General features: G+C 45.4%; 2 protein-coding genes across 2 annotated transcripts; one reads left to right on the top strand and one right to left on the bottom strand.

Moving 5' to 3' along the window:
* Positions 1-38,490: 38,490 nt before the first annotated feature.
* Positions 38,491-39,316, top strand: LOC147991703 (ethylene-responsive transcription factor RAP2-9-like). Its single transcript, XM_087525487.1, has one exon. It carries the CDS (start codon positions 38,626-38,628, stop codon positions 39,175-39,177), a length of 552 nt encoding a protein of 183 aa, XP_087381613.1. The 5' UTR covers positions 38,491-38,625; the 3' UTR covers positions 39,178-39,316.
* A 3,095-nt stretch (positions 39,317-42,411) lies between these two features.
* Positions 42,412-45,156, bottom strand: LOC147991702 (uncharacterized). The gene is made up of 3 exons (XM_087525478.1): positions 44,811-45,156; positions 43,990-44,135; positions 42,412-43,307 (listed from the first exon to the last, which is right to left on the bottom strand). Exons 1-3 carry the CDS (start codon positions 45,052-45,054, stop codon positions 42,621-42,623), a joined length of 1,077 nt encoding a protein of 358 aa, XP_087381604.1. The 5' UTR covers positions 45,055-45,156; the 3' UTR covers positions 42,412-42,620.
* Positions 45,157-72,089: the final 26,933 nt, after the last annotated feature.

The following is a 72,089-nucleotide window of genomic DNA, read 5'->3' as shown; positions in this document are numbered from 1 at the left end:
AATGGATGTACGGTGACAGACACACCTGCGAGTACATTAAGGGCGTGCATGAGTTTCTCGATGCGGCTGAGGCAAACAAGCAGAATTGTTTTATGTATTGTCCATGCACTGAATGTGGGAATACGAGGTCTTACTCTAACCGGAAAATCCTTCACTCCCACCTGCTTTACAAGGGTTTCATGCCACACTATAATGTTTGGACGAGGCACAGAGAAATAGGGGTTATGATGGAAGACGGCGAAGAAGAAGAGTACGATGACAACTATGTGCCCCCTGAATACGGTGATGCTGCAACGGGGGGAGCTTGTGAAGATCAAGAGGAACCAGACAATGTGCCCAATGATGCTGCAACGGGTGAAGCTGCTGAAGATCAAGAGGAACCAGACGATGTGCCCGATGATGATGATCTCCGCCGGGTCATTGTCGATGCAAGGACGCAATGCGAAAGTCAAAAGGAGAAGCTGAAGTTCGATCGCATGTTAGAGGATCACAAAAAAGGGTTATACCCCAATTGCGAAGATGGCAACACAAAGCTCGGTACCGTACTGGAATTGCTGCAGTGGAAGGCAGAGAATGCTGTGGCTGACAAAGGATTTGAGAAGCTACTGAAAATATTGAAGAAGAAGCTTCCAAAGGATAACGAATTGCCTGACAGTACATACGCAGCAAGAAAGGTCGTATGCCCTCTAGGATTGGAGGTGGAGAAGATACATGCATGCCCTAATGACTGCATCCTCTACCGCGGTGCATACAAGGATCTGAACGCATGCCCGGTATGCGGTGCATTGCGGTATAAGATCAGACGAGATGACCCTGGTGATGTTGACGGCGAGCCCCCCAGGAAGAGGGTTCCTGCGAAGGTGATGTGGTATGCTCCTATAATACCACGGTTGAAACGTCTGTTCAGAAACGAAGAGCATGCCAAGTTGATGCGATGGCACAGTGAGAACCGAAAGAAAGATGGGAAGTTGAGAGCACCCGCTGATGGGTCGCAGTGGAGAAAAATCGAGAGAAAGTACTGGGATGAGTTTGCAAAGGACACAAGGAATGTATGGTTTGCTTTAAGTGCGGATGGCATTAATCCTTTCGGGGAGCAGGGCAGCAATCACAACACCTGGCCCGTGACTCTATGTATGTATAACCTTCCTCCTTGGATGTGCATGAAGCGGAAGTTCATTATGATGCCAGTTCTCATCCAAGGCCCTAAGCAACCCGGCAACGAAATTGATGTGTACCTAAGGCCATTAGTTGAAGAACTTTTACAGCTGTGGAATGGAAATGGTGTACGTACGTGGGATGAGCACAGACAGGAGGAATTTAACCTTAAGGCATTGCTATTTGTGACCATCAACGATTGGCCCGCTCTCAGTAACCTTTCAGGACAGACAAACAAAGGATACCACGCATGCACGCACTGTTTAGATGACACTGAAAGTATATACCTGGACAAATGCAGGAAGAATGTGTACCTGGGCCATCGTCGATTTCTTCCGACCAACCATCAATGTCGAAAGAAAGGCAAGCATTTCAAAGGCGAGGCAGATCACCGGAAGAAGCCCGCCATGCGTACCGGTGATCAGGTAATTGCTATGGTCAATGATTTACACTACGTAATCTTTGGAAAGGGTCCCGGTGGACTAGCTGTTCCGAATGATGCTGAGGGACACGCACCCATGTGGAAGAAGAAATCTATATTTTGGGACCTACCCTACTGGAAAGACCTAGAGGTCCGCTCCTCAATCGACGTGATGCACGTGACGAAGAACCTTTGCGTGAACCTGCTAGGCTTCTTGGGCGTGTATGGGAAGACAAAAGATACACCTGAGGCACGGGAGGACCTGCAACGTTTGCACGAAAAAGACGGCATGCCTCCGAAGTAGTATAAAGGTCCTGCCAGCTACGCTCTTACGAAAGAAGAGAAAGAAATCTTCTTTGAATGCCTGCTCAGTATGAAGGTCACGACTGGCCTCTCGTCGAATATAAAGGGTATAATAAAAATGCCAGAGAAAAAGTTTCAGAACCTAAAGTCTCATGACTGCCACGTGATTATGACGCAACTGCTTCCGGTTGTACTGAGGGGGCTTCTACCAGAAAACGTCCGATTATCCATTGTGAAGCTATGTGCATTCCTCAATGCAATCTCTCATAAGGTGATTGATCCAGAAATCGTACCAAGGCTAAGGAGTGATGTGGCGCAATGTCTTGTCAGTTTCGAGTTGGTGTTCCCACCATCCTTCTTCAATATCATGACGCATGTCCTAGTTCATCTAGTCGACGAGATTGTCATCCTGGGGCCCGTATTTCTACACAATATGTTCCCCTTTGAGAGGTTCATGGGAGTCCTAAAGAAATATGTCCGTAACCGCGCTAGGCCAGAAGGAAGCATATCCATGGGCCATCAAACAGAGGATGTTATCGGGTTTTGTGTTGACTTCATTCCTGGCCTTAAGAAGATAGGTCTCCCTAAATCGCGGTATGAGGGGAGACTGACTGGAAAAGGCACTCTTGGAAGAGACTCAATAATATGCAGGGACGGATATTCTTGGTCTCAAGCACACTACATAGTTCTACAGAACTCTACCTTGGTGACCCTGTATGTCGATGAACACAAGAACAGTCTGCGCTCCAAACACCCGGAGCAGTGCGACGACTGGATTACATGTGAACACATCAGGACTTTCAGCAGTTGGTTGGAAACACGTCTTAGAGGTGACAACACTGTTTGTGATGAGTTGTACTTGTTGTCCAGGGGGCCATCTTTGACTGTATTGACTTACAAATGATACGAGATAAATGGGAATACATTTTACACGATCGCCCAAGATCAAAAGAGCACCAACCAAAATAGCGGTGTCCGCTTTGATGCAGCAACCGAGAGCGGAAAGGACACATATTATGGTTACATAGTGGACATATGGAAACTTGACTACGGACCTGATTTTAAGGTCCCTTTGTTTAAGTGCAAATGGGTCAATCTGTTAGGCAGCGGGGTACAGGTAGACCCACAGTACAGAATGACAACAGTGGATCTGAAAAATCTTGGGTACATCGACGAACCGTTCGTCCTAGCCAATGATGTGGCACAGGTTATCTATGTGAAGGACATGTCTACCAAACCGAGAAAAAGAAAAGATAAGGAAGCGAATACATCATACGATGAGCCAAAGCGCCACATAGTTCTTTCAGGAAAAAGGGACATCCTGGGAGAGGACGGCAAGACAGACATGTCTGAAGATTATGAAAAGTTTCATGAAATTCCTCCCTTCAATGTCAAGGCTGACCCAAGCATCCTGATAAACAATGAAGATTATCCATGGTTAGGGCACAATAAGCAAATGACACAAGCGAAGAAAAAGTGAAGACTTTCTCCTGCAACTATTATGATGATACCATGCCAACTTTGTAACACACGAACATGCTACCATTGTCCGTTTTGTACATGCACATGCTATGTGGGTGAAATTATGACACCATGCCAACTTTCAACTTTTTCAGAGTTCATTTGAAATGCTTTCATGACTTATGGTTCGGCCCTCATAATACCATGACCATTAGTCCCTGGCCCATGCCAACTTTCAACTTTCAACTTTCTAAAACTAATGACACTAACAGAAAGTTTATAATTTTTCTCCTCGCCCCTGGCCCATGACCATTAGTCCCGGTTTGTGCCACAAACCGGGACTAAAGGGTTGGTCCTCGTTGCGGGCAGAGTTTAGTCCCACCTCGCCAACCGAAGGGGGCTCACACCGGTTTATAAGCCCTTCCCTCTCTGCCTTGTTGAGCTCCTCTCAAAGTGAAAATAGATGCCCTAATAGAGAAAATTTTAACCTAAATTCATAGTGAATTTCTCTGAAATTCATAGAAATTTACTAGGAATTTAGGTTGAATTTTCTCTATAAGCGCATCTATTCTCATTTTTTTAGTAAGTTAATCACAAACTTGTGATTCAAACAATTTTCAAAGAATTCAAATTTTAACTATTCAAATTTGAAAACTAATGGCACTAACAGAAAGTTTATAATTTTTCTAAAACTAATGGCACTAACAGAAAGTTTATAATTTTGCTAACCTAAAAGCAAACAGAATTAAAAATTAAAGCAAAAAACAAAAGAAAATAAATAATGCAAAAAAATCAAAAAAAGGAAAAAAAAACTATTTTTATAGTAAAGTTAATCACAAAATAAAATAAATAAAGCAACAAAGAAAACAAAAGAACTAAAAAAGTGTTTTCAAATTTGAAAACTAATGGCACTAACAGAAAGTTTATAATTTTTCTAAAACTGAAAGCAAAAAGAATAAAAAAATAAAGCAAAAAACAAAAGAAAATAAATAATGCAGAAAACAAAACAAAAAAACTGGAAAAAAATAGCAACAATAAGTATTTTGTTGTAAGTAGAAACAAAATAAAATAAATAAAGCAACAAAGAAAACAAAAAAACAAAAAAAGTGTTTTCAAATTTGAAAACTAATGGCATTAACAAAAAGTTTATAATTTTTCTAAAACTAGAATCATAAAGAATTAAAAAATAAAGCAAAAAACAAAAGAAAATAAATAAAGCAACAAAAAAACAAAAAAATGCCACCTACTGGGCCCCCATGGCCTGAATACGACTAGAAACCCATCCAAGGGCCAGGATTCAGGCCCACAGGCATAGCAGTGACAATTAGGCCCGTAAGCCTGCAATGGAGAGGAGCTCGAGAGGGGTGCGACAGTGGGGCTTATAAACCACTGCACACCCCTCTCAACTAGCGAGGTGGGACTAAACTTTCGACGCAACAGCCGCACAAGGCCTTTGGTCCCGGTTGGACCAAAGGCCGCCGCTTCCCGCCCTTTGGGCTGCTGAAAAGAGCGGCCTTTGGTCCCGGTTGGTGGCACCAACTGCGACTAAAGGTGGCATTAGTCCCGGTTGGTTTCACGAACCGGGACCAATGCTCTTGCTATATATACATCACTTAGTAGTTTTCGACCAAATCACCCACTTCTCCCCCGACGCCCCCTGCTCCTCCTCGTCGCCGTCGCCGCCCGACGCCCCTGCTACTCCTCGTCGCCATCGCCACCGACGCCGTCAGGCTGCTCGCCTTCGCCGTCGCTGCCGCCACCGACGCCGTCAGGCTGATCGCCTTCACCGTCGCCGCCCCCCCTGTGAGCACAACCCCTCCCGTCCCGCACCCCTGCGCCCCTGTCCTGCGCGGCCGCCGTGCCGCCGGCCCTGCCCTGCGCGGCTGCCGTGCGCCGCCCCTGCCCTGCGCTGGCGCCGCGCGCCGCCCAGCCGCCACTGCCCTGTCAGGCCGGCGCCGCCCCCCGATCTGTTTTTTCATGTATATATGGTGTTTTTTTTCTTCAGATTATATGTATATGTGTGAGTATATGATTGTATGTATATATGTTCTCTGTGTATATATATGTTCATGTATATATGCAAAAGATAGATGCTTGTTTTATATATATATGCTTGTTTTTTATATATATGTAATGCTTTTTTATAGAATATGATGTTTTTTTCATAGATGATCACATATATGATGTATGCACGAATGTGGATGAAATATAATGTTTTTTTGTTCATAGAACATGATGTTTTTTTAATTCACAGATTTTTTTGTTCCTGATCAGGCGGGACGTTGAGGGATAATAGATGTATTTTTTCAGAATTTTCTATCGTGCATAGACGGATTTTAGACCACGGGAGCACCCCCTCCCTATCGTTGCAAAATTTGCTAAGTGATATTAAGAAAGGAAGGAAAAGAAGGATAGGAAAGAAGAAAATAAGAAGAGGAAAGAAAGAACAACAGGAGAGGAAGAAAAGGAGAAATAAATAAGAAGAAGAAAAAAGAAGAAAAAGAAGAGGAGAAGAAGAAAGGAATAGTGGAGAAGAAGAGAAAATAGAATCGGGAACTAGGGTAGAGGGTCGAGGGTTCGAGGGTTCTATAGGGTCGAGGGATTGAGGGTCGAGGGTTCCAGGGTCGTCTAGGGGTCGAGGGTTCCAGGGTCGTCGAGGGTTCGAGGGGTCTAGGGTCGCCGAGGGGTCGAGGGTCGTCGAACATGAGAGGAAGAAGATGATAAAAAAAGAAGAGGAATAAGAAAAAAAAAGAGGAGAAGAAAGAATAGAGGAGAAGATCTCCTCTATTCTTTCTTCTCCTCTTTTTTTCTTCTTCTTCCTCTTTTTTTTATCGGGAACAAGGGTCGTCGAGGTTCGCCGAGATGTAGAGGAGAAACCCTAAATAGAAAGTATCGTCGGTGTGAGATACATGTACCGTCGGTGTGGGACACTACATCCACGTCCCACAAGTGGCGCGGGCTTCGACGCCCACGTCACTTGTGGGACGTGGATGTAGTGTCCGACACCGACGGCCACATGTATCTCACACCCACGATACTTTCTATTTAGGGTTTCCTCTACCGCTCGGCGACCCTGACCCTCGACGACCCTCGTTTCCGATAAAATAAAGAGGAAGAAGAAGAAAAAAAAGAGAAGAAGAGGAAAAAGAAGAAAAAAAAGAGAAGAAGAAACCCTAATCTTCTCTTTTTTTCTTATTTTTCCTCTTCTTCTCTTTTTTTCTTCTTCTTCCTCTTTATTTTATCGGAAACGAGGGTCGTCGTGGGTCAGGGTCGCCGAACGGTAGAGGAAACCCTAAATAGAAAGTATCGTCGGTGTGAGATACATGTGGCCGTCAGTGTCGGACACTACATCCACGTCCCACAAGTGGCGCGGGCTTCGACGCCCACGTCACTTGTGGGACGTGGATGTAGTGTCCGACACCGACGGCCACATGGATCTCACACCCATGATACTTGCTATTTAGGGTTTCCTCTACCGCTCGGTGACCCTCGACGACCCTCGTTCCCAATAAAAAAAGAGGAAGAAGAAGAAAAAAAGAGGAGAAGAAAGAATAGAGGAGTTCTTACTCCTCTATTCTTTCTTCTCCTCTATTTTTTCTTCTTCCTCTTCTTTTTTTATGCTTGAAGCGTTGTCGAGGCCACCCCAAACCCTAGAGAAGCAGCGTCGAGGCCACCCCAAACCCTAGAGAAGTAGCGTCGAGGCCACTAATTAATATTAGTTCTATGTTTGCCACTAATATATCCATCTGTCATGTTTGAATAATAATGGCCATGTTGTCAATATTTGTAGAAACTATGGACACCGCCCGAGATGAAGTACAAGAAGAGTTGTTGGGGGACATAATCGCACGAGGAAGTGATGCCGTCTGCTCGTTGTTTCTCAACGACACCGATGGTCTGGAAGCAGCTGGCTATGATTATGATGGCTCCCGTGACCTAATGCCGGTGCAAGAAGGAGACCGTGAGGACGGCTCCGGTGACCCAATGCCGGTGCAAGAAGGAGACCGTGATGACGTCTCCGGTGACCGAACCGAGTCCGGCCAGGTATATATATTAGTTAAGCTTCTGCTGACTAGCTAATTGATGCATTCATTGTTTTGGTATGTACACATATTAATTAAGTCTTTGTTCTTTTTTCTAGCCCTCCGGATTGAGCACAACTTCGGTAAAGAGACGAGGCCCGAAGAAAAAGTTGAGCTCGGATGAAAAGTTTGAGATCATAGCAATCGCGCCCGACGGCCAACCGATTGAACCCCTCCGGACAAAGAGCGCATTTGTTGCTCAGTGTGGGGTTTTGGTTAGGGACAAGATCCCGATCAGCATCCAGCAATGGTTTAAGCCGGCTACAGAAGACCCTGAGGTGTCTTATTTTAATGATATGCAGAAAAATGATCTTTGGACTGAGCTGAAGTCAAATTTCACCCTACCGCCAGAGGATAATCCAGAGAAGCCAGTTAAAGAGCAATTAATCAAGTCTTTTGCTCTTAAGAGGATGGCAGAACTATTCAGGAGGTGGAAGAAAGATCTGAATAAGTTTGTCGAAAATAATGAGACACCAGAATTCAAGGGCAGATATGAGAAGATCAGAGATCACTGGCCCGCATTTGTGGCCCACAAGACATCGGAAAAGAGTAAGAAGATGTCGGCGACAAACAAGCAAAATGATGCGAAGAAGAAGCATCACCATCGCACGGGGTCAGGTGGCTACCTCGTAGACCGGCCTAAGTGGGCCAAGACTGAGAATGATCTGGTTGATAAAGGGATCGAACCAGAGACAATTAACTGGCCAGACCGTTGCCGGACTTGGTTCTTCGGGGCGGGCGGAACCTTGGACCCTGTAACAGGGAAGTGCATTTGGACGAACGATCAAATGGACATACCAGTCAGGAAGCTTCAGCAGTATATCGAAGCAGCGCAGCAAGAGACGTTCTTTCCAGACAGAGAGAACGACGAGCTCACAATGGCCCTCGGGAATCCTGAGCACCCTGGACGGACACGAGGCACGCCAGGCTCCATTCCGTGGAAGGTTGGGTTTCCGGACGCAGGCGGTTACAAATCCCATGAGAGGAGGAAAAAAGTGCAGCAGACCCAATTGCAGGCGCTGCAAGCAAGGGTACAAGCGACAGAGGAACGAGAAGCAAATCGCAGCAAACGTACTGCCGAAGCTTCCCCCGAAGCTACCCCGCCATCTCAGCGGAGAAGCAACGTGGCTTCCACCGAGCTGCTTCAGCCGGAGCATCCTCGACGGCTCCTGCCAGCTATCCCGTGGATGCTATCATGGAGTCTCAAAATTGCCACCTTATGACGCAATGGATGAATTTGAAGGTCAAGGCGGCTGTTGGCTCTGTTTATCCTACTGAACCCGGCGCAACTTTTCACTACCGACCGATTCCAGAAGGATATGCTAGGGTGATGGTGGATGAAATAACGGAGGGATTTGAGGACCTCCAGCTTGACCACCCTACCGGTGAAGGGGAGACTAGGCTGGGGTCTGCTCTGAAGACTCCATGCCTATGGCGGAAGGAGCTCATCAACCTTCTGAACTGGACGCCTCCGCCTCCTCCTCCTTCTCCGGCAAGTCAGGGCACTCCGCCTCCTCCACCGCCTCCTCCTCCGGCGAGTCAGGGCACTCCGCCTCCTCCACCGCCTCCTCCACCACCTCCTCCTCCGGCGAGTGACGATCAGGGCACTCGACCGGCTCCTTCTCCAGCGCGTGGCGGCACTCCGCCTCCTTCTCTGCCTGCGCCGACGCGCCCGAGCAGCCAGCCTCCTCCTTCTCCACCTCGTCAGCAAGGGCGGAAGAGACCTGCCGCCGCTCCGGCTGCTCCGGCGCGTCGTAATCCTTCTCCTCCGCCTCGTAAGCAAGTAAAGAATATAACCGCTCCGTCTGCTCTGCCGGCGTCTACCAGTACAGCCAGAGGCGGGAGGAAATACAGATTTGGTCCTTCTCTGAAGACTCCAGAGAAGTTACCATACGAGAGGACCTTGGAGGAGAACGCCGAGATCGCACGAGAAGAAGTGAGGAACTACTTTGAAGGGGTGAAAGCAAAGAAACATCCTCCTCCGGAGGAGAAGGTAGATCCGGTGAAAGCGAAGCGCACTCTGGCTGCCCTGACAAAACCACCCAAGTCTCCGCCGAAAGGAAACTATGATCGCATTATTGGAAAGGAATTTGCTGAAGCGGAGCGGTCGGGAAGTACTGTCAGTGATCAAAGGCTGAAAGAACGACGAGTTGGGAAACAAATTGCCCAGCTCAGCGAACAAGCGAAGCAATCGTGCCCCCCCGCTCAAGGTGCCTAGCGACAACGTCGCTAATGATCCGAGGATGGTGCCCGGTTATAGCAATCTTGGCGATTACCTGCCCGACGATGTACATTATGATTTCATGGAGGTGCAGATACAAAGATACGAGTACGGGAAGCCTCTCGTCAAAGATGAAAGATCTCTATCAACGATGAGGCGAAGATTGCATGATTGGTACTTGAAAATCTGCAGAGACTCTGGGGGGAGGAGTACTTTGTATGTGAAAGTTAAAAAGGAGCATGACCTCGTTGGAATTGAACTATTGCCTATTCCATTCGAGGAGTTCTTTCAGTTTTTCAATCAATTGGCCCTCGATAAAACAACGGTCGCCTACTACTGTCTGTAAGTAGTACTACTTCTGTCATTAAGTCTCTCTATATAGCTCAGCTCTTTCATTGCATGTATTTATAATCATCCTCAATATATTATGCAGATTGAAGATCGCCGAATTGAAGAAAAGACAAGTCGGTGATATTGGGTTCATTAACACATATCTCATAGATACAACTCAGGTTAAATTTCATGCCCCAGATACCGAGGCCAACTTGCTACGATCGTTGGTAATAAATGAAAACAAAGATATAATACTCTTTCCTTACAACTTCAAGTGAGTGTTACTGTCTTGTGCGTATTCGGTTTCCCTTATATATTAGTCAATGTTATAGTAATGTAATTGATGAGTTATGCATGCGTGTGCAGTTACCACTATATTCTCCTAGAGATTAAGCTTGAGCAGGGACTACTAACCGTCTTAGACTCAAGATGAAAAGATCCTCAGGACTATGCAGACATGACTCAAATGCTCGAGAAGTAAGTTAAATCAATCATTATCCACCATATCAGCAACTTTGTTCATTTCCTGATATATCAAGTAATTGTTTTCTTTATCTGGCAGGGTTTGGAAAAGATTCTCCAAAAAAGCTCCAGGACTCCCGAAGAAGCTGCAATTTAGACACCCGAAAGTAAGTACTATAGTAGCATGTTCCGTGCATCTCCTATTGATTCAAGCGCTAGTTTCATCAATACCATTTGGCATTCTTGCTTATCAATTTGATTGACCTCTATTTCTTGTAAAGTGGTTGTGGCAGGAACAAGGGAATGATTTCTGTGGATACTACGTTTGCGAGTCCATCCGCCACACGACCTGTGAGCGGGGCTACACTGACGAACAATATGAAGTACGTAAATAACAACATTCACAATTTTATTTTATTACCATCATTTGTGTTGAGTTTCATTCATTCATATATATATGTATTGACCCCCTTCTTCAAATTAGATGTTTTGGAAGCGGGATGAACTCCTAGCACCAGCTCGCATGCGAGCAATTCAAGAGGAATTGGCGGCATTCTTTCTTGACAACGTGATCGCTGAAGACGGAGAATACTATGTGGACCATGAGTCCGTATGATTATATTTGTAAGAGATAATTATTGTATATATGTAGCCAGTAGTGTCGGATAGATATACGAGAACTTGTTGTTCGACCAATCTCTCGGAGAAGGAGAGGTGGTCGATATCACTTCTCTCTGTATGCATATATGTTCATGACGATCTTCTGTTTCCTTCGTTTGCTTACTAGCTAGCTAGCGTGTCTAGTCCTCTCTATACGTATGTATAGTACGTAGCGTCGACCAAGCACGGACATAAGAGAGGACACTTCTCTCTATTAATTATAGCTAGCTAACACAATATATGAAACACCTAAATTAACCCCCCAAAACCCCCAACCCCCCCCCCTTTCAAAAAAAAACAAAAACCCCAGCCACAGAAATGCTGACGCGTGGATGCCTATTGGTCCCGGTTGGTGCCACCAACCGGGACCAAAGGGTCTCCTGCCTGGGCTCCGCGCACAGGCCACGTGGAGGCCCATCAGTCCCGGTTCTGGATTGAACCGGGACTAAAGGGACAGGGCATTAGTACCGAACCTTTAGTCCCGGTTCAGGAACCGGGACAAAAGGCCCTTACGAACATGGACAACAGGCCCTTTTTCTACCAGTGTGAGGCATGGTTCACAAGCATCAATTGATTCATAATCAAGTGATTCCAAAAGCCCATCAGCATGGATTTTCTTCATGCGTTTTACACCAATATGACCTAAACGGCAATGTCACAAATAAGTTGCACTATCATTATTAACTTTGCATCTTTTGGTTTCAATATTATGAATATGTGTATCACTACGATCGAGATCCAATGAACCATTTTCATTGGGTGTGTAACCATATAAGGTTTTATTCATGTAAACAGAACAACAATTTATTCTCTTACTTAAATGAATAACCGTATTGCAATAAACATGATCAAATCATATTCATGCTCAACGCAAACACCAAATGACACTTATTTAGGTTCAACACTTATCCCGAAAGTATAGGGAGTGTGCGATGATGATCATATCAATGTTGGAACCACTTCCAACACACATCGTCACTTCACCCTTAACTAGTCTCTGTTCATTCTGCAACTCCCGTTTCGAGTTACTACTCTTAGCAACTGAACCAGTATCAAATACCGAGGGGTTGCTACGAACACTAGTAAAATACACATCAATAATATGTATATCAAATATACCTTTGTTCACTTTGCCATCCTTCTTATCCGCTAAATACTTGGGGTAGTTCCGCTTCCAATGACCAGTCCCTTTGCAGTAGAAGCACTCAGTTTCAGGCTTCGGTCCAGACTTGGGTTTTTCACTTGAGCAGCTTCTTGCTTGCCGTTCTTCTTGAAGTTCCCCTTTCTTCCCTTTGTCCCTTTACTTGAAACTAGTGGTTTTGTTTACCATCAACACTTGATGCTTCTCTTGATTTCTACCTTCATCGATTTAAGCATCGCGAAGAGCTTGGGAATCGTTTCCGTTATCCCTTGCATATTATAGTTCATCATGAAGTTCTACTAACTTGGTGATGGTGACTAGAGAATTCTGTCAATCACTATTTTATCTGGAAGATTAACTCCCACTTGATCCGAGTGATTGTAGTACCCAGACAATCTGAGCACATGCTCACTGCTTGAGCTATTCTCCTCCATCTTTTAGCTATAGAACTTGTTGGAGACTTCATATCTCTCAACTCGGGTATTTGCTTGAAATATTAACTTCAACTCCTGGAACATCTCATATGTTCCATGACGTTAAAAACATCTTTGAAGTCCCGATTCTAAGACGTTAAGCATGGTGCACTAAACTATCAAGTAGTCATCATATTGAGCTAGCCAAACGTTCAGAACATCTGCATCTGCTCCTGCAATAGGTCTGTCACCTAGCGGTGCATCAAGGACATAATTCTTTTGTGCAGCAATGAGGATAATCCTCAGATCATGGATCCAATCCGCATCATTGCTACTAACATTTTTCAACTTAGTTTTCTCTAGGAACATATAAAAATTAAATGGGGAGCAACATCGCGAGCTATTGATCTACAACATAGATATGCTAATACTACCAGGACTAAGTTCATGATAAATGAAAGTTCAATTAATCATATTACTTAAGAACTCCCACTTAGATAGACATCCCTCTAATCATCTAAGTGATCACGTGATCCAAATCAATTAAACCATAACCGATCATCACGTGAAATGGAATAGCTTTCAATGGTGAACATCATTATGTTGATCATATCTACTATATGATTCACGCTCGACCTTTCGGTCTCAGTGTTCCGAGGCCATATCTGCATATGCTAGGCTCGTTAAGTTTAACCTGAGTATTCTGCGTGTGCAAAATTGGCTTGCACCCGTTGTAGATGGACATAGAGCTTATCACACCCGATCATCACGTGGTGTCTGGGCATGACGAACTTTGGCAATGGTGCATACTCAGGCAGAACACTTTTATCTTGAAATTTAGTGAGAGATCATCTTATAATGCTACCGTCAAACAAAGCAAGATAAGATGCATAAAAGATAAACATCACATGCAATCAATATAAGTGATATGATATGGCCATCATCATCTTGTGCTTGTGATCTCCATCTCCAAAGCACCGTCATGATCACCATCGTCACCGGCGTGACACCTTGATCACCATCGTAGCATCGTTGTCGTCTCGCCAATCTTATGCTTCCACGACTATCGCTACCGCTTAGTGATAAAGTAAAGCATTACAGCGCAATTGCATTGCATACAATAAAGCGACAACCATATGGCTCCTGCCAGTTGCCGATAACTCGGTTACAAAACATGATCATCTCATACAATAAAATTTAGCATCATGTCTTGACCATATCACATCACAACATGCCCTGCAAAAACAAGTTAGACGTCCTCTACTTTGTTGTTGCAAGTTTTACGTGGCTGCTACGGGCTGAGCAAGAACCGTTCTTACCTACGCATCAAAACCACAACGATAGTTTGTCAAGTCGGTGCTGTTTTAACCTTCGCAAGGACCGGGCGTAGCCACACTCGGTTCAACTAAAGTTGGAGAAACTGACACCCGCCAGCCACCTGTGTGCAAAGCATGTCGGTAGAACCAGTCTCGCGTAAGCGTACGCGTAATGTCGGTCCGGGCCGCTTCATCCAACAATACCGCCGAACCAAAGTGTGACATGTTGGTAAGCAGTATGACTTATATCGCCCACAACTCACTTGTGTTCTACTCGTGCACAACATCAACGCATAAAACCTAGGCTCGGATGCCACTGTTGGGGAACGTAGTAATTTCAAAAATTTCCTACGCACACGCAAGATCATGGTGATGCATAGCAACGAGAGGGGAGAGTGTTGTCCACGTACCCTCGTAGACCGAAAGCGGAAGCGTTAGCACAACGCGGTTGATGTAGTCGTAAGTCTTCACGATCCGACCGATCAAGTACCGAACGCACGGCACCTCCGAGTTCTGCACACGTTCAACTCGATGACGTCCCTCGAACTCCGATCCAGCCGAGCTTTGAGGGAGAGTTATGTCAGCACGACGGCGTGGTGACGATGATGATGTTCTACCGACGCAGGGCTTCGCCTAAGCACCGCTACGATATGACCGAGGTGGATTATGGTGGAGAGGGGCACCACACACGGCTAAGAGATCAAGAGATCAATTGTTGTGTCTATGGGGTGCCCCATGCCCCCGTATATAAAGGAGCAAGGGAGGGAGGCGGCTGGCCTAGGAGGAGGGCGCGCCAAGGGGGGAGTCCTACTCCCACCGGGAGTAGGATTCCTCCTTCCCTTGTTGGAGTAGGAGAGAAGGAAAGAGGGGGAGAGCAAAAAGGAAAAGTGGGCTGCACCCCTTGTCCAATTCGGACCAGAGGGGGGGCGCACGCCTCCTTCCTTTTGGCCTCTCTCCTCTATTCCCGTATGGCCCAATAAGGCACATATACTCCCTGGCGAATTCCCGTAACTCTCCGGTACTCCGAAAAATACCCGAATCACTCGGAACCTTTCCGATGTCCGAATATAGTCGTCCAATATATCAATCTTTACGTCTCGACCATTTCGAGACTCCTCGTCATGTCCCCGATCTCATCCGGGACTCCGAACTCCTTCGATACATCAAAAATCATAAACTCATAATATAACTGTCATCGAAACCTTAAGCGTGCGGACCCTGCGGGTTCGACAAATGTAGACATTACCGAGACATGTCTCCGGTCAATAACCAATAGCAGAACCTGGATGCTCATATTGGCTCCCACATATTCTACGAAGATCTTTATCGGTCAGACCGCATAACAACATACGTTGTTCCCTTTGTCATCAGTATGTTACTTGCCCGAGATTCGATCGTCGGTATCTCAATACCTAGTTCAATCTTGTTACCGACAAGTCTCTTTACTCGTTCTGTAATACATCATCCTGCAACTAACTCATTAGTTGCAATGCTTGCAAGGCTTAAGTGATGTGCATTACCGAGAGGTCCCAGAGATAGCTCTCCGACAATCGGAGTGACAAATCCTAATCTCGAAATACGCCAACCCAACAAGTACCTTCGGAGACACCTGTAGAGCACCTTTATAATCACCCAGTTACGTTGTGACGTTTGGTAGCACACAAAGTGTTCCTCCGGTAAACGGGAGTTGCATAATCTCATAGTCATAGGAACATGTATAAGTCATGAAGAAAGCAATAGCAACAAACTAAACGATCAAGTGCTATGCTAACAGAATGGGTCAAGTCAATCACATCATTCTCCTAATGATGTGACCCCGTTAATCAAATGACAACTCATGTCTTTGGTTAGGAAACATAACCATCTTTGATCAATGAGCTAGTCAAGTAGAGGCATACTAGTGACACTCTGTTTGTCTATGTATTCACACATGTATTATGTTTCCGGTTAATACAATTCTAGCATGAATAATAAACATTTATCATGATATAAGGAAATAAATAATAACTTTATTATTGCCTCTAGGGCATATTTCCTTCATCGTGTCCTTCCCGGACTGCTACTTATTTTTCTATTTTTATAAATATTCCAAAACGGAGAAATATTGCCTTAAAAATTGTTTTGGAGTCAGTTTACTTACCGTACCACATACCTATTCCTTTTCGGAGTCTGACACGTTCCGGAAAGTGTCCCTTATGTATTCCTCTGGGGTTACGGTTTCAATAATATTGGTTTCAACATTTATGGGATTACCTGCGATATAATGTTTGATTCTTTGACCGTTTACCACCTTCAGTTTTGTGCCCTCGAAGTTGTTGATCTTTATGACACCGGAACGATAGACCTCTTCGATAACATAGGGGCCTTCCCATTTAGAGAGAAGTCTTCGTGCAAAAAATCTTAAACGAGAGTTGTATAGCAATACATAATCACCTACATTAAACTCACACTTTTGTATCCTTTTGTCATGCCATCTTTTAACTTTTTCTTTAAACAACTTGGCATTTTCATAAGCTTGGGTTCTCCATTCATCAAGTGAGCTAATATCAAATAACCTCTTCTCACCGGCAAGTTTAAAATCATAGTTGAGCTCTTTAATAGCCCAATACGCCTTATGTTCTAGTTTGAGAGGTAAGTGACATGCTTTTCCATAAACCATTTTGTACGGAGACATACCGATAGGATTTTTGTATGCAGTCCTATAAGCCCATAATGCATCATCAAGTTTCTTGGACCAATTCTTTCTAGACCTATTAACAGTCTTTTGCAAAATTAATTTGAGCTCTCTATTGCTCAACTCTACTTGACCACTAGACCGAGGGTGATAAGGAGATGCAATTCTATGATTAACATCATATTTAGTTAGCATTTTACGGAAAGCACCATGAATAAAGTGTGAACCACCATCAGTCATTAAATATCTAGGGACTCCAAACCTTGGGGAAAAAACTTCCTTAAGCATTTTAATAGAAGTGTTATGATCAACACTACTAGTTGGAATAGCTTCTACCCACTTAGTAACGTAATCAACAACAACTAAAATATGTGTATATCCATTAGAGGCAGGAAAAGGTCCCATATAATCAAATCCCCAAACATCAAATGGTTCAATAACAAGAGAATAATTCATAGGCATTTCTTGACGTTCTACTAATATTAGCAATTCTTTGACATTCATCACAAGACAAGACAAACTTATGGGCATCCTTGAAGAGAGTAGGCCAATAAAAACCAGATTGCAATACCTTATGTGCAGTTCTATCTCCAGTGTGGTGTCCTCCATAAGCCTCGGAATGACACTTGCGTAGGATCTGTTCCTGTTCATGCTCAGGTACACAACGTATAATAACACCATCTACTCCTTCTTTATAAAGATGTGGGTCATCCCAAAAGTAATGTCTTAAATCATAGAAAAACTTTTTCTTTTGCTGGTATGTGAAGCTAGGTGGTATAAACTTAGCAACAATATAATTAGCATAATCAGCATACCATGGAGTACTACGAGAAGTACTTATAACATTTAATTGTTCATCAGGAAAGCTATCATTAATAGGTAGTGGGTCATCAAGAATATTCTCTAACCTAGACAAGTTGTCTGCAACGGGGTTCTCAACTCCCTTTCTATCAACAATATGCAAATCAAATTCTTGTAGCAAGAGAACCCATCTAATAAGTCTAGGTTTAGCATCTTTCTTTTCCATAAGGTATTTAATAGCAACATGATCAGTTTGAATAGTTACTTTAGAATCAACAATATAAGGTCTGAACTTATCACAAGCAAATACAACTGCTAAAAGCTCTTTTTTAGTAGTAGCATAATTTCTTTGAGCATTGTCTAGAGTCTTACTAGCATAATGAATCACATTTAATTTGTTATCAACTCTTTGCCCTAGAACATCACCTACAACATAATCACTAGCATCACACATAATTTCAAAGGGTAAATTCCAATCAGGTGGCTGAACAACAGGTGCAGAGACTAATGCTTTCTTAAGTATTTCAAATGCTTCTACACAATCATCATCAAAGACATGGTATATCTTTTTGCAATAAATTAGTCAGAGGCCGGAAATTTTTTGAGAAGTCCTTAATGAACCTCCTGTAAAATCCGGCGTGACCAAGGAAACTTCTTATACCTTTGATGTCCTTGGGACATGGCATCTTTTCAATAGCATCGACCTTGGCTTTATCAACTTCAATACCTCTTTCAGAAACTTTATGCCCCAAGACAATACCTTCATTAACCATAAAGTGGCACTTTTCCTAATTCAAGACAAGATTAGTTTCTTCACATCTCTGCAAAACTCGATTAAGATTGCTCAAGCAATCATCAAAAGAGGAACCATAGATGGAAAAGTCGTCCATGAAAACCTCACAAATCTTTTCACAAAAGTCAGAGAATATAGCCATCATGCATCTTTGAAAGGTAGCAGGTGCATTACATAAACCAAAAGGCATACGTCTATAAGCAAAAGTACCAAAAGGGCATGTAAAAGTAGTCTTTGATTGATCTCTAGCCGACACAGGTATTTGAGAGAAACCAGAATAACCATCTAGAAAGCAATAGTGTGTATGTTTGCATAATCTTCTAGCATTTGATCAATAAAAGGTAAGGGGTAATGATCTTTCTTAGTAGCTTTATTTAATTTGCGGAAATCAATTACCATCCTATAACCTGTGATAATTGTTTGTGGAATCAATTCATCTTTATCATTAGGGACAACAGTAATACCTCCCTTCTTAGGGACACAATGGACATGACTTACCCACTCACTATCAGCAACGGGATAGATTATACCTGCCTCCAGAACATTGAGTATTTCTTTTCTTACCACTTCTTTCATTTTAGGATTCAGACGTCGTTGAGGATCACGAACTGGTTTGGCATCTGCCTCCAAATTTATTTTATGTTGACATAGAGTGGGACTAATGCCCTTAAGATCATCAAGAGTATATCCAATAGCAGCACAGTGCTTCTTCAGAGTTTTCAATAATCTTTCTTCTTCATGCTCTGAAAGGTTAGCACTAATAATAACAGGATATATCTTCTTTTCATCAAGATAAGCATATTTAAGATTATCAGACAACGGTTTAAACTCAAAAACGGGATCACCCTTGGGTGGAGGAGGATCCCCTAAAATTTCAACAGGCGAGTTGTGTTACAGAATAGGTTCCTATTTAAAGAATACTTCATCTATTTCCCTTCTTTCATTCATGAACATATCATTTTCATGGTCTAGCAAATAGTGTTCTAAAGGATCACTAGGAGGTACGACAATAGAAGCAAGACCAATAATCTCATTCTTACTAGGTAATTCTTCCTCACGATGTTGTTTACTAAATTTAGAGAAACTAAACTCATGAACCATATCATCCAAGCCAACAGTAACAACATTCTTTGTGCAATCTATGGTAGCATTGACAGTATTTAAGAAGGGTCTACCAAATATGATGGGACAAAAGCTATCTTGTGGGGAACCAAGAACAAGAAAATCAGCAGGATATTTAGTTTTCCCACACAAGATTTCAACATCTCTAATAATTCCCATTGGTGAAATAGTATCTCTATTAGCAAGTTTAATAGTAACATCAATTTCTTCTAACTCAGCAGGTGCAATGTCATGCATAATTTCTTTGTATAAGTCAATAGGTATTGCACTAGCACCCATATCACATAAGCCATGATAACAATGATCTCCTATTTTAACAGAAATAACAGGCACGCCTACCACAGGTCTATGTTTATCTTTATCACAAGGTTTAGCAATTCTAGCAGTTTCACCTTCGAACTGAATAACATGCCCATCAATATTATCAGACAAGAGATCTTTAAAAATATCAATATTAGGTTTACTTTAACTTGCTCAGGAGGTGTATAAGTTCTAATATTTCTTTTACGAACAACAGTTGAAGCTTTAGCATGATCCTTTATTTTAACAGGGAAAGGTGGTTTCTCAACATAAGAAGTAGGAACAATAGGATCATTATAAATGACATTCTTTTCTTCAACTTTAATAGGTGCAACTACTTTTACTTCTATGGGAGGATGATATTTAAACCACTTCTCCTTAGGGAGATCAACATAAGTAGCAAAAGATTCACAAAAAGAGGCTACTATCTCAGAGTCAAGTCCATATTTAGTGCTAAACTTACGGAAAATATCGGTGTCCATAAAAGATTTAACACAATCAAACTTAGGTGTCATACCTGACTCCTTACCTTCGTCGAGGTCCCAATCTTCAGAGTTGCATTTAATTCTATCCAATAAATTCCATCTGAATTCAATAGTCTTCATCATAAAAGAGCCAACACAAGAAGTATTGAGCATGGTGCGATTGTTATCAGAAAGCCGAGCATATAAATTTTGAATAATCATTTCTCTTGAGAGCTCATGATTGGGGCATGAATATAACATTGATTTAAGCATCCCCCAAGCTTGAGCGATGCTTTCTCCTTCACGAGGCCAGAAATTATATATATAATTGCGATCACGATGAACAAGATGCATAGGTAATACTTTTGATGAAATTCCAACTTCAATCTTTTATAGTCCCATGATCTCATGTCATCACATAGCCTATACCATATCAATGCGTCTCCCTTCAAAGATAAAGGGAAGACCTTCTTCTTAGCAACATCATCGGGTATACCTGCAAGCTTAAATAATACACAAACTTCATCCACATATATTAAGTGCTCATCAGGATGCTTTGTTCCATCTCCTGTAAAAGGGTTAGCTAGCAGTTTTTCCATCATACCCGAAGGAAATTCAAAAGGAGTTTCATTTTTAATAGGTTCAATAGGTTGAGGAGCAACTCTTTGCTCTACTGGACGGGGTGAAGATACCCTGAACAAGCCCCTCAGAGAATTACTTTCCATATTAGCAAGCGACAGTAAATTTCAGCACACTATATAAATTTTTCCTTACCAAACTCCACCAACCAAAGGCGCTACACTCCCCGGCAATGACGCCTATAGGATCGAAAGTATGTCTAGAGGGGGGGGGTGATTAGACTACTTGACCAAATAAAAACTTAACCTTTTCCCAATTTTAGTTCTTGGCAGTTTTTAGCTATTGTAGGACAAGTCAAGCAATCATCACACAATTCAAGCAAGCATGCAAAGAGTATATTGGCAGCGGAAATTAAAGCATGCAACTTGCAAGAATGTAAAGGGAAGGGTTTGGAGAATTCAAACGCAATTGGAGACACTGATGTTTTTCCCATGGTTCGGATAGGTGGTGCTATCCTACATCCACGTTGATGGAGACTTCAACCCACGAAGGGTAACGGTTGCGCGAGTCCACGAAGGGCTCCACCCACGAAGGGTAACGGTTGCGCGAGTCCACGAAGGGTCCACGAAGAAGCAACCACCCACAAAGGGTCCACGAAGTAGCAACCTTGTCTATCCCACCATGGCCATCGCCCACGAAGGACTTGCCTCACTAGCGGTAGATCTTCACGAAGTAGGCGATCTCCTTGCCCTTACAAACTCCTTGGTTCAACTCCACAATCTTGTCGGAGGCTCCCAAGTGACACCTAGCCAATCTAGGAGACACCACTCTCCAAGAAGTAACAAATGGTGTGTAGGTAATGAACTCCTTGCTCTTGTGCTTCAAATGATAGTATCCCCAACACTCAAATCTCTCTCATAGGATTTGGATTTTGTGGAAAGAAGATTTGAGTGGAAAGCAACTTGGGGAAGGCTAGAGATCAAGATTCATATGGTAGGAATGGAATATCTTGGTCTCAACACATGAGTAGGTGGTTCTCTCTCAGAACATATGAGTTGGAATTGTGTATGTGTTCTGATGGCTCTCTCCACGAATGAAGAGGAGGTGGAGGGGTATATATAGCCTCCACACAAAATCCAACCGTTACACACAGTTTTCCAATCTCGGTGGGACCGAATCAACAAACTCGGTCGGACCAAAAAGGTAAACCTAGTGACCGTTAGAGATTTTCGGTGGGACTGACATGCAACTCGGTAGGACCGATATGGTTAGGGTTTGGGCATAACGTAATCTCGGTGAGACCGATTACACAAACTTGGTGAGACCGATTTTGGTAATTAGCTAACCAGAGAGTTGGCCAGGCAAACTCGGTGGGACCGATTTGCTCTTTCGGTGAGACCGAAAAGTTAGAAAAAGGAAACACTGAATTTACATTGCAATCTCGGTGGGACCGATTCGCTCTTTCGGTGAGACCGAAAAGTTACGAAAGGGAAATAGAGAGTTTGCAATCCCATCTCAGTGAGACCGAGATCCCTATCGGTAGAACCGAATTGCTAGGGTTTGGCAGTGGCTTATGACAAGTGAAACTCGGTGGCGCCGGATAGAAAGAATCGGCAGGACCGAGTTTGGCTTAGGGTTTAGGTCATATGTGGATATGGGAAAGTAGCTGAGGATTTTGGAGCATATCATTAAGCACATGAAGCAAGGGGCTCGTTAAGCAACACCTCATCCCTCCTTGATAGTATTGGCCTTTTCCTAAAGACTCAATGTGATCTTGGATCACTAAAATATAAAATGAAGAGTCTTGAGCTTTTGAGCTTGAGCCAATCCTTTGTCCTTAGCATTTTGAGGGTTCCACTTTCACATCCATGCCATGCCAATCATTGAGCTTTCCTGAAATAATCATCTTGGAATAGCATTAGCTCAATGAGCTATATGTTGTTATGAATTACCAAAACCACCTAGGGATAGTTGCACTTTCAATCTCCCCCTTTTTGGTAATTGATGACAACATATAGATCAAAGCTTCGACAAATGATAATAAGCATGAAATATATTGTCGCTTTGAGAAGTATGTGACAAGTAAGAGCTCCCCCTAAATTTGTGCACATTTAAAATTTGCTTTGGACTGCAAATGCACAAAGAGTTAGAGTCATGGGTTACTCTTCCATGTCACATACATCTTGGTGGAGCGCTTAAAATGATAAGAATGAAATACATGCACTCATCACCAAGAATAGTGAATGATCACATAAGATAGATAAGATGACAATATTAAGCAAGCATTAAGTGTAGCTTATGATCAAACACATGATCATCAATGTCTCACAAGCATAGTATCTCAAGCACTCAAAAGCAAACAAAGTTCGAAAAACCACCAAATAAAGCAAGAGAGAAAAAAGGCAACACACTCTCTCTCTCTCGAAGCCTATGATCTATACATTTTCTCCCCCTTTGGCAACAAGTTACCAAAAAGTTCCTAGAAAATGCATAGTGCTAGATCGACTCTCAGGCTTGATCTTCTGGTGGTGGTGGAGTCCGGAGCACTCCAAGGACGAAGGCTTCTGTAGACGTTGAAGTAGACGCTGGAGCAGGTTGGGATGGTGCTATGGCTGGAGTTGAGGCAGTTGCTCTTGTGTCAGGAACTGGCACTGCAGATGACCTCGGACCTCGTGGCACTCTGGAAAAGGCATCAGTTGTAGTCCTGCCTCTCCTCTCCTGCATGTCATCTTGGAGCTGCTCCGCTGCAGTCTGAATCTCTGTCACCTTGACATCCAGGTCATAGAACTTTTGTTCCATGATTCTCTCTAGGCTTGCCTGGTTCTGAGTTAGGGTGGCTAGTCCTTTCTCAATCTGCAGGGTGGATGCAATCAGGTAACCAAGCTGCTCTTATTTGGTTTTCAAGAAATACTAAGATGCCTCCTCTTGAGTTGGCATCTTGGCAGCTTTCTCCTTCCTTTCCTTCTCCTTATTTGCTTGTGCTTTGGCAGATGATGGCTCATTCTCAGTCATAACAACTTGATTATCTTCAAAATCTGGACGGATGGGCAGGTGTTCCTTGTCCAATAAGTATATGCCCGTGCCCATCTTGGAGTTAATGAGCTCCTGAATTTGTGGGGCATACCCACAGCTCCTCTTCTAATCAGCTGCTGTCCTCTTAATGGTCTCTACCATGAGGCTCATCACCTTGAACTTCTGTGGCACATCAAATATATGTAGCAAGTTGATTGCATGCCTCTGATCATCTTGTGATCACCTGACTTGGGCAACAAGGTGTGCCTCAGTATCCAATTGATTGTTGGCAGCCTTGACAGAAGATAATGCACTAAGCCAAACTTGAAAGTATCAAGTGCTTCATTTGGGATCTCCTTGTACATGTTTGACATTGAGTTATGATCCATCTTCTTCTTGGCATAGATATCCAAGTCATCCTCATGCTCCTCTGGGGCATTGATCAGCTGAGCCCATTCAGCAACTGTAGATTGGTACCTCGTACCTTCAGACATCCAAGTTATCCTACCATCTGGATAGAAGTGTGCTGTGGAGTAGAACTGCATGATGAGTTCCTCGTTCCACTTTGTGAGCTTCTGCCCAACAAAGTCTGCTACTCCACAAGCATTGAAGCTGTCATACACTCCAGGGTAGTACTCTTCGTTGTCCTTGATGTATTCCCAATTGACCCATCTCATGTCACAGACTATTGGCTTCTTGTCAAGCAAAACTGTCTCATAGAAGTCCTGCTGTTCCTTGGTGTGAAATCTGTAATCCACAACAGTTCTTCTCCTTGAATCATACGGATCTGCTTCTCTCCACTTCCTGAGCCCTGAGTCTCTCCTGAGCTTCATATCCTCAGCCACAGGATGAGCATCATTGTGGTCTGGGATCTTGGGCTTGAGTTTTCTGAGTACTTGCTCTTCATCATCTTCTTCTGCAACTTCAGGCACTGGGGCCTTGTTCTTCTCAGTTGCAGGTATGCTCCTTGTATTTCTCTTTGGTGCAGACTTGGGCTTGGAGGCAGCTTTGGGTGCTTCTTTGGGCTTGGATGTAGCAGCCCCTGATCTTATAGCATCACCCATAAGCTTAGGTGCCTTAGGTGCTGGTGCAGCAACCTCTTCTTCTTCCTCTTCTTCCATGATGGAAGCCTTGCCAAGCACTCTGGCTACGGTTTTCTTGACCCTTTCCTTCCTTTTCTTGCCTTCAGCAGCAACTGGCTCTATGGGTGCAGGCTTTTCAGGAATCTGAGTTGAAACTCTGGCCTTTGGCATAGGCTGCCTACCTGCTGGCCTTTTGATCTTTAAGCCTGGCTTTGTGCCCTGTGCTGGCTCAACTCTCTTTGATGTGGCTTCCTCTTCCTCTGCCACATAATCTTCATCCTCAGAATCTGAAGTTCTCTTCTTCCTCTGTCTGGTGGCAGCTTTTGGCAAATTGCTTGGGGTACTTCTGCTGCCATCATCTGAAGAGCTGGAGGGACTAGTGCCCTCACTCATCTGCACTTGCTGCTCTGACAAGTTCTGGCTGTCACTCTGATCAGACATGTTGCAAACTCTGACTGCTGACCCTGTGAATAGGTTATAGATGAGATAGAGTGGATGAGCATCACAAAATGCAGAGATTTTTGCAAAAGAATGACTCAAAATCTTAGTTTTAGTTTCCCACTGAAATCATCTCGGATCTACCGATTTTTAAACTCGGTGATACCGAAGCAATTTTGGAACCTAAACTAGTGAACTCGGTCAGACCGAGTCACAGTTCGGTGGCACCGAGACTGCTAGGGTTTCACAGAGTTCCAAAATCGGTCACACCGATTAGTAATTCTCGGTCAGACCGAGTTTTACTTGTGCAATGGCATAAGCCAAATCGGTGGGACCGAGTTTTTCAACTCGGTGGGTCTGAGATGGTTTCGGCGGAAACCTAACCCTAAAATTTTCGAATCAAACCTAATCTACGAGCGCATTGACTGGATAGGAGTGTTTCAATCGTGGCAAGAATCATGATGATCACAATGTGCTAAGAATCGGATTGGAGAATAGCACAAAGATCGAGTCCATACCCTAGTTTGGCGGAAACTCGCTACGGCGGCAATGGCGGGGTAGAATTCTGTTGACGGCGATGGAGACCAGCGACTGGAGGCTGCTGGCGGCGAGGAGACGATCCGGAGACCAAGTTGGCAGAGCAGGCTATCGCGCGGGCGAAGGGGTTCGGAGAAATTTCCAAATTTTTGCCCGTGACTATATATAGCCCAACCCTGTCGGTGTGACCGAGTGGAACGACTCGGTGGCACCGAGATTCATAACTGCAAGCAGTTACTGAAACTCGGTGTGACCGAAAGGTTCAAATCGGTTGCACCGAGATCGAAAACCTAGATCAACTTAATGATCTCGGTAGGACCGAAAGTGGGGTATCGGTCAGACCGAGAATCATAAAGAGGTTTTGGAAGTTTAAGTCTATGACGAATCGGGGACTCCGAGCGCTCCTCACACAGAGTGGTTCGAATCTGACTTGATCAAATTTTGTGATGTAGCATGAATAGAGTTTGAGACGAGAAAAGCATAGATAGCTAGAGGAGGTTCTTAGGCATTCTTGTCCATCCACTTGGCAAAAGGAAATAAAACCAAACAATCAAAACAACAAGTGCATGTCCTCGAATGAGTAAAATATGCAGCCAGCATGCTCACACAATAAGATGGCAAATGAAATATGTGACAAGGCATGCACAACCAATTCTAGCATCTATCAAGCAATTTGCGATGACAAGGTCATCTATATATGAGTATATTGACTTAGGAGTCAAGTGAGAACACTTGATCATAGGTCATACTCATCTTTTAAGCTCAAGTGGGGTTACCACTTTTACATAAAGCATTGTTGTGTTCACATATTTAGAGTTGCTTTAGCTCAAGTCTTAGAGTAAAGCTCCCCCTAGATGTGATATCCCCCCTTAGAGGGATGAACTAACCTCAGGTTGTGTCGATGATGACTTCATGTAGATGTTGAAGATGTGGATGCTCAATGTTGATGTAGATCACTTGGAGCTATCCATTTGAGTGAATTGCACTTTCAATACCTACATGGGTTAGTCCCACAAGGAACAAATAAGGATACCCATAGACATAGAGTGATGCATGCACAAGATGATGTCCATGAAAACTTTTAGGTTACCTTGTCCCTTGTCTTACCAACAAGAGGGTTTGTGACTCCTTGAACTAGTGCAAGATGTGGAAGTTGATTGCACTTGTTCTTGCCAAAATGATAAGAGTGAAGTATGTTGGCGGAGTCACCCTCAAGAACTCTCTAGTTCTTCTTCTTTTGGATCCACACCATCTTGATGGAAATCCTTGGAGTTGTAGTCGTACTTGATGAAGTGGAACTTGAAGTAGTCTTAGAAATCCACTTGAGTAAGGTCTTAGGAGCTTCTTCAAATGCATCAATTTCCTCTTGAAGCTTGTCCTTGCCTTTTTGCTTGTAGTCTTGTGGTGGAAGATCATCTTGAGCTTGTGTCCCCTTGAAAGAAGTATCATACTTCTCTTGTTGAGGAACAAAATTTGTCTTGGGGTATTGATCTTCTTCCCACTCAACTCCATTGGCATTGAACTTTCGTTCAAAACCAACACCTTGATTCTTCCGGTGCATTCCTTGCTTGCGCACAATTTCCTCGAATTGCTTACTCCCGGCAAGGCTTTTGTACACTCCTTTCTCTATAATTCCCTTCAATAAGCTATTTTCTTGCTCAAGTGTAACTTGGCTAAGAGAATCATTAGTGGAATCAAGAGAACTACTAGAAGCAACAATATTAGATTTAGCATGATCATTGTTACTGCTAGAGGAAGAATCTTTCTTGTTCTTGTTACTAGACTTGACTTGAGGCATGTAAGTGGATAAGAGTAAACGCTTGGCAATGTAAGGAGAACTTTTCTTGCGAAGATCATCATTGATTGCTTTTAAGAACTCATGCTCTTGCTCAAGATTGAGCTTTTCAAAGCATAATTTCTCATGAGCTCTTAAAAGTTCTCGATGATCTTTGAAGATAGTTTCATGAGCTAACTTAAGAGTGTTTAGTTCTTTAGTTAGAGCCTCAATCTTCTCTTTATCATTGTCATTTGTTTTATCTTGATTAGCATGATTAATTGACGTTTCATCATAGTATTCATCACTAGAGTTGTCAACAAGAAAATCATCACCTAACAAGTCATCTTCATCACTATTGAAATCAACATATTCGGGGTGTGTTACCTTAGGAACTTTGGCCATGAAGCATCTTCCAATTCCTTCATTTGGTGAGTCAAATATGTCGTAGGAGTTGGTTGACACAAGTGCTAGACCGGCAACACCTTCATCTTGAGTATCTTCGGAGTCGGAGTGATAACTTCTCTCGGAGTGGCTGTCGGAGTCGGAGTCGGATACCCATTCACCAACATGAGCTTGATGTCTTCGTTTTGTGTAGCTCCTTGATGATTTTTCCTTCCTTTCCGAATCCTTGCTTCTCCGTGAGTATCTTCGTTCATAACGATCATCTCTACTCCTTCTCTCTCTTGGTGGTGATTCTTTGCTTCTTCTTTTTGGAGAATCTTCTCTTCTCTTGTAGGGAGCCGTACACTCATTGGAATAGTGTCTGGGTCTTCCACAACTGTAGCAGTTTCGCTCTCGACTAGAAGATCTTTTGTCATTGTAGGACCTTGACTTGAAGCTTCTATCTTTTCTTCTACTCTTGTAGAACTTGTTGAAGTTCTTCACCATTAAGCTCAATTCTTCATTGAAGTTTTGTTTCTCACTTGATGATGTAGGGGCTTCACATGAGGCTTTGTAGGCACCACTTGATTTGTTGTGAAGTTCCTCTTTATCCTTGAGTGACATCTCATGAGCAACAATTCTTCCAATCACCTCCATTGGCTTGAGATCTCTGTAATTGGGCATCATTTGGATCAATGTGCACACGGTATCATATTTTCCATCCAAGGCTCTTAGAATCTTCTTAATGATGAATCTATCGGTCATCTCTTCACTTCCTAAGCCGGCAATCTCATTTGTGATGAGAGCAAGCCTAGAGTACATTTCAGCGGCACATTCACCATCCTTCATTTTGAACTTGTCAAGTTGACTTTGAAGCACATCCAACTTGCATTCCTTGACGGAGTCGGTACCTTCGTGCATATCAATCAAAGTGTCCCAAATTTCCTTTGCATTCTCAAGACGGCTGATTTTGTTGAATTCTTCGGGGCACAATCCGTTGAAGAGAATATCACAAGCTTGAGCATTGTATTGCAACATCTTCAACTCATCCGCGGTAGCTTCACGGTTTGGTTCTTTCCCATCAAAGAAGTCACCTTGCAAACCAACACACACAATAGCCCAAACGGCGGGGTTATGTCCAAGAATATGCATTTTCATTTTATGCTTCCAACTAGCAAAATTAGTACCATCAAAGTAAGGACCTCTACAGTGATAATTTCCCTCGCTAGACGCCATACTCTCCTAGGTTGTGAAACCAAGGCTATGACCACCAAAAGCTATGGAGATCAAAGCAAATGGAGACCAAAGCTCTGATACCACTTGTAGGATCGAAAGTATGTCTAGAGGGGGGTGATTAGACTACTTGACCAAATAAAAACTTAACCTTTTCCCAATTTTAGTTCTTGGCAGTTTTTAGCTATTGTAGGACAAGTCAAGCAATCATCACACAATTCAAGCAAGCATGCAAAGAGTATATTGGCAGCGGAAAGTAAAGCATGCAACTTGCTAGAATGTAAAGGGAAGGGTTTGGAGAATTCAAACGCAATTGGAGACACGGATGTTTTTCCCGTGGTTCGGATAGGTGGTGCTATCCTACATCCACGTTGATGGAGACTTCAACCCACGAAGGGTAACGGTTGCGCGAGTCCACGGAGGGCTCCACCCATGAAGGGTAACGGTTGCGCGAGTCCACGAAGGGCTCCACCCACGAAGGGTCCACGAAGAAGCAACCACCCACAAAGGGTCCACGAAGTAGCAACCTTGTCTATCCCACCATGGCCATCGCCCACGAAGGACTTGCCTCACTAGCGGTAGATCTTCACGAAGTAGGCGATCTCCTTGCCCTTACAAACTCCTTGGTTCAACTCCACAATCTTGTCGGAGGCTCCCAAGTGACACCTAGCCAATCTAGGAGACACCACTCTCCAAGAAGTAACAAATGGTGTGTAGGTAATGAACTCCTTGCTCTTGTGTTTCAAATGATAGTCTCCCCAACACTCAACTCTCTCTCATAGGATTTGGATTTTGTGGAAAGAAGATTTGAGTGGAAAGCAACTTGGGGAAGGCTAGAGATCAAGATTCATATGGTAGGAATGGAATATCTTGGTCTCAACACATGAGTAGGTGGTTCTCTCTCAGAACATATGAGTTGGAATTGTGTATGTGTTCTGATGGCTCTCTCCACGAATGAAGAGGAGGTGGAGGGGTATATATAGCCTCCACACAAAATCCAACCGTTACACACAGTTTTCCAATCTCGGTGGGACCGAATCAACAAACTCGGTCGGACCGAAAAGGTAAACCTAGTGACCATTAGAGATTTTCGGTGGGACTGACATGCAACTCGGTAGGACCGATATGGTTAGGGTTTGGGCATAACGTAATCTCGGTGAGACCGATTACACAAACTCGGTGAGACCGATTTTGGTAATTAGCTAACCAGAGAGTTGGTCAGGCAAACTCGGTGGGACCGATTTGCTCTTTCGGTGAGACCGAAAAGTTACAAAAAGGAAACACTGAATTTACATTGCAATCTCGGTGGGACCGATTTGCTTTTTCGGTGAGACCGAAAAGTTACGAAAGGGAAACAGAGAGTTTGCAATCCCATCTCGGTGAGACCGAGATCCCTATCGGTAGAACCAAATTGCTAGGGTTTGGCAGTGGCTTATGACAAGTGAAACTCGGTGGCGCCGGATAGAAAGAATCGGTAGGACCGAGTTTGGCTTAGGGTTTAGGTCATATGTGGATATGGGAAAGTAGCTGAGGATTTTGGAGCATATCATTAAGCACATGAAGCAAGGGGCTCATTAAGCAACACCTCATCCCTGCTTGATAGTATTGGCCTTTTCCTAAAGACTCAATGCGATCTTGGATCACTAAAATATAAAATGAAGAGTCTTGAGCTTTTGAGCTTGAGCCAATCCTTTGTCCTTAGCATTTTGAGGGTTCCACTTTCACATCCATGCCATGCCAATCATTGAGCTTTCCTGAAATAATCATCTTGGAATAGCATTAGCTCAATGAGCTATATGTTGTTATGAATTACCAAAACCACCTAGGGATAGTTGCACTTTCAACGCCAGAAAAGAGTCTTGATGACCCACAAGTATAGGGGATCTATCGTAGTCCTTTCGATAAGTAAGAGTGTCGAACCCAACGAGGAGCAGAAGGAAATGATAAGCGGTTTTCAGCAAGGTATTCTCTGCAAGTACTGAAATAAGTGGAAACAAATAGTTTTGTGATAAGATAAATTATAACGAGCAACAAGTAACAAAAGTAAATAAAGTGCAGCAAGGTGGCCCAATCCTTTTGTAGCAAAGGACAAGCCGGAACAAACTCTTATAATAGGAAAAGCGCTCCCGAGGACACATGAGAATATCGTCAAGCTAGTTTTCATCACGTTCATATGATTCGCGTTCGATACTTTGATAATTTGATATGTGGGTGGACCGGTGCTTGGGTGCTGTCCTTACTTGAACAAGCATCCCACTTATGATTAACCTCTATTGCAAGCATCCGCAACTACAACAAAAGTATTAGGGTAAACCTAACCATAGCATGAAACATATGGATCCAAATCAGCCCCTTACGAAGCAATGCATAAACTAGGGTTTAAGCTTCTGTCACTCTAGCAACCCATCATCTACTTATTACTTCCCAATGCCTTCCTCTAGGCCCAAATAATGGTGAAGTGTTATGTAGTCGACGTTCACATAACACCACTAGAGGCTCAACAACATACATCTTATGAAAATATCAAACGAATACCAAATTCACATGACTACTAATAGCAAGACTTCTCCCTTGTCCTCAGGAACAAACGTAATTACTCACAAAGCATATTCATGTTCATAATCAGAGGGGTAATAATATGCATATAGGATCTGAACATATGATCTTCCACCAAATAAACCAACTAGCATCAACTACAAGGAGTAATCAACACTACTAGCAACCTACTAGCACCAATCCCGGACTTTGAGACAAGAATTGGATACAAGAGATGAACTAGGGTTTGGAGATGAGATGGTGCTGGTGAAGATGTTGATGGAGATTGCCCTCTCCCGATGAGAGGAGCGTTGGTGATGGCGATGGTGATGATTTCCCCCTCCCGGAGGAAAGTATCCCCGGCAGAACAGCTCTGCCGGAGCTCTAGATTGGTTCCGCCAAGGTTCCGCCTCGTGGCGGCGGATTCTCGTCCCGAAAAGTTCCTATCTATTTTTTTTCTCATTGAAAGATTTCATATAGGAGAAGATGGACGTCGGAGAGCCACCAAGGGGCCCATGAGGTAGGGGGCGCGCCCTAGGGGGGTCCCACCCTTGTGAGCAGGGTGTGGGCCCCCTGACCTTCATCTATGGCGAGGATTTTTCTTTATTTATTTTAAGATGTTCCGTGGAGTTTCAGGACTTTTGGAGTTGCGCAGAATAGGTCTCTAATATTTGCTCCTTTTCCAGCCCAGAATTCCAGCTGCCGACATTCTCCCTCCTTATGTAAACCTTGTAAAATAAGAGAGAATAGCCATAAGTATTGTGACATAAAGTGAAATAACAGTCCATAATGCAATAAATATCGATATAAAAGCATGATGCAAAATGGACGTATCAACTCCCCCAAGCTTAGACCTCTCTTGTCCTCAAGCGAAAAGCCGCTAACAATAAATATGTCCTCATGTTTAGAGGTAGAGGCGTTGATAAAAATAAAATACGGACATGAAGGCATCATGATTATTCTCATAACAGCAACATATATAGATTTTGTCATATGATTACTTATGTTCAAGTGATGATCTATTCACAATGAAAAAGTATAAATCATAAACCTTATTGGGCTCCGACAAACTATAATCTCAGTCATTAAAGCAACTGCAATTCATCATAACATCGGAAAGAGTCTATGTCAGAGCTAAAAAGCAAGTCCACATACTCAACTATCATTTAGTCCTCCATAATTGCTAAGACTCACGCAATACTTGTGGTTACGGAGTTTTAATCATACACAGAGAAAGATAGGGGCTTATAGTTTTGCCCCACAACCTTTTACCTCAAGGGTAATGTCAACAATAATGGTTCATGCTCCCCTACATCCAATTAGATATATATATATCATGTTCTTTCCAACATGCTGAGCTTGCCAAAGGATAAAATGAAAAAGAAAAGGTGAAGATCACCATGACTCTTGCATAAGGTAGAAGATGGAAGCAGAGGTTGCCATGCGCTTTTATGGTTGGATGCATAAAATCGCAATGCGAAAGAACGTCACTTTATATTGCCCCTTGTGATATGAACGTCACTTTATATTGCCCCTTGCCGGAGCTCTAGATTGGTTCCGCCAAGGTTTCGCCTCGTGGCGGCGGAGTCTTGTCCCGAAAAGTTTCTCTCTATTTTTTTCTCATCGAAAGACTTCATATAGGAGAAGATGGACGTCGGAGAGCCACCAGGGGGCCCACGAGGTAGGGGGCGCGCCCTAGGGGGGCGCCCCCCACCCTCGTGAGCAGGGTGTGGGCCCCCTGGCCTTCATCTTTGGCGAGGATTTTTCTTTATTTATTTTAAGATGTTCCGTGGAGTTTCAGGACTTTTGGAGTTGCGCAGAATAGGTCTCTAATATTTGCTCCTTTTCCAGCCCAGAATTCCAACTGCCGGCATTCTCCCTCCTTATGTAAACCTTGTAAAATAAGAGAGAATAGTCATAAGTATTGTGACATAAAGTGAAATAACAGTCCACAATGCAATAAATATTGATATAAAAGCATGATGCAAAATGGACGTATCAGTAAGAACAGACCAAATTATCACGGTGGAAATGAAAATGCAGGAAGTAAGCAGTTGGCACATAACAGAATGTCCTTGCCGCATGGGCTCGAGTGAAAATGTCAACTAGTGAATGCAAAATATCACACGAACACGCACGCACCCCCCTTATGATTGTCGAAAACATAAATGTGGCAATTAAGCACATTGGTTACATTCGAAAAAAATGTACAGATCGTAAATGCACTTAAAAACAAAATGTTGAAGTTGCCATGTTAGCACAAGATAGTACGAAAGAAAGTCACAAAATCCTCCACTGCACAAACCTAAGATGTGGCAGCTCACACCATGTCCTCATACAACAATGACTTGCCATGTGTTCAATGGCAAAAATGTGCTAGGTTGAAATTGCCATGTTAAAATACAACACAGAATTCAAAAAAGCGATGAAAAATATCTAATGAACAACCTGAAATTACCACAGTGTGTTCAGATATCACAAGTCATCATGGCAAAACACGAAAATTGCGTCTGCCGTACAATGAATTTGCCACATTATACTGACTGTAACATGGCAACAGACATGCTGTGTTCTGACAAATACTTGCCACATGGAAAGCATATATATGACATATGACACAAATGATGTGCAAATTAGTTGCCATAGTATGCAGTCAATTTGCCACATTATTCTGTCTACAACATGGCAACAGCCACAGTGTGTTCACAGTCTATTTGCCACAAGAATATACTATCCAAGTGGTAACAGACACAGTTGATGTGCAGATTAGTTGCCATCCAGTGCAATTGGTTGCTGAAACTGCAGTGACTATCGATTTACTACACTTTACCATTCCTACAGTGTGGCAACTATTACAATCATTCAGCAAAAATTAGTTGCCACATGAAAAACATGTTTGTGGCAACTATCACAGTCATTCAGAAAATTAGTTGCCACATGGAAAAGCATGTTTGTGGCAACTATCACAGTCATTCAAGAAATTAGTTGCCGTATGGAAAATCATGTTTGTGGCAACTATCACAGTCATTCAGGAAATTAGTTGCCATACAGTCATGATAGTCACTCAAACCACCATGTTTGCCTTCATACTGCAGTTTGAAAAACAACTAACTAGATTTAGGGTTCAATGGCAACTATAATGACTTGAAATTCATCCCCAAAATTCTCCCCGAACTGATCGCAAATACCAATTCGAAGCAATGCGCAACTATCAGATCAGAAAACAACGGCCCAATCCCAAGGCACAACCAGTGTGTGTCTTCGGACAGGCAGAACCACACCGGCGAGACCGCCACCGCGGCGGCGACGAAACTGCCCAGTGCCACCGAAAACGGCAAGCACAGGACTCCGCCGCCGGCGGGAACGCCGGCGCATCGCCAAATCGCCTGAATCTCTACGAATCTTGAGAGAAGCATCGAACACGGAGGGAAGGGGAGAAAAATGCAGGCAAGGATTGTGAGAGTGGGAGCGAGCATTGCCTTCAATCTGTAGGCGCTCCGGCGAAGCCGCTCCGATCCGGCGAGCACCACCGACGACCGCGAACGCCGTCGTCTCTTCCGCCTCCGTCGCCGCCTTCTCCCCTCGTCTTCTCCTCCAATCGTCTGAAATGCGAAGTGGGTTGTGCGAGTAACAGTGGGAATGAGTAAATGGAACCGTGAGGGGTAGGCGGGCGAAGTGCGCGACGTGTTTGACGTCAACCACGGTCGGCTCGTGGCGTGCGGGCGCATAGCAATTCCACCGCACGCCCACGAGTGGCAACCGCTGATCGCGGGGGGGGGGGGGGGGGGCAACCAACGTGCGGGCAAACTATGTCACACACCACACACACGCATTGTCCTACGTGGCACAGAAAATCGGCCAGATTGTGCCAAGATTCGTGCATATAGTATTGAACGGTGATGAATATGTGTGGTCGAGATGATCAACGCCCACACGTGTGGGCATTAACATTTCTGTAAGTTTTTGAGATATTGACAGATAACATTTGTGTGGCTAAAACCATCTTCAGATATGCGTGTCTTGTGAACAAAACCGCTCTCCGAAACACCGGATTAAGATATACGAGCGACAAACGGCTCCCGCCGTTTGGATTCCTAGCTGTAGCTAGCTGGTTCGGGAAGTAGTATGGATGGTTAAAATTGAAGAGAATTTGACACCAAGGGTGACCCATATGGCAGAGGCACGGGAGTGACAAGTGCCCTGAACATCATTCTAGCTAGCCATGCATAACCTCGGAGATGATTCTATTCAGTTTTCTTACTTTGGAGGTTATTTGTATTGAAAAAAATACACTCAAGGATAAAGTGTTCTTTAAATTTGTTTAGCAAAAGAAAGCGTCTTCAAACCATTTTTCAAGAGAAAAGTTTACTTTTCATCCCTCAACTCTTAGCGAAGTCAAGATTTAGTTCCTCAACTTTAAAATCTGACAACTTGCACCCTCTCGACTATTAAAACCTGACAAGGTTCGTCTCTGGTTTCGGTTTGACTGGTTTTAGTGTTGATCCATCTTGGTTTTGACCAGTCCTGGCCCGAATTCGCGTGACTATTTCAAATCCATGTTCTTTGTAAATTCATGTATTTTTTCAAGTCCATGTAGTTTTTCCAAGTTGACGTAGTTTTTTTTTTCAAATCCACGTACCTTTTAAAACTCACACACTTTTTTCAAATCCACAAACTTTTTTCGAACTGTACGCACTTTTTTCAAATTCACATACTTTACTTTAACAAGTCCATGAATTTGAAAACTTACGCCAACTTGAAAAAGTATGCGAACTTGTAAAAATGTACACATATTTGGGAAAAAGTAAACAAATTTTAAAAAAGTTCATGAATTTGAAAAAATACGCGGGTCTAAAAAAGTTACACGAACTTGAAAAATGTACTCCGAAATTTCAAAATGTTTATGAATTTGAAAAAAGTATGTGCAATTTAAAAATGTTCATGAATTTGAAAGCATACGCACATTTGAGAAAAGTGCATGGACAAAAAGGTACGTGAGCTTTTAAAAATATTCACGAATTTAAAAAACGCGAATTTGAGACGGCACCAGTTGAAACCAGGGCGGGCGAGACAAGACTAAAAACAGTCAAAACCGAAACGTATGTGGTTTCAATAGTCGAGGGTGCAAGTATTTTTAAAAAATGAAGGATGCAAGTTGTCCTGTTTTGAAGTTCAAGAATCAAATGTAGACGAGAAAAGTATACTTTTCGTCCCTCAACTCTTGGTGAAGTTTAGATTTGGTCCCTCAACTTCAAAACCGGACAACTTGCACCCCCAACTACCGAAACCGGACAAGGTTCGTCCCTGGACCCAGTTTTGACCCGTTTTTGGTGTTGACTCACCCCGCTTTTGACCCGTGCTCACTCATATTCCTGTAATTTTTTTAATATCCGTGAACTTTTTGAAATTCACATACACTTTTCAACTCCGCGTAGTTTTTTCAAGGGCGCGTATTTTAAAAAAATAAACATACTTTTTTTTCAAATCAGCGAACTATTCTAAAATTCTTGTACTTTTTTCAAATCCGTGATTTTTTAACATTTGCGTACCTTTTCCAAATCCCCGTATTTTTCCCAAGTTTGTGTAATTTTATCAAATCCAAGTATTTTTCAAAGCCATGAATCGTTTCTGAAATTCGCATACTTATTTCAAATCCACATGATTTTCAAAGTCCGCATTTTTTTTCAAATCCATGTTCCTTTTATAATCCATGAACTTTGTCTGAAAATAATTTTTGAAATCCTCATATTTTTGCGCAAAAGAACTCCATATCCGCGAACTTTTTTCAAGTTCGCATAAAATTTTCAAATTCATGAACTCTTTCAAAAAAATCTACTCGAATATGAAACGTACATCAATTTTAAAAAAATAAATGAACTTAAAAAACTAAATGAACTTTAAAAAAATATGCATATTTGAAAAAGTACATGAACTTGGAAAAAGGTAAGCAGATTTAAAAAAAGTACACAAATTTTAAAAAGATTCACGTATTTGAAAAAAGTAACCGAATTTGAAAATAGTACGTGGACTTGGAAAAGGTAGGTAAATTTGAGTGGGAACTGTCAAAACCAGGTGGGACAGCACCAAAACCGGTCAAAACCGTGATCAGGGATGAATCTTGTCCGGTTTGAGAAGTTAAGGGTGCAAGTTGTCCGGTTTTGGAGTTGAAGAATCAAATCTAGACTTCGCCAAAAATTGAGGGACGAAAAGTATACTTTCTTAATCTAGACTCCGGTAAGGGTTGAGAAACTCTCTTTTTTATGCGGGGGAAAGTATCTTTGAACCGATGACAAGCAGCCACTACTCGACGTGGAGCGTCCGTCGCCTGGTTGCAGTTGCACCAGCGCGCGGAGCGGCCGACATCACGGGCAGCTCTTTGCTGTACTTTCATCCCCCTTGGCGGGCTCGGCAAATGATCCACCGCGAGAACATTTCAGCCACGAAGGCAAGACGAAACCCACCACTAGAAGAGCTCTAGAAGAGAGATCAAGCAATAGCACACTCGGTCACTCACTCCCAGTCTGACCATTGAATACTTTGACCACGACCCACTGACGCCACGCGAGACTGATTGATTAGCTGTAAACTGCGCAGGCCACGTCCGTAGACCACATGCGCAAATTGAGCATATCTGGATTTTGACCCAGCTGGCGTGGAATATTTTTGCCTGTCGTCTCGATATTTTATCATTTATTTCACACCCAAAAATGTCAACCCCCCCACGGGCGCTGACCTCCCGATCGACCGACGCCTATAAATACGCGCCGGCATGCGCACGAACCATTCAGGAACTCCCAGCGCCTCCACCAGTACGTGCGTCCGTCGTCTCGCGAGATCGACGGAGTCCAGCTAAGGCCAGAGATCGACCGGTCTGCCGGCGTGCCTCGCCGGAGAGCGGCGGTACACGCACGCTTCGACCGGCCATTGTGATGGACCAGCGGGCGGCCTGCGGCGGCGAGGGAGGGGGCGGCCTGCGGCGGCGCCCGTACAAGGGCGTGAGGCGGCGGCAGTGGGGGAAGTGGGTGTCGGAGATCCGGGTGCCCGGGACGCGGGAGCGCCTGTGGCTCGGCTCCTACGCCACCGCCGAGGCGGCCGCCGTCGCGCACGACGCCGCTGTCTGCCTCCTCCGCGGCGGCGCCGGCGGCCTCAACTTCCCGGGCCGCGCGGCCGCCTACGGCCGCGTCCTCCACCACGGCGGCGCGGGCCAGCAGCTGTCCCCACGGTCGGTGCAGCGCGTGGCGTCCGACGCCGGCATGGCCGCCGACGCGCAGCTCGTGGAGCTGCGCGAGCGTGTTCCCGCGCCGCCCGGCCAGGAGACGGCGCCGGACGGTGGCATTGGCGCAGTGCATGGTGGTGCGGGTGCCGGAGAGCAAGTGGCCTACGGTGGTACGAGGAGCTGCAGCCCCGGCGGCGAGCAGCTTGTCTATGGGGAGCTGAGTGTGGACGACATAGAGATCGTGACCATGTTGCAGTCATTGTAGTTGTAGATCGTCAAATTTTGCAGACCAATAGCGCTGTAAAAACAATTTCACCGCTTGAGCAAGATTCAGCACGTATACGGCTGCTAGTACTGCAGTGGTTCTCCTTTTCGAAATCTGGTGACATGCACTTTACGTTTTAGCTCTACGTTTTAATCTTCTTCTTTTTTTTCTGCATCGACTTTATTTTTATCTGAGATGGAGACCATACTAATACATCAAGATGATATATGACATATATATTCCGATTCTACAACTCAATGACGTCAATTTTTTTGCTAAGATCAGAGAATGCATATAAACAAAATTTAAAAAAAGAAGATGAATTGGCATCTGTTGTAAACATCAGCTCCCAACAACGATCTTCAACTTCATTGCCGACGCCTTTGACAAAACCCGGAATTGGAAGATTGGTCCTCCCAAAGGGCGTGGCTACAGGTAAGTCGTCTGGAATTTCAAATTGAGCCAGTCGATTTGGGGGAATCAATTTGAGCTATTGTGATGCTCGCGTCTTCTTCCTCTTGGAAACAGATCCCGCCGCCTGCTACCACCGGCCGGGACGCCTGCCACCGCCTCACCGCACCGCCCTCCCCTGAAGCTTCCCCACGGCCGGTCTTGCCGCCACCGACGACCATCCCTCTAAGTTCGATGACCACCCAAAAAAAACTCCGGCGAAGCAGCATCCCCACTCGCCACCCTAAGATAGATAGTGGGGTGCTTCTCCGGCGAACTTGCATCCATCCACCACCCTAAGATAGATAGTGGGGGGTTTTCTTCCCCGACGCAGGCGGCCTCCTTCTTCATCTCTGACGCTTCTCTTCTCCCTTCTCAAAATCGACTGACCCAAAATTCGTATGTCAGTCGACTGACATTTAGCTATTGTGCCTCCCAAACAACACATCCAAGAAGAGAATGGCACATGTGTATCCACGTGAGAAAACGGGTTCGAGAAAGCACCAAACACCGTCTTCACCAAGAAAACAATGCATTTGAGCATGCCCCTACGCCCCTAATCCAACTCATGTCTGTCTTGGTCCCGAGCTCCTCGGCCTTGACTAGTTCCTCCACCTCAGCTCATGCTTTCGGCGATAGCCGCTCTGAGTAGAGGCGTACCTAGGTTATACTACCAGGGTGCACAAAACACCGGGCCAAAAAGCATTTTCCTTCATATATTTCATGTATATATGGTATGTGACACTCTCAACTGTATGTGAGACTATGCCATTGGTAGAGTGACATGGGGTAGTTTTCGCTTTAGGTCCGCCCTGGCTCCGAACACATCTGCCCTAGCTCAAGCCCCAATGTCAATTCCCCTCCCGCAATCTCTCACCCCCTCACATCCTTTACGTCATCGAGAAGGTAGAATTGATGCATCGTTGAAGTGGACTTGATGTTTTTGGTGACACTAATCTGCGCATACATTGATTTGTGCAACTGGTTGTTGTTTATAGTTGTAGTTGCTGGAATTTAGGTGTATCTGCTTTTTTTGGACATTTTGAAAAATGAAAAGCAGTGTTGTGTTTGACACTTATAAAATCATTGATCCTCGTGTTCCTGTTAACATGATTGCTAGACGGCTTAATGATTGGATTATTTTGCAGAAAAACCAGGGAAAACAAGAAATGCTGAGGTGTGAGTAGGAATGTTGAACTAATAGCAAGTGAGATGTTTCATGCGATTCATGTCTGGAGGATTTGAACGAACAGGATCAAGCAGCGAAGATGTAGTTGTTTTTGGGTGTGGTCTTGTTTCGCCAGTTCTTTTGGTCTCTTTCGGTTGTATTCTGGTCTGTTATATCTGCTGGTCCTGGATGGGTGTTGCGAGGTAGCATTTGAATTTCTGCCTAGAACTTCTTAGGTATTCGTCTCGTGATATTTAGGGTCCAACTTGTGGATGCCCAATATCGAGAGATTTATCAGCTTGCTGTAGGGTTCTCTAGTTTCCTGTTATGTCTCACTTTCTGCTGGTAGTTTGTAAAAAGACGTTGTGGTTTCAGTTATATGAAATCAGAGAGGTAGCTCTCTTTTTTTTAAAAGAAAAAGTTTCTGGAATTTGTATTCAGGGAGTTGCTTGAATTTGCATGCACTTAGCACAACTAGATACGTCCTACCAACACAACAAGTTGTAATGGCATAACTAGCGTGACGAAGCAGGAGAGAGCGGGTGGAGAAGGCGGCGAAAATTTTGATGCTACCGGAGTCGCCTAGGCAGGCTAGAAAGATTTCAGATGACACTTTACGTAGAGCTGGAAGAAAGCTCTCTGCGCTGAAGTGCACTTGCAGTTCTACTTGACCGGAGGAGTGCCCGAGGAAGATCGTTCCTATCATGTGCATGTTACACATGGTCAATGGCGTCAAGACCTGCAAGAAAAGCGCACGATCGGCGTGTCCACGTGATGCGCATCGCCCGTGGCGGTGCGCGCGTCAATGCGTGCATGCACGCACCTCTCTGTTGTTTCAGCTTGATGAAATGATCGCAATCGAAGGTAAAACAGGGACGGAGAGCGATGCGCTCAGTGCTCCAACACGGATGCACATCACTCTCAACAAAAAAAAAAACACGGATGCACATCCCCTACAGACTACAGGGACATGCACTAGAGGATGTGTGGAGGTGGTGCAATTTGTGTGACCTGCTCGGCTGGCTGAGAGGACCTGTGCCAAAGTGTAGCAACTCCAAAGTTGTGAAACCCATGGTTCTATGGATTCCAAAATGTACTGCTCCACCGCCGGCGCCGACGATCTTTCCTCTCCCTGCGATCATTTCGCCCCCGGCTCTGGCGGTCAGCAAGTTCGTGAACCAGATGCAGAGCCACTCGTGAGATGCATGGGTTCAGTGGATTCAGTGGATCACAACAGTTAGACGTAGTAACTTGACCAGGCCGTTTGATCTCTGTTGAATGTTGGTCTTACCTTTGGCAGCCAAAAATGACACTGCCTTTTGACCTTCTGTTTGACACGACAGAAGGTTCCGGAAGACAAAAGGTTCTTTCGGGCCGATGAAAAGCAGATTTGGACCGCACGGACAGCGGACAGGGTATATACTAATCTCAAGTCAAAAAAGGACCTGACAAATGCAAGCATGCTAGAGCTTGGCTGCTTGGACCAAGCTCTTCTGATAGCAAGAATTCAGAAACTATACTACTCCAGCTTCAACACTATGCAGAATCTGCTTTCGAGCCGCCTATGCAGCAGTAGCATCTGCAGATTCTTAGCTGTGAATGGAGCATATGGACCATGAAGGAAAAAGTTTCCAGATTTCCAGTGAAAACCTGTTTTCACTGGATACTTCGCCTATGGGCCGACTGTACAAAGCTTATTACAGCACGAACGAGTCATAACATTTACGCCGTAAACGACTTTCCATTTGAGACGTGTACACTGGTTCCAATTATGTACAGATTGGCAACAACAATAGCTGTGTCGCAATTGCGTGCGGAGCGACACCTATGAACTGTCTTGCTTCGGTTTCTGGCTGAGCTCCGAGTAATGCCCTCCCATCAGCTGCAGTATCTCGGTCCAGAGGCAAGATGGATCCGTTGACACCGCGTCACTGATCAGCTCCGTGCTACAGGAAGCAACAGCCCAGTATCCCGCCCTGATCTCGCTCAGGAGCTGCTCGTAGTCCCAGGCTGCATGCCCCACGAAGAATCTCAGATCCTCGGTCTTGATCGCACCACTCTTCATCAGAACACCAGCCTTCTCCAGCTCTGTTCGAAAGCCGAAGCAGATGCCTGGTATCACCTCCTCAAACCCCTTCAGACGTGAGCTGTCTTTAGTACGTACCAAGAACATGCTCATGTCGACGGGGCCTCCGAAGAAGAGGGCGCAATCGCCGAAAGGGGTTGTTTGGTCTTGGAATGATGATGGATTCACATTCTTGATCTTCGTGTAAAGTGGACGGTTTAGGATGACCCCAAATGGGCCATCAAAGGTACCTCTCGACCCAAGTCTGAGCAGGAGAATAACAGTTCTTTCGAAGACGCTGTCGTCATCCAGCACCTCAGTAGCTACCAACACACACCCTGCCTCCGGCATTGTAATAGGGTGAGCCCACTTCTGAGGAAGCTGGTGTGCTGCTTCTTCGGAGGATGCCTTTGACTCTGCAGGAACACTTGGATCTACTAATAGCTCCTGATTCAAGGATTTAAATAGTAAGGCAAAAAAAGAAAAGACGGATATGATATAACCCAAGTTGGTTAGAAGATACTACTTGCTTTGCTTCTCTTTTCTTTTCAGGAACTTTAGTTCTATCCTAATAACAGTGTGAAACTCTCTTGAAGGGTATTTGCAGTAAATGTAACAAGGTTTGAGAAACAGCAGCTTATCTGATGAAATCTTGATACAATATATAACTGCATAAGGTACCAGAGAGGATCCACTTGCGTAATGCCTCTAAAACTTTTGCACAAATATTTTCTTGGAACCTTACATTTGGAGTATCAAGTAATAATGGAAAGCATAGATTTCTAGAATAAGTGATGTTCTAATGCAACGCCTAATTGAAGACACTGTGCATTTATATCTTCTTTGGAATATACTAGCATAGCACTATAGCATTAGCAGCAGCCATAACAGATGTTGGTATTAGTATTGACTATTGACAAAAATTAGATTCATTATACATTATACAACCAGTGAAACTAGCTAAGATCAACTCACTGTTCTTTATTTTCTTGGCAGATAATGGGTAATGTCATAGGGTGATCATGAATGTCCAGATTACGTAAGTGAATGTCGAATAATAGTTGATTAAGACCTAAAGAAAAGCTGCTAAGAGCTCTACAGATTGTCACTACAAACGTGCCACCCTCACCTGTTCCCGACGCACAAGGTTCGCTCTGACATCTCTCCAGTAATTGCTGTTCGAAATATTAATTGGCTCAGTAGATTTTGATTCATCAGGTGGTTTGTTCAATCCATCGGAGCTATCTCCTGTTGGAACAGATGCATCGCCACTTCCTGCATGAAGAAGCCACGCAAATGAGGCCAAGCCACCCTTCTGGTACACGCTTTTTGCAACAACGCATAAAAATACCACACCATGGACGAACTCTAATTAACATAGCCAATACTAGAGAACCTGAAGTTTCCTCATACACTGTTTACACTTGAAAAGCTCAGCACCTGATGGTGTTTTTCTTTGTGTTTACTTGAAGTAGCCAAGCTATCAAAGAATATGGACGGTATATTGGGGAAGGCCCATCCAAACACCGCAATTCAACACGTAGATCAATTCGACAACTCTAAACACGAAACCACGCCTAGGATGCACAATGGTTCCAAGGTGCACGCACCAGTTACACCAGAATAAACACCGATTCTCCGAATTTCCATCTCTGAAGCCAACAGCATCAGGAACAGTTCGACTGCACATGGGTCAGGGGGAGCTACTCTTCAAATTTTCCTAGCTAGACCCGAATCCCCACCTTTCACTTGTCTGCTAACCTCCCCGGAATCAACAGCAGTCTGCAAAAATGGCACCGATTGTACAGTCGCCTTCAAGCCCCCGACAGCATCAAACCGTGAGGAAAATGTTTCTAGCTTTTCTAAGTCCAATCGCACGAAGGCCACACAATTCCGTCTCTACTTTTGCACCAGCTCGCATCGGAAAACAACAGATGGAGAGGGCCTCACCGAAAGAGGATGCCTTGCTCTCGGCTTCCTCGTCGCCGCCGCCGCCGGCGGCCCCGCCCTCGCCTCTCCTCCCCGACGCGCGCACCGCCACGAGCGGCCTCACCGCCGGGCCGCGCCTCCGCCACGCGGAGCACGGGCCCGCCTTGCCGGCGGCGGCGGCGAAGGGCTTCCCGGCCCGGGCGGCGGGGGCGGGGCGAATCGGCGGGAGGCACGTCCCGCCGGCCTTCGTGTTGAGGGCCCACATGTCCGTGGGAGGGAACGGTGCCACCGCCGTGGGTCGGGGTGGAGATGCGAGTAGCGTGGAACCGCACGAGCGCGAGAGGCTGATCGAGTGGAGTGAATGGATGTTTCTTGGTTCGGAAGGCGGATTTCGTAAGCGTGGAAAGCGACTTTCATCCGCCAAAAAGATATTTTATCTGGCCTGGGTGCATGTCTGCAAGACTACACATCAATGGTGGGCTGGTGGCTGGCTGGACTTTCTTTTTTCATTTATTACCAGAAAACACAGCGCATGGACTTGCTGCCCAAATCCCCATGTTTTTTTTGAATTACAGAGCAGAGCTTCCAATTTCATTTCATATTCAAAATTAAATTGATAACACAGTCCTGATGCGACCTCCGATAACAAGAGGTTCAGTAAAATAAACAAACAACACCCAAGCGGCACTTAGTGCAAATGAAACATCTCCAAACAAGCTAGATAGACTCTATCCTCCTATTATTGCAACCAACAACATAATGACATGTAGGAGGACCTGGTTTATCTGAGCCCGGCACAAAAAAATCAAGCCCGGGCGTCGGGCCTAGAAAATCAGGACCAAGCCTAACCGGCACGTGTAAAAACCCGTTGGGCCACGGGCCGAGCCCCTTCAGTAAATCGCAAAAAACGACAGGCTCGGCCGGCCTTCGGGCTCAAAATCTAGGCCCGGGAGCAACGTCAGGCCGGGCTGGGCTGCCCATGGCCAGGTATACCTACAGGAATCACACCTTTGAATCTACCAAGAATCAGAACCCACGAGCAAAGTTCACTAAACAGAGTTCACAATCCCCGTGACTATCCTTTCCCAAATAAACTCTTTATTTCTCCCCTCCTATTGATTGAAAGTATTTTCGTTGAGTTTATTTGTGTATAGAGTAGAATTTGCCGAATGAGACCCCTTCAACATATGAAATTATCGAAAAAAATTGTGTAAAGATATCGTTGACGAATCAAAACTTCTATGTGTGAACAGCCGTGGAAAGGGTGTACATGGCAATTGCATCTAATGGGTCTTCTTAGTTTCTATTACCCGGGGGTGTTTGTCATGATGGGGGTGGTCTGGCTAAGGGAGAACTGTTGCCTCTTCGGTCTTGTGTTTGTCAAGTTGTAGTAGAAGCCTACGCGCGCTTTGCCGCACCGGTTTCCTCTAAACAGTTTCTCTATAGGTTGTTTACTATGAGATGGGTTTTGTTCGTTCTTTTTTTTACTTTAACCCCCTTTCACCTATGATTCCGGCGGAGGAAATAGGTGCAATATGGACGAAAATGGATTGACAACGGTTTCTTTTTCAAATCACTACTTAATATGCAAGTAAGACGGTCTGTGTGCCTAGCCATTGTTATTTTTTCATTTTCTAAATATTTTATTGTGACATGAAATATTGCTTTGGGGTCTCAAGGACGCCTCGTCCTGTAACCCCCAATGGGCACTCTTGCATGGTCATCATGAAAAATAGTTATTTTTGTGTTATTTTTGTCATTTTAATGAGTTATATCACAACATTTTGATTCTCAGGATGTTTTTCACATTTTGTGACCGTAGTGTACGGTTACGACATGATATATCACATCCATTAAAGGAAGTGCCATAGCACATTATGGACTCACAACATGATCGAGGGTAATCAAAATGTAAAGTAAGTATAAAAAATGAAAACTATTGACTAGAGCTTATGGGAAAACACCGATTTTAAGCAACTATTGCACTAGACTAATGGGTGCAGAGCAATACTAGAAGCAACTCTTAGGGTGGGAAAATACACAAAAAATGTACGTTGGCCGTTGGGTCTTTGATGAATGCTCCAAATTAGTCACACGAAAATTGGTGGAAAGACATGATTTTATTTAGGTGTTACATACGTGATGTGTTGAGGTTGATTGTGTTACATACGTGATGTGTTGAGGTTGTAGTTAGTTACTTAGATTTATGACTAATGGCTAGCGGTGATTTTGGTTATGATAGGTGAGTACTTTTCCTATCCTAACTCACTCCCTCCGACGATGTTGTGTTGATTGCTACCTCTTGAGCACTTGCGTTGGTTTTCCCTTGAAGAGGAAAGGGTGATGCAGCAAAGTAGCGTAAGTATTTTCATCAGTTTTTGAGAACCAAGGTATCAATCCAGTAGGAGGCCACGCACGAGTCCCTCGCACCTACACAAACAAATAAATCCTCGCAACCAACGCGATAAGAGGTTGTCAACCCCTACACGGTCACTTACGAGAGTGAGATCTGATAGATATGATAAGATAATATTTTTGGTATTTTTTATGATAAAGATGCAAAGTAAAATAAAAGGCAAAGGAAATAACTAAGTATTGGAAGATTAATATGATGGAAGATACACCCGGGGGCCATAGGTTTCACTAGTGGCTTCTCTAAAAAGCATAAGTATTCACGGTGGGTAAACAAATTACTGTTGAGCAATTGACAGAATTGAGCATAGTTATGAGAATATCTAGGTATGATCATGTATATAGGCATCACGTCCGAGACAAGTAGACCGACTCCTGCCTGCATCTACTACTATTACTCCACACATCGACCGCTATCCAGCATGTATCTAGAGTATTAAGTTCATAAGAACAGAGTAACGCTTTAAGCAAGATGACATGATGTAGAGGGATAAACTCATGCAATATGAAATAAACCCCATCTTGTTATCCTCGATGGCAGCAATACAATACGTGCCTTGCTGCCCCTACTGTCACTTGGAAAGGACACCGCAAGATTGAACCCAAAGCTAAGCACTTCTCCCATTGCAAGAAAGATCAATCTAGTAGGCCAAACCAAATTGATAATTCGAAGAGACTTGCAAAGATAACCAATCATATATAAAAGAATTCAGAGAATATTCAAATATTGTTGATAGATAAACTTGATCATAAGCCCACAATTCATCGGTCTCAACAAACACACCGCAAAAGAAGATTACATCGAATAGATCTCCACAAGAGAGAGGGAGAACTTTGTATTGAGATCCAAAAAGAGAGAAGAAGCCATCTAGCTAATAACTATGGACCCGTAGGTCTGAGGTAAACTACTCACACTTCATCGGAGAGGCTATGGTGTTGATGTAGAAGCCCTCCGTGATCGATGCCCCCTCCGGCGGTGTCGTGGATCTAAGAATGACAGTAGAATGGGGGTTAAGTATGAGGAGGCAAGATCCTAGATATGAAGGAGTTGTACACGCGAGTTTTACGAGTTTAGGCCCTTCTCGGAGGAAGTAACAGCCCTACGTCTCGGTGCCCTGAGGCGGTCGACTGGATTATATGTGTGTGTGAGTTTACAAAAAGATGCGAACCCTTGTCCCAGAGGAGGGGGTGGCTTATATAGAGTGCGCCAGGACCCCAGCTCCCCTCCGTTTCACAGGATTCAATGTTCATAAAGGAAAGGCGTTACTGGTAACGTCTATAGTAAAGCGTCATAAATTCTGATAATGCTATGGTTTAAGTCCTGACCGTTGCAGAGTGGAGGGTTCCTCATCTTCTGGTGGTCGAGTGTCTTCAAGGTGGTCGAGTGAGTGCATCTCCACGGTCGAGTGGTTGATGGTTTCTCTTCGACTGTTTCTGATTCTTTGTAGAGATGTCCTTGGGGAGGGTAAGTTGGACAGGTCCATGACCCTATCCTAGGTACATAGCTTCATCATTAGCCCCCGAATGGATCAGGGTTTGAGTGAGGAAGTGGTTGAGAACACTTCCGACCCACTCTTTGTGCTATGAATATGCCTTGTCTGGAACAATGAGTTGAGGTGACGGCGTCGACTCCTTTCTCAATCGCCTTGGTCCATTCTTGGTTGTTGTCGAGTGAACTTTCATGGTAAAATTCCGAATGATGATGTAGAGGGTGTTTGTCTTCAGTCTGACAGGTTCCTCGCGGGATTCAAATTTTGGGAAGTGCGCCAGACGGGCGGAACCGAAGTTATCGGGATGGACTGGGCAAGTCTCCTTGATCCCCGCGCCACCTTTTTCGCCACGTACTGCGTGCGCGACTGCTGCGGGATTCGTTTAGATCGCTTGGGTCCACCAGTCAGCCACTCGGTGAAAGGCCTTATAAAAGGTCTCGGGCCAGGCCTCTGCTCCGCGTGCTCCCATTCTCTCTTCTCTTTCCCCCGATCTCTCCGCCACTCTCGCTTCCGCTTCTTCGTCGGACCTCTGTTCGAGCTTGACCCATCACCATGGGGAAGGAGAAGACGGCGGCGCTGGAACGCGCAACGAAGGCGACCGCGAAGGCGAAGGGCAAGCGGACCAGCTGGGGCGGATCCTCGTCGAGGTCCGGCCTGCCGGCGGGCTGGATCCAGGGCGACTAGATCTGCTCGGCAATCACGCAGGACAATCTCGACGACCTGGTGGAGGGGGGATTGATCCCTCACAAGTCGGCTCGGCTCCCGGGGGACGAAACCGAGCCGCAACCTAGAGAGGGTGAGTGTGTCCTCCTCGCAACCCACATAGATCGCGGATTCTCACTGCCTCCCCACCCTTTCTTCCGGGGTTTTTTGAACTTCTTTGGGGCTCAGCTCCACCATTTCACTCCGAACACCATAGTCTATCCGGCCGCTTTCGTGTCCATGTGTGAAAACTTCTTGGGTTGTCAACCGCACTGGGGGCTTTTCAAACACATCTTCACTTGCCGTTTCCAGTCAGTCAAAAAGGCCAAGTCGAGTGACGAGAGGACGCGGGTGATCCAGATGTGCGGTGGCCTGGGGATCCAGATGAGGAGCAAGAGTACTTTCCCAGCCATGATCCTTCCTGACTCGATCCGGGGCTGGCAGTCGACTTGGTTTTACTGCAAGGATCAGCCAACCCCTGGCCAGTCGACTGGACTTCCTCCTTTTTCCTTGGCTCGAGTGGAGAAGCCTGCTCCCCTGAAGGTAGTTCTAGAAGAGAAGGTGCAGGTCAAGGAGCTGGTTGAACGGGTCGTCCAGCTTGTCCGCGACGGAGTGACCGGGATGGATCTGCTGGAGGTCTTTCTCGGTCGACGCATCCAACATCTTCAGGCGCGCGATCATCCGATGTGGATGTACTCTGGGGTCGAGGATACCACTCGGATCCACCCGGAGGAGGTTAGCGAGGATATCTTGGAGAACTGGTTGAGGGGAATCACTGGCAACAAAGACAACCCTCGGGGATCCAGGAGGGTGATTCCATTCGACAACTCGCACCAGCCGGAGCAGGTATATTTCTGTTTTATCAAGTATCTTTCCGATTCACCATGTGATGTCCCATTTGTGGTCGACTGAATGTCCTTTGATTGTTATCCTTTCAGGACCTCATTGAAATGTACTCGATGCCCAACGGAGTGCAGGACCCAGGCACTGAAGAAGAAGGGAGCGGGGGCGAGAGCGGCGAGGAGCATTCGGAAGCCGAGGAGGACGAGGAGAGCGATGAATCGACTGATGAGGAAGAAGTCAACTCGCCTCCTCGCAGGGAGAGGAGGTCCAAGCACACTCATGACCCGGCAAGCGCTCCGGACTTGGTGGCTGCACCAATCAGGCAGTCCTCGAAGCGCCCTAGGACGTCTTCCCTGACGCCGACTGAGAAGGCTCCAAAGCAATCTAAGGTCACGCCGCCCCCAGCGCCGAAAGTGCCGAAAGCCATCTCCTCCAAACTACCAAAAGCTTTGCCCAGGATCAAAGTGACCGTTCCTACTATCTCCGAGTAACCATCTGACTTGTCCTTTATGTGGATTCGATTAACTGGGTGTAACCGATTGAATGCTGGCCTTTGCAGTGCTGCTACGTCAGGGACCTCTTCATACCAGTACCGGGACGAGGAAAATGGAGGATGCGGTAACCTCCAACCCAGGTATAAACTCTTGCGATTTTGATTCTTGATCCTTTTAGGGTCGAGTGGTTCACTTAGGGTCGAATGTTCTATCTCGCAGCTCCACATAACATCATTGATCTTCCGGATGACGACGAAGATGTGGCTCCTAAGCCTAGGAAGAGCAACAAGGTAACAGCTGGCAGGGTGACTCGGCAAGAACCAACTGCAACGCCTCCCGTCCGTCAAGCTGAAGACGCGGGCAGGGCCACTGTGACGTTTGCTGCACCCTTGCCGAGTGGGCATCCCACGCGGTCGACCGCGCCTGTGGTTCCTTCAACTATCCAACTCCACACCACGGAGCTTCAAGCAGCCGCACCTGGTCGTCTGCACACTTTTTCACCAGCTACCCCGTCCCAGACAACCAGTCGGAAGCGGCTGCAGAAGCCATCCGACAGGCTGATATGATGATGGAGCGGGTGAAGATAGTGCACGAGAGCAGTCAGGCTGCCTACGACGCTAGTGCTGCCCTACGGGCCAATGTCCAGGTGAGTAGACTTTCCGACTGTTTTTGTTCTCAAAAAATCTTCTTCTGCACAATCTCCTGTTGTTCGCGTCGACTTAGAGCACCCACTGGGTGTCGCTGTCGTTTTTGGTAGTTTCGCTCTTCCACTCGGTCTGGGCGAGTGGGACCAGAACTGGTGGGGGCACGCTAAGTGCACCCACTGGGTGTAGTCCCCGAGACCGTGGTCGACTGCTGGCAGTCGACTGTGGTCTGAGTTCTTCTTTCTTGACGGCGCAATTGTTCTTTCTCTTTCTTTTTTTACTCCTTGTACTCGACTCCGGTGGGCCGGTCGAGTCGGATTAGAACCGGTGGGGGCATGCCAATTGCACCCACTGGGTGTAGTCCCTGAGACCGCGGTCGACTTCTGGCAGTCGACTGGGGTCTGAACAGCTTGTTGCCCACTTCTTTAGGTTTTATTCACTCGGAAATGAACTGCCTTCGAACCTATCGATTGATCTGTCTCTTGCCTCCTGCAGAAGTCCTGTACTCTTATCTCCAACTTTGCCGAACTCGAAGAGAAGCAGAGGCAACTCAACTTAGACTTGGAATTGGCTCAGCAAAATCTGAAAAAAGCTCAAGACGAGGCCGCTGGTATGGAAGGTAACTGATTGCCGACTGAATTTCAATATATCTCTTTGATCTCTTCTTTGATTCTATTATTTCTTTTGCAGAGAAAATGAAGTTGGCTCTGGACAAGAAGGACTCGGACCTCGCCGCCGCGCAAAAAGCAGCCCAAGACAAAACCGCTCTCGCAGACAAGAAGCTTGCTTCAGTCGGAACGCTTGAAGGAGAGGTGAATAGACTGAAATCTTGTCTTAATGAAGCTAACCGCGAAGTGACCAGCCTGAAGAAGGACAAGGTCGTCCTGAACGAAAAGTTGGAGTCTGCGATCCGCAAGAGGAATGACACAGAAGCTTATCTGAGGACCCTCGCCAAGAAGCTTTATCTCGTGCTGGAAGGTATTTCTTTTAATCCGACTGTGTTGATGCTTGCAATTGGGTCTTTCTCGGTTGATGGACTGGCTTTTGGCTGCAGAACTCTGCCAAGACTTCAACGAAGAAACTGGAAGGGTCGAGACGGGTCTGGACCCTATCGCTTCTCCAGTCTACGATGAAACTGCGATGAACGTGCTCCAACTGGAGTCCCATATCGCCAGCGCCACAAGCTACCTCGCACGCCTGAAGGAGGTTGTCTCTCGAATCGAATCGATGCTTTGGCTGGGGGCGACGCTTCAGAATGATCTGGAATCTCTGATGACTCATCTGAACGAGATCCCTGACCGAGTGCAAGAATGGAAGAAATCCTCCGCCCGGTGTGGTGCTGATGTGGCGCTGTCCTTGGTGCGAGTCCATTGCAAGGAGGCTCGTGAAGACAAGCTGGCTGCGATCAAAGTCGCTAACACCAAAAAGCATGACTTCCAGTCCTTCATGGAGACTTTCATTGCTGCCGCCACTCGGATCGCTGATGGGATCGATCTGGACTCATTCGTGGAGCCTGCCAGCCCTCCTCCGGCCGAGTGAACAATCTTATGAAACTTGGATATGCTTTAAATTTGCCTCGAAATGCGAAGTGGTTTCTGTAATCGTTAAACTCCTTCGGGCTTGGATCCCGAGTACTTTTGATTCGCTGCTTGAAACCTTTTAGGATTTATTTGAATTTGGTTTATCTCCGAATGTGCTTGTGTTTGCCTCCGGATGGACTTTGCTCACTGCACCTCGTCACCCTTGTGGATAGGGATGGAGCGGACATTGTATTTGTGCCGCAGCTCCGAAGGAGAAGGTTGCAGTCGACCTGCACCTCGTCGTCCTTGCGAATGGGGATGGAGCGGACTTTGTACTTGTGTCGTAGCTCCGAAGGAGAAGGTTGCAGTCGACCTGCACCTCGTCGTCCTTGCGGATAGGGATGGAGCGGACGTTGTACTTGTGCCGTAGCTCCGAAGGAGAAGGTTGCAGTCGACCCGCACCTTGTCGTCCTTGCGGATAGGGGTATGTTTCGTACTTAGGCGAGCACTGGACTGCAACTAAGACTCCCGAGTGAGAGGACTGCTCTCCACTCGGTAGGATTTTTTCAAACTTAGGAGAGTACTGGGCTGCAACTAAGTCTCCTAGTGAGAGAACTTAGGCGAGTACTGGATTGCAGCTAAGCCCCGAGTGGGAGGATTGCTCTCCACTCGGTAGGATTTTTTCAAACTTCGGCGAGTACTGGACTGCAGCTAAGTCTCCTAGTGAGAGAACTTAGGCAAGTACTGGATTGCAACTAAGCCCCCGAGTGGGAGGATTGCTCTCCACTCAGTAGGATTTTTTCAAACTTAGGCGAGTACTGGACTACAGTTAAGTTTCCTAGTGAGAGAACTTAGGCGATTACTAGACTGCAGCTAAGCCCCCGAGTGGGAGGATTGCTCTCCACTCGGTAGGATTTTTTCAAACTTAGGCGAGTACTGGACTGCAGCTAAGTCTCCTAGTGAGAGAACTTAGGCGAGTACTGGACTGCAGCTAAGCCCGCGAGTGGGAGGATTGCTCTCCACTCGGTAGGATTTTTTCAAACTTAGGCGAGTACTGGACTGCAGCTAAGTCTCCTAGTGAGAGAACTTAGGCGAGTACTGGACTGCAGCTAAGCCCCCGAGTGGGAGGATTGCTCTCCACTCGGTAGGATTTTTTTTCAAACTTAGGCGAGTACTGGACTGCAGCTAAGCCCCCTAGTGAGAGAACTTAGGAGAGTACTGGACTGCAGCTAAGCCCCTGAGTGGGAGGATTGCTCTCCACTCGGTAGGATTTTCTTTCGAACTTAGGCGAAACGGATTCGCGACTAAGCCCACCCACTGGGGGATTTCAGAAGTAAATAAGAACACAACAATCGAATGATAGGACCATAAGCTCTTGTCTTTGATAAACAAATTACAAAGGTGTTTTTTATTACATTTTATTTGAATGAGTGCTTAAGTATAAAAGGGGCGGAGCAGCTCCGCGTTCCAAGCTCGTGGCTCGTCTTTCTGATGCTCAATACTGTAAAGATGGTATGCTCCATTGTGGAGAACTTTGGTGATGATGAAGGGGCCCTCCCAAGTCGGGGCAAGCTTGTGTGGTTTCTGTTGATCCACTCGAAGAACCAGGTGTCCTTCTTGAAAGGCTCGACCCCTCACATTTCTGGCATGGAATCGACGCAAGTCTTGCTGATAAATGGTCGAGCGGATCAAGGCCATCTCTCTTTCCTCCTCTAAGAGATCGACTGAATCTTGCCGGTCCTGCTCTGCTTCCTCTTCGGAGAAGAGCTCAACTCGGGGTGCATTGTGGAGCAGATCACTTGGCAGAACAGCTTCGGCTCCATAGACTAAGAAGAAAGGAGTTCGTCCGGTCGACCGATTAGGAGTTGTCCTCAAACCCCACAGAACTGACGGAAGTTCATCAACCCAAGCGCCTGATGCGTGTTTGAGATCACACATCAGTCGGGGTTTCAGTCCTTTGAGAATTAGGCCATTGGCTCTTTCTGCTTGTCCGTTCGACTGCGGGTGAGCGATAGAAGCATAGTCGACTCGAGTGCCCTGAGAGGCGCAGAAAGCTCTGAACTCATCGGAATCAAAGTTCGATCCGTTGTCCGTGATGATGCTGTGTGGGACTCCATATCTGAATGTCAATTCTCTGATAAAACTGACAACGGTGCTAGCATCAAGGTTCTTGATAGGTTTAGCTTCGATCCATTTGGTAAACTTGTCGACTACAACGAGCACATGAGTGAAGCCGCTCCTGCCATTTCTCAGTGGTCCAACCATATCCAGTCCCCAAACAGCAAAGGGCCAGATGAGGGGGATGGTCTTCAGGGCTGACGCTGGCTTGTGAGACATGTCGGAGTAAAACTGGGAGCCTTCACATTTGTCGACTATATCTTTCGCCATTTCATTTGCGCGTGGCCAATAGAATCCAGCTCGGTATGCTTTAGCCACAATGGCCCGAGAGGACGCATGATGACCACAGGTCCCCGAGTGGATGTCACTGAGGATCATTCGACCTTCTTCTGGTGTTATGCATTTCTGACCGACTCCAGTCACGCTTTCCCTGAACAGCTGCCCTCTTATCACAGTAAAGGCCTTGGATCGACGGACGATCTATGGAGCCTCTTCTTCATCCTCTGAGAGTTCTTTCCTGAGGATGTACGCAATGTAGGGCACCGTCCAGTCGGGAGTAATGGCCAGAACCTCCATGATCAGGTCGACCACGACTGGGACCTCGACTTCAGTCGGATCTGTGGCACTCTTAGGTTGCGGGGGCTCTTCAGTAAAAGGATCTTCCTGAACTGTCGGCGAGTGAATATGCTCCAAAAACACATTGCTGGGAATGGCTTCTCTCTTGGAACCTATCTTTGCCAAATCGCCGGCTGCTTGATTTTTCAGTCGGGGTATGTGGTGGAGTTCTAACCCCTCAAACTTCTTCTCAAGCTTTCTCACCGCGTTGCAGTAACCAGTCATGGCTCGGCTTCTGATGTCCCACTCCTTCATCACTTGATTAACTACCAAATCTGAGTCGCCATAGACCATGAGGCGACGGACGCCGAGTGAGATGGCCATGCGCAACCCATACAGGAGTGCTTCATATTCTGCTTCATTGTTGGAGGAATCAAAGTGAATCTGGAGGACATATCTGAGCCTGTATCCTCGGGGGGATACCAGAACTACTCCAACAGCAGAACCGTTCAACATCTTGGATCCATCAAAGAACATGGTCCAGTGCTCAGAGTGAACTTGCGGATAAGGATGGAGCAGACGTTGTATTTGTGCCTCAACTCCGAAGGAGAAGGGTGCAGTCGAACCGCGCCTCGTCGTCCTTGCGGATAGGGATGGAGCGGACGTTGTATTTGTGCCGCAGCTCTGAAGGAGAAGGCTGCAGTCGACCTGCACCTCGTCGTCCTTGCGGATAAGGATGGAGCAAACGTTGTATTTGTGCCTCAGCTCCGAAGGAGAAGGTTGCAGTCGACCTGCACCTCGTCGTCCTTACGGATAGGGATGGAGCGGACGTTGTATTTGTGCTGCATCTCCGAAGGGGAAGGCTACAGTGGACCTGCACCTCGTCGTCCTTGCGGATAGGAATGGGTCTCAAACTTAGGCGAGTACTGGACTGCAGCTAAGCCCCCGAGTGGGAGGATTGCTTTCCACTCGGTAGGATTTTTCCAAACTTAGGCGAGTGCTGGACTGCCGTTAAACCTCTTAGTGAGAGAACTTAGGCGAGTGCTCGACTGCAGCTAAGCCTCCCGAGTGGGAGGATTGCTCTCCACTCGATAGGGTTTTTTCAAACTTAGGCGAGTGCTGGACTGCCGTTAAGCCTCTTAGTGAGAGAACTTAGGCGAGTACTGGACTGCAGCTAAGCCCCCGAGTGGGAGGATTGCTTTCCACTCGGTAGGATTTTTCCAAACTTAGGCGAGTGCTGGACTGCCGTTAAACCTCTTAGTGAGAGAACTTAGGCGAGTGCTCGACTGCAGCTAAGCCTCCCGAGTGGGAGGATTGCTCTCCACTCGATAGGGTTTTTTCAAACTTAGGCGAGTGCTGGACTGCCGTTAAGCCTCTTAGTGAGAGAACTTAGGCGAGTACTCGACTGCAGCTAAGCCCCCGAGTGGGAGGATTGCTCTCCACTCGATAGGATTTTTCAAACTTAGGCGAGTGCCGGACTGCCATTAAGCCTCTTAGTGAGAGAACTTAGGCAAGTACTCGACTGCAGCTAAGCCTCCCAAGTGGGAGGATTGCTCTCCACTCGGTAGGTTTTTTTCAAACTTAGGCGAGTGCTGGACTGCCGTTAAGCCTCTTAGTGAGCGAACTTAGGCGAGTAATCGACTGCAGCTAAGCCCCCAAGTGGGAGGATTGCTCTCCACTCGGTAGGATTTTTCAAACTTAGGCGAGTGCCGGACTGCCGTTAAGCCTCTTAGTGAGAGAACTTAGGTGAGTACTCGACTGTAGCTAAGCCCCCGACTGGGAGGATTGCTCTCCACTTGGTAGGATTTTTCAAACTTAGGCGAGTGCCGGACTGCCGTTAAGCCTCTTAGTGAGAGAACTTAGGCGAGTACTCGACTGCAGCTAAGCCCCCGAGTGGGAGGATTGCTCTCCACTCAGTAGGATTTTTTCAAACTTAGGCGAGTGCTGGACTCCCGTTAAGCCTCTTAGTGAGGGAACTTAGGCGAGTGCTCGACTGCAGCTAAGCCCCCGAGTGGGAGGATTGCTCTCCACTCGGTGTGATTTTTCCAACCTTAGGCGAGTGCTCGATTGCCGTTAAGTCTCTTTAGTAAGAGAACTTAGGCGAGTACTCGACTGCAGCTAAGCCCTCGAGTGGGAGGATTGCTCTCCACTCGGTAGGATTTTTTCAAACTTAGGTGAGTGCTCGACTGCCGTTAAGTCTCTTTAGTAAGAGAACTTAGGCGAGGGCTCGACTGCAGCTAAGCCCCCGAGTGGGAGGATTGCTCTCCACTCGGTGGGATTTTTTCAAACTTAGGCGAGTGCTCGACTGCCGTTAAGTCTCTTTAGTAAGAGAACTTAGGCGAGTGCTCGACTACAGCTAAGCCCCCGAGTGGGAGGGTTGCTCTCCACTCGGTGGGATTTTTTTCAAACTTAGGCGAGTGCTCGACTAAAGTTAAGTCTCTTTAGTAAGAGAACTTAGGAGACTGCTCGACTGCAGCTAAGCTCCGAGTGGGAGGATTGCTCTCCACTCAGTGGGATTTTTTCAAACTTAGGTGAGTGCTCGACTGCCGTTAAGTCTCTTTAGTAAGAGAACTTAGGCGAGTGCTCGACTGCAGCTAAGCCCCCGAGTGGGAGGATTGTTCTCCACTCGGTGGGATTTTTTCAAACTTCGGCGGAACGGATTCGCGACTAAGCCCACCCACTGGGGGATTTCGAAAGTAAATAAGAACAACACAATCAAATGAGAGAACCGTAAGATCTTGTCTTTGATAAACGAATTACAAAAGGTGTTGCTTATTACATTTTATTCGAGCGAGTGTTTAAGTATAAAAGGGCGGAGCAGCTCCGCGTTCCAAGCCCGTGGCTCGTCTTTCTGATGCTCGATGCTGTAAAGATGGTATGCTCCGTTGTGGAGAACTTTGGTGACGATGAAGGGGCCTTCCCAAGTTGGAGCGAGCTTGTGTGGTTTCTGCTGATCCACTCGAAGAACCAAGTCTCCTTCTTGAAAGGCCCGACCCCTCACATTCCTGGCGTGGAATCGATGCAAATCTTGCTGATAAATGATCGAGCGGATCAAGGCCATCTCTCTTTCCTCCTCTAGGAGATCGACTGAATCTTGTCGGGCCTGCTCTGCTTCCGCTTCGGAGAAGAGTTCAACTCGGGGTGCATTGTGGAGCAAGTCACTTGGCAGAACAGCTTCGGCTCCATAAACTAAGAAGAAAGGAGTTCTTCCAGTCAACTGATTAGGAGTTGTCCTTAAGCCCCACAGAACTGACGAAAGTTCATCAACCCAAGAACCTGCCGCGTGTTTGAGATCACGCATTAGTCGGGGTTTCAGTCCTTTGAGAATTAGGCCATTGGCTCTTTCTGCTTGTCCGTTCGACTGCGGGTGAGCGACAGAAGCATAGTCGACTCAAGTGCCCTGAGAGGCGCAGAAAGCTCTGAACTCATCGGAATCGAAGTTCGACCTGTTGTCCGTGATGATGCTGTGTGGGACTCCATATCTGAATGCCAATTCCCTGACAAAACTGACAGCGGTGCTAGCATCAAGGTTCTTGATAGGTTTGGCTTCGATCCATTTGGTAAACTTGTCGACTACAACGAGCACGTGAGTGAAGCCGCTTTTGCCGATTCTCAGCGGTCCAACCATATCCAGACCCCAAACAGCGAAGGGCCAGACGAGGGGGATGGTCTTCAGGGCTGACGCTGGCTTGTGAGACATATCGGAGTAAAATTGACAGCTTTCACATCTGTCGACTATATCTTTCGCCATCTCATTTGCTCGTGGCCAATAGAATCTAGCTCGGTATGCTTTAGCCATGATGGCCCGAGAGGACGCATGGTGACCACAGGTCCCCGAGTGGATGTCATTGAGGATCATCCGACCTTCTTCTGGTGTTATGCCCTTCTGACCGACTCCAGTCACACTTTCCCTAAACAGCTGCCCTCTTATCACAGTAAAAGCTTTGGATCGATGAACGATCTGTCGAGCTTCTTCTTCATCCTCTGGGAGCTCTTTCCTAAGGATGTTCGCAATGTAGGGCGCCGTCCAGTCGGGAGTAATGGCCAGAACCTCCATGATCAGGTCGACCACAGCTGGGACCTCGACTTCAGTCGGATCTGTGGCGCTCTTGGGTTGCGGGGGCTCTTCAGTGAAAGGGTCTTCTTGAACTGTCGGCGTGTGAATATGCTCCAAGAACACATTGCTGGGAATGGCTTCTCTCTTGGAACCTATCTTTGCCAATTCATCGGCTGCTTGATTTTTCAATCGGGGGACGTGGTGGAGTTCTAACCCCTCGAACTTCTTCTCAAGCTTTCTCACCGCGTTGCGGTAACCAGTCATGGCCGGACTTCTGACGTCCCACTCCTTCATCACTTGATTAGCTACCAAATCTGAGTCGCCATAGACCATGAGGCGACGGACGCCGAGTGAGATGGCCATGCGCAACCCATACAGGAGTGCTTCATATTCTGCTTCATTGTTGGAGGAATCAAAGTGAATCTAGAGGACATATCTGAGCTTGTCTCCTCGGGGGGATACCAGAACTACTCCAGCCCCAGAACCGTTCAACGTCTTGGATTCGTCAAAGAACATGGTCCAGTGCTTAGAGTGAACTTGAGTCGGCAGTTGCTGTTCGATCCACTCGGCGAGGAAATCTGCTATTGCTTGGGAGTTGATAGCTTTCTTTGCCTCAAACTTGATATCCAAGGGAAGGAGTTCAATCGCCCATTTGGCCACTCGACCAGTTGCATCTCTGTTGTGCAGAATCTCTGACAATGGAGCGTCGCTGACGACTGTAACAGAGTGATCCGAGAAATAGTGTGCAACCTTCTTCGTGGTCATGTAAATACCATAGACAAGATTCTGATAATGAGGATATCTCTGCTTTGACGGGGTCAGGACTTCAGAAATATAATAAACTGGGCGTTGAACCTTATAAGCTTTTCCTTCTTCTTCCCGCTCGACCGTAAGTACTGTACTGACGACTTGTCCAGTGGTTGCTATATAAAGCAGTAGAGGCTCTTTGCTGACTGGAGCAGCAAGCACCGGCTGGGTGGAAAGCAGGGCTTTTAGCTCTGCGAATGCTGTATCAGCTTCTGGAGTCCACTCGAACTTATTTGATTTCTTCATTAGTCAGTAAAGAGGCAGCGCCTTTTCACCGAGGCGAGAAATGAATCGACTTAGGGCGGCCAAGCAACCCGTGAGCTTCTGGACATCATGCACACGCACAGGGCGTTTCATTCGGAGTATAGCGCCTACTTTCTCTGGGTTAGCATCGATTCCTCGTTTGGAAACAAGAAAACTGAGTAACTTGCCGCCTGGAACTCCAAACGTGCACTTTGACGGATTGGGCTTGATATCATACCTTCGGAGGTTGGCAAAGGTTTCAGCGAGGTCGGTCAGCAGGTCGGAACCTTTACGTGACTTGACCACAATGTCATCCATGTATGCTTCCACATTCCGACTGATCTGAGTAAGCAGGCACTTTTGAATCATCCGCATAAATGTGGCTCCGGCATTCTTCAAGCCGAATGGCATTGTGACATAACAGAAGCACCCAAACGGGGTGATAAAAGCTGTCTTTATTTCGTCGGGTCCATACAGACGGATCTGGTGTTACCCGGAGTAGGCATCCAAAAAGGACAAACGCTCGCACCCAGCAGTCGAATCGACTATCTGATCGATGCGAGGGAGAGGGAAGTGATCTTTCGGGCAGGCCCGATTGATATGCTTGAAATCTATGCACATGCGAAGTGAGTCATCTTTCTTCGGGACCATGACAACATTGGCTAACCACTCGGAGTGGTAAATCTCTCGGATAAACTCAGCTGCCAAAAGCCGAGCCACCTCTTCGCCGATTGCTTTTCTTTTCTGGACCGCAGACCGTCGAAGATGCTCTTTGACTGGTTTCACTTTTGGGTCGACTCGCAAACGATGCTCAGCCAGTACCCTGGGAACACCCGGCATGTCAGTAGGCTTCCATGCAAAGATGTCCCAGTTCTCACGGAGGAACTGGATGAGCGCTTCTTCCTATTTGGAGTCGAGTGTGGTCGAAATGTGGGTCGGATCTGCATAGGGGTCCGTCGGGTGAATGTGAACAGACTTCATCTCGCCAGACGACTGGAATGCTGAATCCGTGGCTGGCTTCTTGGCTCGCAGCAAGTCACTCGGGTCTGCATTTTTCTGGTATTCTTGCAATTCTACCACGGCCATCTGGGCATCGGCGATCTTTGAGCCCTTCTGGAAACACTCTTCTGCCTTTTTCCGATTACCAGAGATAGTGATCACTCCTCTGGGACCAGGCATCTTCAGTTTGAGGTACACGTAACAAGGTCGAGCCATTAATCGTGCATAAGCTGGCCTTCCCAGAATTGCATGATACGCACTCTGAAAATCCACGACTTCAAACATCAACTTTTCTTTGCGGTAATTTTTGGCATCACCAAAAACCACGTCAAGTGCAATCTGACCGAGGGACGCAGCCTTCTTGCCTGGGATGACCCCATGGAAACTCATATGGCTTTCACTGACTCTGGACATCGGAATGCCCATTCCTTTCAACGTTTCTGCATACAGAATGTTCAGGCCACTGCCACCGTCCATCAGGACCTTTGTCAGCCGAGTGCCTTCGACCACCGGGTCGACCACCAGCGCTTGCCTCCCAGGGGTGGCGATGTGCGCTGGATGATCAGACTGGTCGGACGTAATGGCAGTCTACGACCATTTCAAGTAACTGGGTGTCGCCGGAGCGACTATGTTCACTTCTCTGTTGATGACTTTCAATCGACTCTTGTTTTCAACATCAGCAAAAATCATCAGAGTGGAATTCACGTGAGGATAACCATCATCATCTTCTCCTTCACTCTCAGCCTTGTCTGCCTCCTTCTCCTTTTCCTTGGGCTGTTTCTCTCGGAACTGCTGGATCAGGAGCCGACACTGTCGAGTGGTATGCTTTGGGTAAATGAAATTACCTTCTTCATCTTTTTTGGTGTGGATATGGCACGACAGATCCAACACGTCATTTCCATCTTGATCTTTTACTTTCTTGGGGTTCCACGGCCCTTTGGGCTTCCCCTTGAACTTTCCTTGAACCACAGCCAAGGCCTCACCCGGAGCAGCTGGTTCGGCCTTGCATTTTTGTTTCCGACTGGAGTTTCCTCCTCCGGTTTTGTGGGCGACTGCTTTGTGCTTGCCGCTCCGCAGTCGCTCTTCTTCTTCACCATTGGCATACTTGGTGGCAATTTCCATCCAAGTCAGATTCATGTTTCCCGTCTGACCGAATTTCAGATTCAACTCCCGGTACCTGACGCCTTCCTTGAAAGCACAAATTGCCTGATGATCAGACACATCTTCCACCGTGTGGTGCAGGGTGATCCACCTCTGGATATAATCTCTCAAAGTTTCATTCGGTTTCTGGACACAACACTGTAATTCGGTCAAACCTGCTGGCCGTTTGAAAGTACCCCCAAACATTTTGACAAACACTCAGGCGAGATCTTCCCAAGCATAAATGCTGCCAGGTGCCAACTAATTCAGCCACGCTCTAGTCGAGCCCTCCAACATCAGAGGAAGGTGTTTCATGGCCACCTCATCATTGCCGCCACCAATCTGGACAGCCACTCGATAGTCTTCAAGCCAGGTGTCAGGCTTGGACTCTCCGGTGAACTTACTGACTCTAGTCGCCAACCTGAAGTTGGGGGGAATCACTGCAGCTCTGATAGCTCTGCTGAAGCACTCTGGGCCAGAGACATGCACTCTATTGCTGGTTTGCGGGCCTCTGTCATGACCATCTCGGTGAGCTCTGTTTCTGTCGACCAAGACCTACACGAGAATAGATCTCGCATCAAAGCCTGGCTCCCTGGGGTCGACTGGAATACCTCTTCCGATGCCATTAGGGCGTCTGTCTTCATGTGGCCGCGACACGTATGACCCACTACTTGGAGGAGACGTGGGCGCTCGACAGCGACCATTGCGATCGGCTCGACGATCATACTGCTCCTGGTTTCTGTACTGATCACGCCGCTCTCCACGTCCCTCACGCCTCGGGGGTGATCTCGGGCTATGGGCCGACTGGACCGTATCTGCGACCATAGATCTGCTATGGATCCTATCCCGCGACTGAGACACGACCGTATTCTGCTCTTCCGCTGCCCGGAGCAAGGCCCTGATCTGCGCCACACCTCGGCCAGCTTCTGACTGGGAAGGTTGAATCGACTCTGCTATCCGGGCAGCAGCTGCTAGGTTTTGGATCGGTGTTCGGTATACCTGAGCCGGAGGTGGAAAAAGTTGGCGTCGGCTGGACTCAGGAGCACGTTGACGAGCGTGATCGTCGAGTGCGCGCTAGAGGTTCTCCAGTCGAGTGCGCTCAGCCAGATTGGCCAGGTGAGCCTGCTCCAAGGCCTGGGCCTCGGGTGTATCTCCAACTATAGGAGTGTGCAGGGCATCCATGTTTCGGCGACGAAGTTCTTCTCTCTGCTGCGAGGAGAGAGGCTCGGGGCGGTTCTCCTCATGAACGCGTGACGGATCGCCGTTCCCGTTGCCTCCGTCTTCACGATCAAAGCCAGGAGGGCCGCGTGGTCCATTGACCACCAGGACTTCCGCCGCCGAGTCATTGCTGCCGCACTCGGATGCAGTCTCTATGGAGCCAGTCGACAGATCGAACATGCCATAGAGAGACTTGTCAGGCTCAATCGCCGGGACTTGAGGGGTGGCGGACTGGCGGGCCGCCGCATGCTTCACCCACCGTTGAAGCCTCGACCGGCCGGTGTGCTTTCTCCGGCGGGTCGCAGGGAGGGGGAAAGCCGTTGGAGTCGACTGGTACTGGGTCAACGGTTGCCGCAGGAGGACGCTGCGGACGCACGCATGAAAGTGCGTTGCCCCGCGGGCGGGGAGCGCGTCGACGTCGAGTGGTGCCTCCTGAAGCCACGCGGAGTCGTCGGCGACAAACACGAGCGCGCCGAGACGGATCTCGCGGCCCTCAGCCAAACCTCCGCCTGGAATCATGATGATGGGGATCGGAAAAATTGCAACTTCTCCAATAAGTCGCTAAGACACCTGCCCCAAGGTGGGCGCCAACTGTCGTGGATCTAAGACTGACAGTAGAATGGGGGTAAGTATGAGGAGGCAAGATCCTAGCTATGAAGGAGTTGTACACGCGAGTTTTACGAGTTCAGGCCCTTCTCGGAGGAGGTAACAGCCCTACGTCTCGGTGCCCTGAGGCGGTCGACTGGATTTTATGTGTGTGTGAGTTTACAAAAAGATGCGAACCCTTGTCCCAGAGGAGGGGGTGGCTTATATAGAGTGCGCCAGGACCCCAACTCCCCTCCGTTACACAAGATTCAATGTTCATAAAGGAAAGGCGTTACTGGTAACGTCTACAGTAAAGCATCATAAATGCTCATAATGCTATGGTTTAAGTCCTGACCGTTGCAGAGTGGAGGGTTCCTCATCTTCTGGTGGTCGAGTGTCTTCAAGGTGGTCGAGTGAGTGCATCTCCACGGTCGAGTGGTTGATGGTTTCTCTTTGACTGTTTCTGATTCTTTGTAGAGATGTCCTTGGGAAGGGTAAGTTGGACAGGTCCATGACCCTACCCTAGGTACATAGCTTCATCAGGCGGAGCTCCGAAAAAGGCCCCAAGATGAGATCTCGTGGATACAGAAAGTTGCGGCGGTGGAATTAGGGTTTTGGCTCCGTATCTGGTAGTTTGAGGGCACGTAGGTATATATAGGAGGAAGGAGTACGTCGGTGGAGCAACAGGGGGCCCATGAGGGTGGAGGGCGCGCATGGGGGGGGGGGGGTAGGCGCGCCCCCTACCTCGTGGCCTCCTGGTTGATGTCTTGACATAGGGTCCAAGTCCTTTGGATCATGTTCGTTCCGAAAATCACGTTCCCGAAGGTTTCATTCCGTTTGGACTCCGTTTGATATTCTTTTTCTGCGAAACCCTAAAATAGGCAAAAAACAACAATTCTCGGCTGGGCCTCCGGTTAATATGTTAGTCCAAAAATAATATAAAAGTGTATAATAAAGCCCAATAATGTCCAAAACAGAACATAATATAGCATGGAACAATAAAAAATTATAGATACATTGGAGACGTATCAAGCACCCCAAGCTTAATTCCTGCTCGTCCTCGAGTAGGTAAATGATAAAAACAGAATTTTTGATGTGGAATGCTACTTGGCATAATTTCAATGTAATTCTTCTTAACTGTGGTATGCGCTACCTCTTGAGCACTTCGTTGGTTTTCCCTTGAAGAGGAAAGGGTGATGCAGCAAAGTAGCGTAAGTATTTCCCTCAGTTTTTGAGAACCAAGGTATCAATCCAGTAGGAGGATGCACGCGCGTCCCTCGTACCTGCACAAAACAAATAACTCCTCGCAACCAACGCGATAAGGGGTTGTCAATCCCTTCACGGTCACTTACGAGAGTGAGATCTGATAGATATGATAAGATAATATTTTTGGTATTTTTATGATAAAGATGCAAAGTAAAATAAAAGCAAAGGAAAAAAAGCAAAGGAAATAACTAAGTATTGGAAGATTAATATGATGAAGATAGACCCGGGGGCCATAGGTTTCACTAGTGGCTTCTCTCAAGAGCATAAGTATTTTACGGTGGGTGAATGAATTACTGTTGAGCAATTGACAGAATTGAGCATGGTTATGAGAATATCTAGGTATGATCATGTATATAGGCATGACGTCCGAGACAAGTAGACCGACTCCTGCCTGCATCTACTACTATTACTCCACTCATCGACCGCTATCCAGCATGCATCTAGAGTATTAAGTTCATGAAAACAGAGTAACGCCTTAAGCAAGATGACATGATGTAGAGGGATAAATTCATGCAATATGATAAAAACCCCATCTTGTTATCCTTGATGGCAACAATACAATACGTGCCTTGCTGCCCCTACTGTCACTGGGAAAGGACACCGCAAGATTGAACCCAAAGCAAAGCACTTCTCCCATTGCAAGAAAGATCAATCTAGTAGGCCAAGCCAAATTGATAATTCGAAGAGACTTGCAAAGATAACCAATCATACATAAAAGAATTCAGAGAAGACTCAAATATTGTTCATAGATAATCTTGATCATAAACCAACAATTCATCGGTCTCAACAAACACACCGCAAAAACAAGATTACATCGAATAGATCTCCACAAGAGAGGGGGAGACCATTGTATTGAGATCCAAAAAGAGAGAAGAAGCCATCTACCTAATAACTATGGACCCGAAGGTCTGAGGTAAACTACTCACACTTCATCGGAGAGGCTATGGTGTTGATGTAGAAGCCCTCCGTGATGGATGCCCCCTCTGGCGGAGCTTCGGAACAGGCCCCAAGATGGGATCTCATGGATACAGAAAGTTGTGGCGGTGGAATTAGGTTTTTGGCTCCGTATCTGATCGTTTGGGGGTACGTAGGTATATATAGGAGGAAGGAGTACGTCGGTGGAGCAACAAGGGGCCCACAAGGGTGGAGGGCGCGCCTGGGGGGGGGGGGGTAGGCGCGCCCCTACCTCGTGGCCTCCTCCTTTATTTCTTGACGTAGGGTCCAAGTCTCTTGGATCATGTTCGGTGATAAAATCACGTTCCCGAAGGTTTCATTCCCTTTGGACTTCGTTTGATATTCCTTTTCTTCGAAACCCTAGAATAGGCAAAAAACAGCAATTCTGGGCTGGGCCTCCGGTTAATAGGTTAGTCCCAAAAATAATATAAAAGTGGATAATAAAGCCCAATAATGTCCAAAACACTAGATAATATAGCATGGAGCAATCAAAAATTATAGATACGTTGGAGACGTATCAAGCATCCCCAAGCTTAATTCATGCTCGTCCTCGAGTAGGTAAATGATAAAAACAGAATTTTTGATGTGGAATGCTACTTGGCATAATTTTAATGTAATTCTTCTTAATTGTGGTATGAATATTCAGATCCGAAAGATTCAAGATAAAAGTTCAGATTGACATAAAAATAATAATACTTCAAGCATACTAACAAAGCAATCATGTCTTCTCAAAATAACATGGCCAAAGAAAGTTATCCCTACAAAATCATATAGTCTGGCTATGCTCTATCTTCTCCACACAAAGTATTTAAATCATGCACAACCCCGATGACAAGCCAAGCAATTGTTTCATACTTTTGACATTCTCAAACTTTTTCAATCTTCACGCAATACATGAGCGTGAGCCATGGATATAGCACTATAGGTGGAATGGAATGGTGGTAGTGGAGAAGACAAAAAGGGAGAAGATAGTCTCACATCAACTAGGCATATCAACGGGCTATGGAGATGCCCATCAATAGATATCAATGTGAGTGAGTAGGGATTGCCATGCAACAGATGCACTAGAGCTATAAGGATATGAAAGCTCAACAAAAGAAACTAAGTGGGTGTGCATCCAACTCGCTTGCTCACGAAGACCTAGGGCAATTTGAGGAAGCCCATCATTGGAATATACAAGCCAAGTATAATGAAAAATTCCCACTAGTATATGAAAGTGACAACATAGGACACTCTCTATCATAAAAATCATGGTGCTACTTTGAAGCTCAAGTGTGGTAAAAGGATAGTAGCATTGTCCCTTCTCTCTTTTTCTCTTATTTTTTTATTTGGGCCTTTTCTCTTCTTTTATGGCCTCTTTTCTCTCTCTTTTTTATTGTTCGTCCGGAGTCTCATCTCAACTTGTGGGGGAATCATAGTCTCCATCATCCTTTCCTCACTTGAGACAATGCTCTAATAATGATGATCATCACACTTTTATTTTCTTACAACTCAACAATTACAACTCGATACTTAGAACAAAATATGACTCTATATGAATGCCTCCGGCGGTGTACCGGGATATGCAGTGAATCAAGACTGACATGTATGAAAGAATTATGAACGGTGGCTTTGCTACAAATACGATGTCAACTACATGATAATGCTAAGCAATATGACAATGATGGAGTGTGTCATAATAAACGGAACGGAGGAAAGTTGCATGGCAATATATCTCGGAATGGCTACGGAAATGCCATAATAGGTAGGTATGGTGGCTGTTTTGAGGAAGGTATATGGTGGGTGTATGATACCGGCGAAAGGTGCGCGGTATTAGAGAGGGTAGCAATGGTGGAAGGAAGAAAAATGCGTATAATCCATGGACTCAACATTAGTCATGAAGAACTCATATACTTATTGCAAAAATCTACAAGTTATCAAAGCAAAGTATTACGTGCATGCTCCTAGGGGGATAGATTGGTAGGAAAAGACCATCGCTCGTCCCCGACCGCCACTCATAAGGAAGACAATCAATAAATAAATCATGCTCCGACTTCATCACATAACGGTTCACCATACGTGCATGCTATGGGAATCACAAACTTTAACACAAGTATTTCTCAAATTCACAACTACTCAACTAGCACAACTTTAATATCACCATCTTCATATCTCAAAACAATTATCAAGCATCAAACTTCTCATAGAATTCAACACACTCATAAGAAAGTTTTTACTATTCTTGAATACCAAGCATATTAGGATTATTTAAGAAAATTACCATGCTATTTAAGACTCTCAAAATAATCTAAGTGAAGCATGAGAGATCAATAGTTTCTATAAAACAATTCCACCACCGTGCTCTAAAAGATATAAGTGAAGTACTAGAGCAAAACTATATAACTCAAAAGATTTAAGTGAAACACATAGAGTATTCTAACAAATTCCAAATCATGTATGGATCTCTCAAAAGGTGTGTACAGCAAGGATGATTGTGGTAAACTAACAAATAAAGACTCAAATCATACAAGACGCTCCAAGCAAAACACATATCATGTGGTAAATAAAAATATAGCTCCAAGTAAAGTTACCGATAGAAGTAGACGAAAGAGGGGATGCCTTCCGGGGCATCCCCAAGCTTTGACTTTTAGGTGTACTTAGATTATCTTCGGGGTTCCATGGGAATCCCCAAGCTTAGGCTCTTGCAACTCCTTGTTACATAATCCATCAAATCTTTACCCAAAACTTGAAAACTTCACAACACAAAACTTAAAGAAGAAAATCTCATGATTTCCGTTAGCGAAAGAAAACAAAAGACCACTTCAAGGTACTGTAATGAACTCATTCTTTATTTATATTGGTGTTAAACCTACTGTATTCCAACTTCTCTATGCTTTATAAACTACTTTACTAGCCATAGATTCATCAGAATAAGCAAACAACACACGAAAAACAGAATCTGTCAAAAACAGAACAGTCTGTAGTAATCTGTAGCTAGCGCAAGATCTGGAACCCCAAAAATTCTAAAATAAATTTCTGGACGTGAGGAATTTATCTATTAATAATATGAAAAAATAATTAACTAAATAGCACTTTCCAAATAAAAATGGCAACAGTTCTTGTGAGCGCTAAAGTTTCTGTTTTTTTACAGCAAGATTAAAAAGACTTCCCCCAAGTCTTCCCAGCGGTTCTACTTGGCACAAACACTAATTAAACACAAAAAACACAACCAAAACAGAGGCTAGGTAAATTATTTATTACTAAACAGGAGCAAAAAGCAAGGAATAAAAAATAAAATTGGGTTGCCTCCCAACAAGCGCTATCATTTAACGCCCCTAGCTAGGCATAAAAAGCAAGGATAGATCTAGGTATTGCTATCTTTGGTAGGCAATCCATAAGTGGCTCTCATAATAGATTCATAAGGTAATTTAATTTTCTTTCTAGGAAAGTGTTCCATGCCTTTCCTTAACGGAAATTGGAATCTAATATTTCCTTCCTTCATATCAATAATTCCACCAATCGTTCTAAGGAAAGGTCTACCAAGAATAATAGGACATGAAGGATTGCAATCTATGTCAAGAACAATAAAATCTACGGGCACATAATTCCTATTTGCAACAATAAGAACATCATTGATTCTTCCCATAGGTTTCTTAATAGTGGAATCCGCAAGGTGCAAGTTTAAAGAGCAATCATCAAAATCATGGAAACCTAACAAATCACAAAAAGTCTTTGGAATCGTGGAAACACTAGCACCCAAATCACATAAAGCATAGAACTCATGATCTTTAATTTTAATTTTAATAGTTGGTTCCCACTCATCATAAAGTTTTCTAGGGATAGAAACTTCCAACTCAAGTTTTTCTTCATAAGATTGCATCAAGGCATCAACGATATGTTTAGTAAACGCTTTATTTTGACTATAAGCATGAGGAGAATTTAGCACGGATTGCAACAAGGAAATACAATCAATCAAAGAGCAATTTTAATAATTAAATTCCTTGAAATCCAAAATAGTGGGTTTAGTAACATCTAGGGTTTTAATTTCTTCAATCCCACTTTCATCATCAAGATCTAAAAACTCTGAATTTTTGGAACGCCTCCTAGGTAAAGGTGGATCATATTCAGCCCCATCATTATTAAGATTCATATTGCAAAACAAAGATTTAATAGGGGACACATCACTAACTTTTAGATCTTCATCTTTATTTTCATAGGAACTAGAAGAACATGCTCTTATAAAGGCATCTTTCTTAGCATGCATCCTAGCGGTTCTTTCTTTGCACTCATCAATGGAAATTCTCATGGCTTTGAGAGACTCATTGATATCATGCTTAGGTGGAATAGATATAAGTTTCAAAGAATCAACATCAAGAGAAATTCTATCAACGTTCCTAGCCAACTCATCAATCTTAAGCAATTTTTCTTCAATCAAAGCATTAAAATTCTTTTGCGAAGTAATAAATTCTTTAATATTAGAGTCAAAATCAGAGGGCGTCTTATTATAATTTTCATAAGAATTGTTGTAGGAATTACCATAATTATTAGAGGGATTACTAGGATAAAGCCTAGGATTAAAATTTCCTCTATACGCGTTGTTACCAAAATTGTTCCTATCAACAAAATTCACATCCATAGATTCATTATTATTCTCAATCAAAGTAGACAAGGGCATATCATTAGAAACACCCTTACTAGCAAATAATTTCATAAGTTCATCCATCTTTCCACTCAAAACATTAATTTCTTCTATCGCATGCACCTTTTTATTAGTAGATCTTTCAGTATGCCATTGAGAATAATTAACCATAATATTATCTAGGAGTTTAGTTGCTTCTCCTAAAGTGATTTCCATAAAAGTGCCTCCCGCGGCCGAATCTAAAAGATTTCTAGAAGCAAAATTCAATCCGGCATAAATTTTTTGTATAATCATCCACAAATTCAAACCATGAGTAGGGCAATTATGTATCATTAATTTCATCCTCTCCCAAGCTTGTGCAACATGTTCATGATCAAGTTGCTTAAAATTCATAATATCGTTTCTAAGGGAGATGATATTAGCGGGAGGAAAATACTTAGAGATAAAAGCATCTTTGCACTTGTTCCAAGAATCAATACTATTTTTAGGCAAAGACGAAAACCAAGCTTTAGCACGATCTCTAAGCGAAAAAGGAAATAGCTTCAACCTAACAATATCGTTGTCCACATCTTTCTTCTTTTGCATATCACACAAATCAATGAAGCTATTTAGATGGGTAGCGGCATCTTCACTAG

Source organism: Triticum urartu, chromosome 1A, assembly GCF_056163025.1.
Source record: "Triticum urartu cultivar PI428250 chromosome 1A, HENAU_Tu73, whole genome shotgun sequence".
Taxonomy (NCBI): domain Eukaryota; kingdom Viridiplantae; phylum Streptophyta; class Magnoliopsida; order Poales; family Poaceae; genus Triticum; species Triticum urartu.
The sequence above is the reverse complement of the archived record's forward strand: the minus strand, read 5'-3'. Positions and strand labels throughout refer to the sequence as shown.

What these genes read in the sequence shown, in the direction of transcription:
- LOC147991703 (XM_087525487.1), top strand. Translation starts at nt 38,626, where the DNA reads ATGGACCAGCGGGCGGCCTGCGGCGGCGAGGGAGGGGGCGGCCTGCGG.
- LOC147991702 (XM_087525478.1), bottom strand. Translation starts at nt 45,054, where the DNA reads ATGTGGGCCCTCAACACGAAGGCCGGCGGGACGTGCCTCCCGCCGATT. An exon ending in GAGCAAGGCATCCTCTTTCG is followed by an intron (nt 44,136 to 44,810) that starts GTGAGGCCCTCT and finishes TTCTTCATGCAG; the next exon opens with GAAGTGGCGATGCATCTGTT. An exon ending in ACCTTGTGCGTCGGGAACAG is followed by an intron (nt 43,308 to 43,989) that starts GTGAGGGTGGCA and finishes TCCTTGAATCAG; the next exon opens with GAGCTATTAGTAGATCCAAG.